The sequence below is a fragment of the Erinaceus europaeus genome, chromosome 4 (genome assembly GCF_950295315.1).
Source record: "Erinaceus europaeus chromosome 4, mEriEur2.1, whole genome shotgun sequence".
Taxonomy (NCBI): Eukaryota; Metazoa; Chordata; class Mammalia; order Eulipotyphla; family Erinaceidae; genus Erinaceus; species Erinaceus europaeus.
In genome coordinates this window covers 94,470,388-94,542,476 of record NC_080165.1, presented here as the reverse complement: position 1 = coordinate 94,542,476, position 72,089 = coordinate 94,470,388, and the positions used below count along the sequence as shown (strand labels likewise).

Below are 72,089 nucleotides of genomic sequence, written 5' to 3'. Positions count from 1 at the left end.
ACATTTCCTTGTTAGCTTGGATATATTTGGATGGAAGATATATGATAATAATAAAAATTGAGTGTCATTTTCATTGCTATACCACTGCATGGGAATTAACATCAAAATAATAAATTGTTTCCACAGAACCACCTTTTGCTATGTATCAATCATTATTGTAAGATTCTTAGCATACTAGTTCCTCAAATGTTGCCATGTAATAGAGTAAAGCAGCATATACTATTCAGGATCAACTGGTGACTGGTAAATCAACTTCATTCTGCTATTTATACTTATTGTGTTTTATTTTCATTGATGCTGATTTTTATTTCAAATATAACAAACAACAATAGGCATTTAGTTTTGTGCAGAAACCAACTGGTTCTTCAAAATAATGGCAACTTTGTCTACATTTGCCTTTCTTGAGAAAGCAATTGAAGGTGTCTTTCATGGCACATTTCACTGTTGAAATAGGAAAAAAGCAAATAAGTTACTGAGTCATTGTTTCTTAGGACATTGAAATTGATATAGATTATTTATTGACATAGGTTGTTATAATAAACCCCTAGATTAGAGATTTAATAAGTATTTCTTCTATTTTTTTCTGACAATGAGTCATAAATAAATATTTCTATTTATTGTCAACTTAATAAATATAAATATAATATAAAAATAATTATAAATAAATATAAATAAATATATTTATATATAAATATAATATAAAAATAAATATAAATAAATATTTCTATTTATTGTCAACTTTCCCTTCAGCTTTTATCTTGACTCATTAGTGACTAATGTTTGGTTTTCATGAGGATTTAAAAACATGTACACAAGTGTGGTGGGACACCGGTAGAGATGAGACTTTATAGTGTGCAAGGACCAAAGTTCAAGGCAGGGAGAAGCTTTATGATCTGTAAAGCTGTATTACAGATCTCTTTCTTTCTCTATTTCCCTCCAAACTCTTCTCTCTATGTATAAAAACTTAAAAAATAAGAGTCTTTGGTATTGGTGGATTCTTAAAGCAGCTGCCATGCACCCTTGATAAATCTGAGACAAATGGAGTCAGACAGTAGTGCAGCGGGTTAAGCGCACATGGCAGAAAGTGCAAGAAAGAGTAAGGATCCTGGTTCAAGCCTCCGGCTCCCCACCTGCAGGGGAGTTGCTTCACAAGAGATGGAGCAGGTCTGCAGGTGTCTATCTTTCTCTCCCCCTCTCTGCCTTCCCCTCCTCCCTCCATTTCTCTGTCCTATCCAAAAACGATGACATCAATAACTACAACAATAAAACAACAAGGGCAACAACAGGGAATAAATAAATATTTAAAAAAATCTGAAACAAAAATAATAAATAAATTAAAATAAACTAGATATTATTAGAATATATCTTAGAGTGACCTTGCAGTGGCTATATATTCTATGACTACTGGATTTTTTTCTCTACTTCAAAAGAATTAAAATGCTTAAATATTTGTTTATATTGGGATTTAAAACCAGATAAAATAGTTCGTTCATTTCATTTAAATTGTTATCATACTTTTATCTTCAGAGTTCTCCTTTTAGAAAAAGAATGAAGATACCCTAAAATAAGCAAATATTGGGATATAAGAGTTTTTGAACACATACAAAGGATCTAAGCCTGGTTAAGGAACAGAAATCCTGAATATGCCAATGATATGATTCATGACTAGTCTTAGACACAGTAGAAAAGGGTGGCATTGATCAACATGTGTATTCTTTTTATATATATTTATTTTCCCTTTTGTTGCCCTTGTTGTTTTTCACTGTTGTAGTTATTATTGTTGTTGTTATTGATGTCATCGTTGTTAGACAGGACAGAGAGAAATGGAGAGAGGAGGGGAGAAAGACATCTGCAGACCTGCTTCACGCCTGTGAAAGGACTCCCCTGCAGGTGGAGAGCCAGGGGCTTGAACTGGAATCCTTACCTGTCCTTGCGGTTTGCGCCACGTGCACTTAACCCACTGCGCTACTGCCAGACTCCCATGTGTATTCTTTTCTTAGAATTCTCCCTTCTATTAAGTATTCAACCTTGTAACAACAAATGAATTCACACCAGTCCCCAGTAGAAACTAAAGTTTTAGCTCTTTAAGAAAAAAGTTAGATTTTTAAATGCTGTACTAATGGAGAGAGATTCTCAGTGTAAAAGTATCTGATGCAATGGTCAATTTGAAGTCACAAAAATAGGAGATATGAGATTAGTGTTCTTGGGGGTCGGGCGGTGGCGCAGTGGGTTAAGCGCATGTGGCACAAAGTGCAGGGACCAGCGTAAGGATCCCGGTTCGAGCCCCCGGCTCCCCACCTGCAGGGGAGTCGCTTCACAGGCGGTGAAGCAGGTCTGCAGGTGTCTATCTTTCTCTCCCCTTCTCTGTCTTCCCCTCCTCTCTCCATTTCTCTCTGTCCTATCCAACAACGAATTGCGTCAACAAGGGCAATAATGATAACCACAACGAGGCTACAAGGGCAACAAAAGGGGGAAAAAAATGGCCTCCAGGAGCGGTGGATTCATGGTGCAGGCACCGAGCCCAGCAATAACCCTGGAGGAGGAGAAAAAAAAAAAAAAAAGATTAGTGTTCTTCCTTCTTTTCTTAGGCTCTTATCATGTAAGATCTACTCTGGTAGAGTTCATGACACTTATAATTTTAATTATTTTTTCTCTCTTATTTCAGTGAAATTACTTTAGCCTTTATTTTCTGCTGCTTTAAGTTACTAGCCTTTACAGGAGAAACTTTGAGCTTGTATTATAATGATCTTTTGTTATATATTTTAGTCCATATGGGATCACCTTTCCACTGTATAAAATTATGTCTCCTTTATTTGTATTATTTAGGTGGATGTTATTTATTTCCTTTGATGCCAGAGGGAAAAGACATGTATCCTCAAATTATACTGTCCCACATGAGGGGTGTGAAGGATGTATGTTGAGTTAATTGGAATTTACAAATAACAGAAAATGACAGCTGTCAAGCACCAGTATGAGAAAGACTAGCATTATTTAAGTGGGAATTTTAAATTAGCATTCTCCCACTGGTAACAAAAACAACTAATAGCCTTTCTCTAGATAACAACAACTGCATCATATAAAAATTCTTATTTATGCAAAGAAGAAACTGCAAATGTTTTAACTTTTAGGTGAAACCTTGTACAGACACGTATCTCTTAGGTGTCTGAAGACACTGAAATATCATGAAGATTTTCATATGTTTTATGTGAGGAACAGAAATAAATCATGAGAACATAAACGGAGGTAGTTATCCAAATGTGCTTGTCTTATATACTAATTCTGTATGTTAAGGAAAAAAAAAACTGGTCTGAGGTTAGTGAAAGAAAACCTAATTTTAATCCAATTTAAATTGCTGAAAGTTTAGAAAGACAGAACATAGCTCTAGTTCCTCATAATTTCCATACGAGGAAATTCTTTTAAATTACAAATTCAAACTATTTGAACATTTTGTTCAACATATTTAGGTATTCAAGTATTTTAATGTACTCAAAGCCCATCTTGTTGCCAAAGCACTTGGTTTCACTGTGCTGCAAGGAGCTGGATGTGGAGTTCAAGTAGTATAAAATATTGAAGTTCTTGACCACTCCTAAATCAGAACATCCTACAGGTTTTTGGTGTTTTTTTTTTTAAATATGTATTTATTTTCCCTTTTGTTGCCCTTGTTTTTTATTGTTGTTGTAGTTATTATTGTTGTCATTATTGATGTCTTTGTTGTTGGATAGGACAGAGAGAAATGGAGAGAGGAAGGGAAGACAGAGGGGGAGAGAAAGATAGACACCTGCAAACCTGCTTCACCACCTGTAAAGCGACCCCCTGCAAGTGGGCTACTGGGGGCTCGAACCGGGATCCTTATGTTGATCCTTCCTAGGAAAATGTTATTTCTCTCATAACCTGAGATATGTCAAACAGATTTTTTGCATACATATCTCTCAAAATCTATCAGAGATGAATAAAGAGGTTTAAAAAGGAGAACATGTAAGCCAAATGTGAAAATCCAGCGGAGTATATACTGCCTGCATTGTCTCTAACAGCAGATTTTAGAGTTTCTTCTTTCAAAAGAAGGCATCAAAGATTACAACCTTAAATCTTTCAGTAAAACATGAAGATAATTATAATACTATAATAAAAGGATATTATAGTCTATAGTAGAAGCCTTGTATATTTACAGATCACTAATTCTCATGAAAACACTATGAAGTATATACTTAATTACTACACTTATCAGTAATTCACAGTTGATGAAACTGATGTTAAAAGTATTTAAATAAAAATAAACTGATAGACACATGGTCAACAATTCTCAGAAATCAACTCTAAGCTCAGATATCAGTAGCTCTAAAGACATGCATAATTTATTATCTGATTAATATTAATCATTGTATAAACACATTTTTCATATTCATTAAAATATTTTAGACTTCAAACCTGTTAAAATATAAAGTTTTAAAAAATGAGAATGCTTTTTCTTTTTTCAAAGTATAGTAAGAAAATAAATTTGTTTTAAAGGTTATCCAGAATCTAACTGAGGAATCTAAGTCCTGGAAAATGACATTAGATTTCTCTGATAACTGCTTGACTTCTGCTTTCAAGTGTCTTTGATTTGGTATACACAGGTAAGTTACATGCACAGAAAATGAATGTATTTTCAAACGAAAAAAAGAAGATATCTAATTAAATTTTGATAGTTTCACTTAAGTAAAAGGAGGTTCTTTGTCAAACAGCATTTTTAATATGTAAAGGAGAAGCTGTTTACAACCTCAAAGTAACCCTTTGGTCTTACAAATTCATTGTCTGTGTTTGGGAAGATTTAAAAGCCAAAGGTCATTTGCATCACTTATTCTAACTGGTAACCCTATAGAACAAGGGAACAGTCAGTAAATCATTTTCTTCCATGACTCATAAATCTGATAAAAAGTATTTGGATTATTACTTTTCAGAAGTTTTGTTCACTTTTTCCCACAAGACTCTTCACAACAGACAACAGCCCCCCCCCAAAAAAAAATTCTTAAAACAAATTGTGTAACATAATGCAGCCTAAATTATCATTCAGTATAAATTAGTGGGAAGCTCATTGCTCATTGTTGCTGAACTGGACACACAATCCCTTTTATTCTTTAAGAATCTGGGTAGTTATATTTTAATATCACATCCAATCTGTTTTTCCAGATAGACAGCCTATACTAAGAGAAAGCATTTGATAAACTCTTTAAACTGTCTCCTGCAATGACATGGCTTACAGGAGCCTGACTTTTTAGTAAAATAAATAGTCTTTTCTTTGTGGTTCACTCTTTTAAGACTACCACAAACTACTTTTGACAATTTAGTAACTCCTTTATCACTAGTTAATGTTGATCAAGATTTCCTTCTCTACCCACTAATTTAACATTTGGATTTTACCTGGTAACTATGGGGTCAGAAGGAAAAATAATGTGAAGAGGATAGGAATCTTTATGATTTAAGAAAATGAAATTTAAGTATTTAAGTGGGAGTATTTAAGTGGGAGGCAGCAAAAGCATTTTTATGCTGTCTTTGTAGTGATATGGATATAATCATTCATGTTTATCAGACATTTAGCACAGCCTAGGGCAAAAGCAGTGGACAATGCATTTATTATTACTACTAACAACTGGTTGTCTATGAAATTCCATATCAATTGGAATTTCCTACAGAAAACTTGAAGAGTTTAAATATAAGAATTTGATCTTTACTTTTTATGTTTATTAAAGTGCTATGAAAAGGAAATAAGCTACTGATGTCTAAAAGTTGCACAGATTCTTATCTTTTAATGTGGTGTATTAGACCACTTTCTTCTGTGGTTTGTGGTTTTTTTTTTTTTTTTTTTTAAATGTTTATCCCAGTCATAGTAAGTCCATAATTCTTATGCTAGCTTATATTCATTTCTCAAACAGACCTGCCATGCTTCTGAACTCATGTTTCCTTTCTTCACTGCATTTAATATTATTTATTTAATTAGTTAATTGGTCTGTACCCCATCTCCATTAAGATATAATTCTACATTTCTGGTTATTCCTTCTGTTACAAATAAAATAGACCTTCATGACTCTGACCCCCTCTCAAACACACACACACACACACACACACACACACACACACACACACACACACACACACTCCTTATTCTTTTATCTTGCTGAGTTTATTTTCACCATTATAGTTATATTGACTGATAAGCCATAAACTTTATTTATATTCTGTTTTGTCCAAGTATAATATAACAATAAAATAGCCACTTAAAAAATTTTTTTTTCCCATTGCTGTCCTTCCACTGCCTATAATAGTTCCTGATTCTCAATAAGTACTTCCAGATAAAAGAATAAATGAATGAGTGAATGGAATATTCACTTAAATCTACCAAATTTTGAAATCATATAATGGGTTTTTGGTTATTTTTTTAAAACTTAAAGCTGGTGAATTAAATAATCCGTTGACTAATTACTTCTTTCATTCACACGGTATTGAACTGGAAAACACAACTAGCATGCCATCCTTCCCAATGAAATGCTCTTGACATTCAAGTTTCCTCTTTTCTCAGATATACCAAAAAGTCATATTTCCTTATATTTCATTTCTTTACTCAGATACAGATTTCACAAAGGTCTTCAAGCTATTGACATTTTTTTGCTTTTTCTTTACCCGTTTATTTATTTTTATTTTATTTTTTGCCTCTAGGGTCTCTGTGGCTCAGTGCCTGTATTACAAATCTACTGCTTCTGGTGGTCATTTTTTTCCATTTTGCTGTTGTTACTGTATTGTTATTGTGGTTGTTGGATAGGACAGAGAGAAATAGAGAGAGGAGGAGAAGACAAAGGGGGAGAGAAAGGTAGACACCAGCAGACCAGCTTCACTGCTTGGAAAGTGACCCGTCCCCTGCAGGTGGGGAGCCAGGGTCTCAAATCCTGATCCTTACATAGTCCTTGTGCACCACTGCCTGACTCCCTGTTGACCCCTTCCTTTACTCTGACCCCCTCCTTTACCCTTTTATATAAGATATGTGGGCATATATTGACACCTGACTTTGGTTTAATTAATTAATTTTAGAGATTTACTTCATAAGAATTTGCTCCTTTACCCTTTTATATAAGATATGTGGGCATATACTGTCACCTGACTTTGGTTTAATTAATTAATTTTAGAGATTTACTTATTTACTTCATAAGAAGGATAAGAGAGAGAGGTGCACAACTTTTAATACCTGATGAGAAGGCTGCACCTGGAGTCTTATGCATTCTACCTGCTGACTCATATCCCTGACCTTCATCTAATGTTTTTGTTGGTTTGTTTTTCTTACAAATTTTTCTCTGAGTTTTGGTTTTACTATCTAATCACACTGTTTTTAAACATCTATGTTGTTGCCACTATTCCTCAAATCCAGTTTTTCAACATTTAAATGTAAATGTTGGGAATTATTTTTTATTGTATTTAACATTTTCAATTTGTTCTTTATCTCCGAAACATTTCATAGATTTCTTTCTTATTTTTTACATATATTTATTTTTTAATTTTTTAATTACCCTAATTTTTTTATTGGATAGAGAGAGCCAGAAATCAAGAGGGTAGGGGGAGATAGAGAAGAAGAGAGACAGAGAGACACCTGCAACATTGCTTTATCACTGGCATAGCTTTCCCCCTGCAGGTGGGGACTGGGGCTTGAACCCGGGCCCTTGAACACTGTAATATGTGTGCTCAACGAGGTGAGCCACCACTCAGTCCCCACTTATTTATTTTTAATGATGGAAACCAGAGCACTGCTCAGCTCTGACTTATAGTGATGCTGAGAACTGAGCATGGTACACAAGACATGTCTATATAAAATCTCTAATTTAGAGAAAATAAGAAAGATCCTGCCAAATTTAACAGAATGCATAACTCACATCTACAAAAGAAGATACCAATATAGATTATGTATTTAATTATTTATTTCCTGTTTTATGGTTACATAACTATAAGCTCTGTACTGGTCAAAGATAATTTCTTTGGACAGATGTATATTTTCCCTTTCAAAATATATTATCATCCACCATCCTCTCAACACAGCAGATTTTACTTGGCGATAGACATATATCAATCCTTTTTTCATTTTCAGCACATCTTCTCTTACAGTAACCCATATATTTTGAACATTGATCCGGATCCACCAAGGAAGATTTGGCTATAGTAAAAGGAGAATAACTGGAATTACTGATTTTTAATTCAGGAATACATAATTTATAATTACAAAAATTGTTTGTATACAACGTAACAAATTTGAAAATTTACAAAAACAGACACCAAAAATATTGCATATATATATATATATATATATATATATATAAAAGTTGCAATGGCATACATAGACACAACATACAATATAAATTTGTTTTCTTTGTATTTTTTAGTTTATATTTTGATAGAGGAGAAACTAGGAAGGAAGGCAGAGATGGGGGGAAAGAGAGACACCTGTTTTACTTCTTTTTTCTTTTTGTCTCCAGGGTTATCTGGGGCTCGGTGCCTGCACTATGAATTCACTGCTCCTATAGGCTATTTTCCCTCTTTTTTTTTTGTTGCCCTTGTTGTGTATCATTGTTATTGTTGTTGCCATTATTGCTGTCGTTGTTGTTGGATAGGACAGAGAGACATCGAGAGAGGACGGGAAGACAGAGAGGGGTAGAGAATGATAGACACCTGTAGACCTGCTTCACAGCCTGTGAAGTGAGTGACTCCCCTGCAGGTGGGGAGCCTGGAGCTGGAACTATGATTCTTATGCCTTCCTTGAGCTTAGTGCCATGTGCTCTTAACCCACTGTGCTACCACCCAGCCCCCACTGCTTTACTTCTTATGAAGATTCTTATTCTACAAGTGGGGACCTGGGACTTAAAGGCAGTTCTTTGTGCAGTATAACACTTGACCTCTACTGGGTGCATCACTACAGAGGCCTGAAACTTGTTTTCAATTGATATATGATTAAAATTTATGACATATATTATTTTCTTCAAGGTTAGAGATGTTTTAGCACTACATAATAGTCTCTTGATATTATATTTTGACAATCTACTTATGCTTTCAACAAGGACATATTTAAAATGTTATATTTTGAGATTGTGATATGCAAATTTGCATCAAGTATTGTAACATTTACTATATATGTGTGTATGTATATATCAGTTGTGAATAAATAATATTTTTCTTTCAATTTCTTTTTAGATATTCATTGACTTTTGCTTTTTTTTTCTATTCATAGCTGGAAGTCTAATGTATGCCCAATTTCACTGCTCCCAGGAGTTTTTTTTTTTTTTTTTTTTTTCATTTAGACAGAGAGAGACACCACATTGCCTGGGCTTCTCTTAATACAATTTACATTCTCACCAGCAGTGAAGGAGGGTTCCTTTACCCTCAAAGCCTCTCCAGCATTTGTTGTTACTATTTTCTCTGATGTATAACATTCTCACAGGAATTAAATAGGATCTGATTGTTGTCTTTATTTGTATTTCTCTTACTATCAATGACTTGGAGCATTTTTTCCTCCATATATTTTTGGATCTCCTCTTTGATGAATAATCTGTTCAAATCCTCTCCCGACTTTTGGATGGGGTCATTTTGTTGTTGTTTGGTGAGCTCTTTATTTGGATATTAGCCTTTTGTCTGATATATGGCTTATAAAGATATCCTATTCTGTAAGGAATCTCTTTGGGTGGTGTCTTCATTTGCTTTGCAGAAACTTTTCAATTTGATGTAGTTCCATTGCTTTATCTTTGTCTTAGTCTTCCTTGCAATGGACTTGAGTTATCGAAGATGCCTATAAGACTTAGATGGAAGAGTTATGCCAATATTTTCTTCTAAGTACTTGATTGTTTCGGTTCTAATATACAAGTCCTTGATCCATTTGGAATTTACTTTCGTCTGTGGTGAAATGTAGTATTTCAGTTTTACTCTTCTACAGGTTTCAACCCAATTTCCCAGCACCATTTGTTGAAAAGACTCTCATTTCTCCATTTATTATTTTGGGATTTTTCAAATTAAATTAAATGTAAATTTATCAATAGATAATTTCTAGCTACCAAATTGGGGTAGAATTCTGTAGGCATTTATCATAAGGAGATGAGAAGTTGCACCCTTATGCAACTTATGTTGTTCTGAAAACAGTTTACGCTCCCCAGTAAAAGTGATAGAAAAGTAACACACTTTCATTTTATTTTCTCTGAAAAAAACGTATCATTGGTTGCCTTTGTTTCCTTAAATTTTTAGTAAAATTAAACAGTAAAATCATGTGTGTTTGGTGTTTTCTTTGTAGGGACATAGTTATGAATTCAATTACCTTAATGAATTTAAAGGCATTCACATATTTGTTTTTCTTCTTGGTCATATTTATAGGAATTTTAAGGAACTTATTACATGCATGTTTTAAGTGAATTATCATGAATTTGTAATGACCTTACATGATTAATATGACTCCTATGTTAACATATTAAGATATATTATACATTTTTCTTTTATGCCCCTTACTTTATATCTTTGCTAAAGTTTTTTTTTTAAATTTTTGGTGAGAAAAATTAATATCTTCTCTATTTAAATGTCAAACATAAAATACAATATAATTTTAATCACCTTGCTGTACAACCTTATGATCTATTTAGTTTCAAAGTTTACTAATGTTTTTTATCTTATTTTACTATTTTAATTTTTGCCTCCAGGGTTATCGCTAGGGTTCAGTGCCTGCACTATGAATTCACTGCTCCTGGAGGCTATTTACCCCCTTTTGTTGCCCTTGTTATCATTGTTGTTGTTATTGCTGTCATTGTTGTTGGATAGGACAGAGAGGAGGAGAAGACAGAGAGGGGGAGAGAAAGATAAACACCTTCAGACCTGCTTCACCCCTTGTGAAGTGACCTCCCTGCAGGCGGGGAGCAAGGGGCTCGAACAGAAATCTTTATGGGAAATTAGTTAATTAATGATTGTGGCTACTTTGAATTATCTATATATTTTTATGGAGTTCACCCCCCCATGGTTTTATCATGTTTATCAAATAACCAAATTTTCTTAGTGACTGACTTTAAACCTAGCTAAGCTTAGAACTCTAGGACAAGTGCTCATCAACATTTCAACATAGGTGATTATCTTATCTTCACTACTTTAGACTCTACCTACCGTTTGCCATGAAATATGACATAAAGTTTAAATGAGATATGACAAAATGAGAAGAATAATTACTGGATGATCTCATTCGAGGGTGGAATTTAGACAAGGACAGAAAAGGAAAGTACAAGTAAAACTTGACCTGCATTTTGTGTGCATTGCACTAAAGCCAAGGACTTTGGGGAAGAAGGAGTAGGTTGGGAGCAGGGACACTTTGGAGTCTTGCTGCACGATGGTGGGAAGGAACCCAAGTTGTGAGTGAGTGTTTTTCAATAACCTGTCATCGTAATTGTATCAGTAACCATACTGTGATCCATACCTTTCCCGAATTAAAGAAAAGGAAAAGCAAACATTGTCACCATATATTTTTTTTCTGTTTGTGCTTCATGACCTGTTTTGAGACAACTTTAGAACTTGCATTCTTGAACTCTATCTTTTATTGTTTCTCCTCTTCTACTTTTCTTATGTCCTTTTTCTCCTTTCTACTTATGTTTCTTTTATATATTGCAGTTACTGTATTTATTGAGATAAACACTTTTGCCAACATTATTTCTTTTAAATTTTGAAAAGCCTTTTGAAATTAATGATACAATACAACATGCAGTTACAAACACTTCCCCAACAACTGCAAAGTAACACTAGATCTTTAATATAAACTATTCTTTTTGCTGGCAAGATAACTTTGAATTCTACATTATTTTGTGCCTGTAGTTCTTCTAAAATACTGCTTATTCACGTTTTAGCTATTGTTAGCAGTGAACTATTTATTGCCACCAGGGTTATGTCTGGAACTCACTGACTGTACTACAAATCCACTGCTCCCAACAGGCATCCTCCTCTCCTCTCCTCTCTGTCTTTTCTCTCCTCCCCAACTCTCCTCTCCCTTCCCTTCCCCTCTCTTCTCTCTGCTAGGTGTGCCACCTCCAATCCTTATGGAATCTATTGATTTTATTTAATTGATTTTCCCAGGATAGTATCACTTTGTTACTATCACCAAATTTTAACCTTCACCAAATATTCATTTAAATTGAATCATTTTGAGTTGTTACTTTTTGTGATTGTAAGGTTTTATCAGCCAACTCGCACTGTTGTGCAACTGATTCCTACTGTTTTATGAACTTCCTCAAAACAGGCCACTAAGAAAACATTATTATTCTTTCTTTTTTGTGTTCTATCAGATACCAAATATAGAACATTCTCTCTTTCCTGGTAATCAATTTATACCTTCATGTTATTTCTCTGAATGATTGAAAGTTAAAGGAAAGTTGGTGGTTATAGTCATAGACAAAGTATATTTATAGCCTTAACTTAGGAGTCTAGGGTCAAACCCTGCCCACATGAGTGCACAATGACACTGGGGAAGCTCAAGTGCCTTCTTAAAGATGTAACATATGGTACAAGGTCCTAGTGCCATGCACACACAAGCACTTACAAATTTGCCTCTAGTGTTCGCAATGATGATGTAGATCCAATATATCTGAAGTTAACCTAAACTTCCATGTAACCTAAACTTCATTGCTTTTGATCAACTTATTATGGTGTCTTCTCTCAACTCAGTGTCTTCTATAGGAAGCACATGAATTAGGAAGAACAAGCATTCTGCTATATGAGCAGACTGGATTAATATTCATTTTGTCACACATAATGGTGCTGGTGTGACTTTGAAAAATTCTCTCTCTTTCTCTCAATTTTTTTCCAGAGCACTGACCAGCTCTGGCTTGTGATGGTACAGGGGATAGAACTTGGGACACTGGTGCCTCAGGCATGAGAATTTCTTTGCATTACCGTTATGCTATCTATCCCCACCTTTGAAAACTTCTCTTTCTATGTCAATAGCAGGGGAGAGGTGGGGGTAGGGTAGGTCATGGCACATTTAATTGAACCCATTAACATGCAGACCCTACCTGCAAGACGGAAGCTTCACAAGTGGTGAAGGAGTGCTGCAGGTGTTTCTTTTTCTCTCTCTCTTTAAATCTATCTCCTACATTCATTCAGCTTTCTCTGTCCTATCAAATTAAAAAATCATAAATACATATAATATATTTTTTAAAGAGACAAGCACTGACCATATTGTAATGTTCTCTGGAAGATCAGATTATATATCAGTATTCTATTTTATGAAGTACGCTTGACTGTGCTAAATATATATTTACTTTTCAACTTCCTCTCTTCTCTTTACCATCTTATCTGGGCATACAGATGTTACACTCCAAGTTTCAAAGCTGTATATCAGGGAATTCAATACATATCAATTCATATATAACTGATACGACTCTACTATTCCTATTATATAAAGCATACTTACACAAACCTTTTTAAATAAAAAATTGTTTTACTCAAGATTACCCCCCCTCTCTATATATATACATATACATATATATCCAGAGAATCACAATCTTGAGTGATGTAGTCATTAAGGTGACCTATGCTTTCTATCAATGGAAATGTAAAATTACATCATGAATATATTTTTATTAGTAAAAACCATTTTATTTCTAGAAAAATTTATTTGTTGCTATTTGAATATCTAAAAAAATCAAGTCTGCCAAAGGTGAAAGATTTCAACTTAAATCATTTCACTTTTAATTCATATTAACTTTCAAAATTAGGAAAATCATATACATTAGTATAATACTATTCTAAATGAGGAAAGTGAGGTTCATCATTATCAGAATTTTTTTAATTGGAAGAATTGTGTCAAAAATTCATTTTTTCTATTCATAACCTAGAGTTTCAGCTTTAATCTAGAATCTATGCTATCCAAAGAAACATAAAAAATGTATATTTTACCTGGTAGAGTGAAGGTCACATAGCATAAAAAATAAAGGAAATAATAAGAGATCTTCATTTTGCAGAAATAAATCTGCAGAAAGACAATATAGTGTTTCTAACAGTTTCATAAAACCCAAGAGACACTTACTATTTATAGTTTCCTAATAGTACAAAAGTCATTATCCGGAAATTGTTTTAATTTTGTGTACTTTTCTCTGCACCACTGACTCAGATTGTGGGAAGAATTACCCAAGTTGAAAATGCTTAATATTAATTATTTTTTTAGAAAGGGATTTCTATTTTTATATACATTTTTAAATTTTAATTTATTTATAAAAAGGAAACTGACAAAACCATACAACTCCACACAGTACCCACCACAAAAAACTCACTCTGTATCCCATCCCCGCTCCTGATAACTTTCCTATTCTTTCACCCTCTGGGATTATGGACCCAGGGTCATTGTGGGGTGCAGAAGGTGGAAGGTCTGGCTTCTGTAATTGCTTCCCTGCTGAACATGGGCGTTGACAGGTCGATCCATACTCCCAGCCTGCCTCTCTCTTTCCCTAGTGGTGGCGGGTTCTGTGGAATAAGAGCTCCAGGACACATTGGTGGGGTTGTCTGTCCAGGGAAGTCTGGTTGGCATCATGCTGGCATCTGGAACCTGGTGGCTGAAAAGAGTTAACATATAAAGCCAAACAAGTTGTTGACTAATCATGAACCTAAAAGCTGGAATAGTGCACATGAAGAGTTGGCGGTGGGGGGGTCTCCATTTTATAGTTATCTAGTAGGAATATTTTAGTTATATTCCAAAGGGACTGTGGCTATACTAGTTTTATTTTTTTCCCCTGAGCCTAAAATCTGATATGAAGGTGGATTCAAGTTATTGTCTGGGGAGATGATGTCATGGCTAAAAAAAGGACCAGAAAGCTGTATCAGGAAAGAGAGTAGCTCCCAAATATGGGAAAGGTGTATAAATATTGTTGACTGTAAACCCATAGATTTGATCTGATCTGGGGTCCATATTCAGCTTAGGAGCCCATGTGACCTCTGCATCCATGTAGGTCTGTGCTCACATTCTGTGTTAATGAGCAGGAACTTCCCAAGCTGCCCCAATATAAGGACCCATCTTCTTCAGGTGTAGCATAGAGTATGTTGTCCAGCCTTCCTTTGGAGGATGGAACATTCTCTACCACTGTTGATTCAAGTTGAGGGCAGGGCCCTATGGGGACCCACAAAGGGGTCTATTTTATTGTTTCTGCTAGAGATTACCAGTAACAATGGAGAGAGGGATTTATTTGAGTTTTAGGCCCATCATGTCTGTTTGGGAATCTCAGGACTCTCCAAATACAGCCCCAGCTGATGGGGAGGCCTGATAGTTACTAGAGTCATTGTTAAAATATGCCAGTCTCTTGCCCTTATTCAGCTATTGCAGTCCTTGCTTTGATAAGGATAGCTTGGGAGTGAGTGAGAGAAGTGTAATAGGAAGTAGGTGAGGAGGGTATCTAAGTCTAAGTGGACACTATTTCATTATGAACTTTATACTGACTCACTGCAGACTATTGTGTACTTTTGCTTTCCGGTATAAATTTTGCCCTAATTTATGGATACATGTGAGCATATGTCCTGTCTCATGGGACCTGGTCTATATATAGGTTTTGGAACTTTGTTAGGAAGTGAACCACCTGGAATGGAATTAGAGAATCCTATGAAAGGAAAGGTCTCACCCGAGTAATGAGGCTGAAGGGTTGGCATTCTATGCCTGACATCTCTGGACAGTCTGAAGTGAATCATAACAAGATGGTATTTGTTGTGTTGATTAGGTTGGAATCAGCAGATGTGATATCATTTGATATGAACTGAGAGAAGTATGCAGGAAAGTGAGCCCCATCCTAGAGGTTCCAGGATTGGGGAAATATAGGCTCTATTGAAGAAGTGGGAGGTTCCTGCTGTCTTAGGGCTTAAGAAGGCAATAGTTATTGCTATAATCACATTATTTGGCAATTGGGTTCACTTTGAAATATCCCTTTGTTAGGATTTGCTGTATCACACCCAACATCACCATAATTTATGTCCTTTGATATTATTTGTATATAGCTGTGCCACTGGTTGCTTCTGTACCCCCTGGTCTAAGCTTTTAAGAGAGTCAGCATATCAAAGACTCAGCCTATGGTCTGTGCTTTAAAAATTTTGAGACATTCAATCAAGTTTTCCCTAGAAAGGGATCTGTGTAATCTATATGTTTGTATCAGTGATAATCAATTAAGTATGACTTCAAAAATACAGGGGTAAAGTGGGTTTTAGAGTAAAATCTATTTGCCAATATATGGCCATATATCTACAATCATTACATATATTATTTATCATTAATTTTCTTCAGATTATTCACTTGTCAAAAAAAGCACTATGTCTCTATCAGCAATTTTACTTTTTTTTTCAAATATAACAAATATTTGTGGAACTCTCCTTTTCTACATAAGTCCAACTAGCCTTCATTTACTTAAAATTTTATCATAGTTATATGTGCATACAGAACATATTGAAAAATGCTTTTATGGATAAAATATTCCCACCTTATTATTTTCAGTTTGTCTGATTATTAATATAAGAATTTTCATCTTGCTTAGAAAATATTCTTCTTTGACAATCACGGGTTATATCATCCTACTCTGCCACTCAAGGAAGACTGGCTTTGAAGTGAGTGCAGCCTAGAATGTTCTCAGCTGTAACCATGGACTGTAAGCTCAGTCTGATAGGGACTTGGAGGCTGTACAGGCTCTAGTGCTAAATATGAATAGAAATGGGCTAGATTTATGTGGTAAACAGTTAATTTCATTTATAAATTTTCTTCAGGTTTGCTAGAAACTCTCTGCCCTAATCCTGATTTCTAGTTCTATTCTCAACACTGACCATTTTCTCAGACAATATTTATGGCCTAACCCTATGTTAGCTATCAAGCTCAAGCAAAGATTGATAAGACGCAGACTCCTAGGAGCATTTCTAAAATACACTTCCTTCCACCCTAAGGGAGAATAGAGAAAAAAAAGAAGAAGAAGGAGAAGAAGAAGGAGAAGGAGAAGGAGAAGGAGAAAGAGGAGGAGGAGAAGAAGAAGAAGAAGAAGAAGAAGAAGAAGAAGAGGAAGAGGAGGAGGAGGAGGAGGAGGAGGAGTAGGTGGAGTAGGAGGAGGAGGAGGAGGAGGAGGAGGAGGAGGAGGAAGAAGAAGAAAGATGAAGAAGAAACTACAACACCACTCCACCAAGTACCAAAACTTCTATTTAAGTACTTCAAAGTGGATGCCTAAGACTCCAGCCCATGTGGTCAGCATGATAACATGTGTGCTCTACCAGATGAGCCGTCTACCAGTCCCAAATCTATTTGCCTTTATTTAACTTTCTTGTTGCATTTTCTCTAACAATGTTGAAGTGTGGAAGTGAACACATTTGTTCCCAGAGGAAGTGCATTCAATTTACTGTTGTCCATAAGACTGTTAATGATAGCCTTCTCATAGACTCCTTTTTCATTTTGGGCACATTTTCTTGAATTTAGTTTCAAAGAGTTTTTTTTTTTCTTTAATTTTTATTTATAAAAAGGAAACACTGACAAAACCACAGGATAAGAGGGGGACAACTCCACACAATTCCCACCACCAGAACTCTGTATCCCATCCTCTCCCCTGATAGCTTTCCTATTCTTTAACCCTCTCAGAGTATGAACCCAGAGTCATTATGGGGTGCAGAAGGAGGAAGGTCGGGCTTCTGTAGTTGCTTCCCTGCTGAACATGGGCGTTGGCAGGTCGATCCGTAGTCCCAGCCTGTCTCTCTCTTTCCCTAGTGGGACAGAGCTCTGGGGAAGCAGGGTTCCACTGGTGGGGTTGTCTGCCCAGGGAGGTCCGGCTGGCATCTGGAACCTGGTGGTTGAAAAAAGAGTTAACATATAAAGCCGAACACATTGTTGACTAGTCATGAATTTAAAGGCTGGAATAGTTCAGGTGAATATTTGGGGTCTCCAATTTGAAGATAGCTAGTAGGCCTATTTTAGTTATATTCCAAAGGGCCCATGACTATACTTCTTTTTTCCTGAGCCTGGCATCTGATATGCATGTTTACCCAGGTTATTGTCTGGGGAGATGATGTCATGTCTGGAAAAAGGGTTAGAAAGCAGTATCAGGGAAGAAAGTAGCTCCCAAATATGGGAAAGGTGTATAAATATTGTTGACTGTTAACCCCATTGATTCGATTTGTGGCCTATATTCAGCACAGGAGCCCATGTAACGTCTGCGTCCTTGTAGGTCTGAGCTCACATTCTATGGTTATGAGAAGGAACATTTCAAGTTGCCCCAATTTCAGAACCCATCTTCCTCATGTGGTAGATAGAGTATATTGTCCAGCTTCCCTTCGGAGGATAGAACATTCTCTACCATTGTTGATCCACATTGAGGGCAAGTCCTATGGGGCCCCACAAAGGGGTCTATTGTGCTGTTCCTGATGGAGATGACCAGTGACAATGGAGTGAGTGATCTATTAGGGGTATATGCCCATCATGTCTCCCTTTCCTCCCTCCCTCCCTTCTCCCCTCCATCCCTTCCCCCTTCCTTCCTTTCCTCCTTCCTTTTTCTTTTTGATAGAGGATGAAAGAAAAGCAAAAAAAGAAATAGGAGACTCCTGTAGCACTGCTCTCCTACTCATGAAGCTTTCCTCCTGCAGATGGGGACCAGGGGCTCCAATCTGGATCCTCATAGGTGTTACTACTGCACTCTCCTAGGTTTGCTATCCTCTAGGCCTCTCCTACTCGATCTTTTTATTTTTAATTATTATTGAATAGAACCAGAGAGAAACTGAGAGGGAAGGGGGAGATAGAGAGGGAGAGAGACAGAGAGACACCTGCAGCCCTGCTTTATTGCTCGTGAAGCTTTCCCCCTTCAGGTGGGGACCAGGGGCTTGAACCCAGGTCCTTGAGCACAGTAATGTGTGTGCTTAACCAGGTGTACTACTGCCTGGTCCCTCTCCTACTCACACTATATAACATTTTTAAATGTAGAATGATTTGAAATATATATTATTAAAAACTTGACATGTAACTACTCAAATTATAAAACTTTTCTTGAGTTCTTTTTAAAATTTCATCATTTAAGGATGTTCTCTCTTCTATGTTTTAATTAAGGGTGCTTCAAATTACTCATGGGAGTACATTTTTCTTTCCTGAGTTTTATTATGTGTATAGCAGAAAAGTCTAAAATCATGGTCATAATTGCTTATTTACATATTTGTTCCTCATATTGTATTTCTTAATTAATGTTCCATTGTTCAGAATTTTCTCTAAGGAAATGGGATTATCCTTTTTTTAAATCCAAATTCAGTACTTTCTTTCATCAGTCAGAATTCTGAGATAATTTCTAGATTGTCCTGTAGTGAGGACTATACTCTGTGGAAATGTTACATTAAGAATGTCAGGTATTTTCTTATGTAAATCTTCATGATTAATAATTTTATATTAAAGGCTTGAAGACAGATCACCAGGTGGAATGCAAATTTTATTTATTTTGCATGCACTCTATCCAAGGCTCAAAAATCAGCACTACATGAGAGTACTGCAATAAGAATGTCGTGGCACCCACCTGCAGGGGAGTCACTTCACAGATGATGAAGCAGATCTGCAGTTATCTATCTTTCTCTCCCTCTCTCTGTCTTCTGCTCCTCTCTTGATTTCTCTCTGTCCTATCCAATAACAACAACAGCTATAACAACAATAACAATAATGGCGACAAAGGAAATGAAATGGAAAAAAAATAAAAGGCCTCCAGGAGCAGTGGATTTGTAGAGCAGGCACGGAGTCCCAGTGATAAGCCTGAAGGCAAAAAAAAAAAAAAAAAAAAAAAAGGATGTCCTGGCATTGGGAAAACTAGATGCATGATGGAGCAAAGTTGTGGTCTTTCTCACTCTATTTCTCTACACACACACAAACACACACACACACACACATACACACATGCATATATATATTTGTAACATTATATAAAATTATTTATCAGAATCATAACATCATACATGTGCAAGCAAGGCTCTGGCGTCACATTAAAAACACTTTATATTAAATTGCAGATGTTACCATCATGTCAACCTGACTTCCCTTGTCAGACGAACTCACCAATGTGACCTAGAGCCCCTCTCTCCAGACTGGTTCCACTAAAGAAAGAGACAGACCTGGAGTGTGGATTGACCTGCCAGTGCCCATGTCCAGTGGAGAAACAATTACAGAAGCCAGACCTCTGATCTTCTGCAGCCAATAATGAATAGGAAAGTTTCCAATGCCGAGTATGGGATATGGAGCTCTGGTAGTGGGAATTGTGACGCATTGTACCCCTCTTATCTTATGGTCTTGTTGATAATTATTAAATCAATACAAGAAGTAAATACTTTATTAAAATTAACTCAATAAAATTATATAATTAATGTGGAATATGGAAAATTGAAAACACAATAAGTTTATACAAATAAAGGACAAGGACATAGCATAAATAGAACAAAGAGAGGAGACCCTTGATTTGGCTTCTTATACTCAGAACTGATCATAAGACTACCTCTGGAGCCAGAGAGATGACATGCAAAAAGACATTCATACCTGAGGATCAAAGCCAAGGTTAAATTTTGACATCACCATAAACCAGAGATGAGAAGTTCTTTAGAAAAGAAGAAAAGGTAAGGACAAAGAAAAGAATAAGAGAGAAGGAAAGAAAAGAAAGTCAGGTAAAGATCTTAGGATTGCTAGAGCTGGAAATGACTTTTCTATAAGTCATTTAACACTTGGTTTCTTGCAGTTGTGTGTTGTTTTATGATGAGAAAAATACCTTTATAATGTTTTTAACTTTCTATAATTCTGATTAGACTGTTATCTTAATGATAATCTTTTTTTAATCATACAACTTAATTAAAACACATAACGTGGTGTTCAAGACCCAGTTACATTTATTTATTTATTTATGTATTTTCATGAGAACACTGTTCAGCTCTGGCTTATGGTGGTGCGGGGGATTGAACCTGGGACTTTGGAGTCTCTGGCATGAGAGTCTGCCCAGTTACATTTTTTTGCTGCAACTAGGTAATGACAACATAAACCATAATTGACTCCTACAAGATCAGAAGAAAATAGAGAGGTTAGTGTATAAGGTAAATACACAAGCTAGAAATAAAGAGAAGTTTTAAGGTGGATAATATGATGTGGATGGAAGAGAACTGCCAATATAGTATAAATGCCAACATGAACTAAGTGACGTGATATATTTATGCAATCCAAAAGGTCAGATTAAATTAGATTTATTTAAAATAAAAACCTCATTTTTATTAATAGTATTATCACAGTGTAGCATTATATAGTGTGTTATTATTATAGTTTACTTTTGTATATGCTGTAGTGGTACGCTGAATGATTGGCTTTATGTATTTCCGTACAACACAGCAGGGTTCAGTCTCACAGTGATTGTATTTATATTCCCAGCTGTTGCATGAAGTCTTGCAAGTGCCATGCACAAGGTAGCATTCTCGTTTTCTTATTTCAACTTCTTTTATTTTTTTCTGTGAAACTAAGGGAAAGTAAATATGGTCATGAATCTATGACAGTGTTGTCACTTGTTTCTGATGTCATATCTAGGCAACTATACTGAAGAATTTAGACCTTACAACTTGTCAACTTCTAAATTGTTTATTAATCTGTTTTTTCTCCTGTAATTTTTAATAAATAGGAAAAAATATACCTCTAATCTCTGCATGCATCATTAGTAGTATCTAAGGAATGGAGGAAATTATATATCTGTTTTCACTAGCCATCTATCTACATCCAATTTTATCTGTTCCTCCTCATCACTTACTGAGTCATTTGTGAAAAGTTTAATTATGAAAACCTTTATAATATAATTCATTAAATTGTATTTACAAAGAGAAAGCCTCAAGAAGCATATATAGTCACAATAAAATTTTAAAAATATAAATAAAAGGGTTTGTTTTCACAACTTGGGGAATTATTTCCACACTGCCTACTCCATTATCAGTTCTTTTCATTTCTTTTTCCATGCAAAATAACCAAAGTGATTTTACTTCAAAGTAGTTTATATGCTGTCACTTAATAATAATGTATGCTTTCCTCCCCTCAAAGTAAGGTATTAAGTAAAAAAAAAAATTTTTACTCTTTCTTCTTTTCCATATTAGCAATTATTACCTGCTGGACCACAAGACACAGTGAAGATAAAGGTCAGGAAGAGATAGAGTATCTTCATTGTTGATGTAGTTACTTGAATGAAGTAGAAGCAGAACTTAAAATGTCTAAGAGCTGTGCTAGTCTCTAACAAAAGAACAATTAGCTCTTGTATTTATAGCCTTCTCAGGATGATTACTATTCTATTACTGCTGCCTTTCAAGACTGAGTACTTTTCATGTAAGTATTGTGAAATAGCACTAAGCAAAATAGAAAACTTAGTTTTGTTGTGCTCTTAGTAAGCCAAATGTGATCTGACTTTCATGTGTAAAAGTAAACAAGTTTCAAGTCTTCAAGAATTCCTTACTTGAATAAATGTAATAAGATTTTTCAATATTTTCAGCTCATGCACTTTTAAGCATTTACAATAAGCCAGGCAATGTCTGATTCATTTATCATGGATTTGCTAGTTTGATACCATATATATATATATATATTTTTTTTTAACCAGAGCACTGCTCAGCTCTGGCTTATGGTGGTGCGGGGGATTGAACCTGGGACTTTGGAGCCTCAAGCATGAGAGACTCTTTGCATAACCATTATGCTATCTACCCTCCACCTTATAATAATAAATTTTGTTCTATAGAAACTCATTCTCCAGTTGATAAAACTGGTTCAGAATAATTATTCAATTTCCTTTATATGCACATGTAGTTACTGATGGAGCTGAAATGGCCTCTGAGCTAATGTGATTCCAGAGTTCATCTTGTCTTATCTTTTTTACTTTCTTTCTGGGTTTTTCTCATGTGAAGTTATTCTTTGTATATAATATCTAAGCCAGAAAATGTTCCTGAAGTTCATGTTTTCTGTAAGTAGAAGATATTAATAGAACACAACTCTAACATTATTACAATAAAATATTATAGTTATAGGTCTAGGTGATAGCTCAACTTGTCAGCTTATAGGCTTGAGGTTTCTAGTTTGATCCCTGGTGCTAGGATATACTGGAATTGTGTCCTGACATCTGTCATTGGAAACTGTTTATCTCATATGAAATAAAGTAAATCTTTTAAAATCATAAAAATATTTCACACTTTTTGTGTGGAGTATGAAAGCATCTACATGATTTCTTGCATTTATACAGTCTCATCACATTCCCAATAGAGATGACCAGTAACAATGGAGAGAGGGATTTATTCGAGGTCTAGGCCATATCTGTTTGGCAATCTCATGACTCCCTGAATGGGGTCCCAGCTGATGGGGTAGCCTGATAGTGACTAGAATCATCGTTAAAGTATGCCAGTCTTTTGTCCTTATTCAGCTATTGTAGTCCTTGCTTTGATAAGGATAGCTTGGGAGTGAGTAAGGGGAGTGTAATAGGAAGTAGGTGAGGAGGGTATCTAAGTCTAAGTGGACACTATTTCATTATGAACTTTATACTGACTTTGCTCTGACTAATTGATGCAGAATGGAATACTTATTCCCATTAAGCATAAGAGAACAGGAATACCTTTCAATGGGTATACCCAAGCTCTTTACTAAACAGTATAGTAGTATGGGCTGATATGAGCATAAATGATGATTTCTTATTTTGTGGCTAAGTACACCTTGGAAAAATATGTTTCTGTTCTGTGTCTCAGGTTTCTTATAATTATTTAAAATAAAACTAGCCACCTTGGGTAGGATATATGAAAATTAAATGATACAAAATGAGTATTGGAGAGTATACTAATGCTTCCTCCCTGTGTCCTACTCTGAATTTTGACTATATTTCCAGAATCAAGCTGACATTTTATTGAAAACATTGAATCATTAATAATGCATATGCTTTGTGAGCTCTATTACCACTTACAGAAGAAACTGTACATATATATGTGTGAGTATATTTATTTACATATGTGAACATACATTATATATATATATATATATATATATATATATATATATATATATATACATACTTAGGAGTGGACAGAAAAATCAGAAGATCAGGAATGAAAAAACTGAAAAAATAAATGAAAAATATGAGGATACTAATTTTTGTTTTCCATTGTCCTGATAAAGTATGTCTTTTAGTGCTATCATAGATTAAACCTAATTTTTGATTTCTCCACTACCAGTGTTGATATGTTCTGCAAAAACAAACTATGTTTTGTTAAAAAATATATATGTACCCATACATGAACTGCCTGAGAAAATAGTCATTATAATGTTCAACACACAGGAAAGATATTTTAATCAAGCCATACCGTGATGTGTCTATTATAAATCTATCTATATATCGATCTATCTATCTAGTCATCTATCAATCATCTATCTGTCATCTCTCTACTTTTCCCCCTCCCTCTTGCTCAAAATAAATAAATAAATAAATAAATAATAAATAAACTATTCAGTTAGAGAGTCTGCCCAATAGTACTTTACATGAATAAGGTCCTGAGTTAGGAATGTACTTTTAAAGAGTTGAAAGAAAACAGAGTATCAATTGTATGACCACATCCCTTTGAAAGTGTACCAAAAATTTTTAGAAATGAAGAAAAAATATATGTATTTCCCAAATTTATTTAATACAATTAGAAATCTAACTACTCATTTCTTTGAAAACTGAATACTAGCTGGTATATCTTGGCTAGATTATGAAGTGGGAGAATGCATAAAACCTGATGAATAATCCCCGATAATAATATAAAGCATTACTGAGCTCTTAATATGTGTTGGGACAACTCACTGATACAGAATAGAGCCTAGGAGGCAGCTTCACAGTAAAACATATGCTTTACATACATTATGTCCTGGGTTCAATCCCAACATCATATGAAAATACAAAAGACTAGTGATTTATATGACTACATTTTACTAGGAGTGTACATAAACACCATTCCCACCACCAAAAGACTGTGACCCATCCCTCCCACCCACTCCCACCCCCCACTGGCCCAGGAAGCTGCATGTCTACCCCTCACCACAGGGTTTTTACTTTGCTGCCCTACTTACAATTTGGTCAGGTCCTGCTTTTAGTTTCCCTTTCAGATCTTTTTACTCAACTTCTGTTGATGAGTGGGATCATCCCATACTCATCTTTATATTTCTGACTTAGCTCACTTAACATAATTCCTTCTAGCTCTGTCCAAGATGGGTCAGAGAGGGTGGGTTCATTGTTCTTGATAGCTGCATAGTATTCCATTTTGTATATCTACCACAGCTTTCTCAGCCACTCATCTGTTGTTGGGCACCTGGGTTGCTTCCAGGTTTTAGCTATCATGAATTGTGCTGCTATGAACATAGGAGTACACACCTCTTTTTGGTTGGGTGTTATGGAGTCCTTGGGGTATAACCCCAGGAAAGGAATTACTGGATCATATGGAAGGTCCATGTCTAGCCTTCTGAGAGTTTTCCAGACTGCTCTCCACAGAGGCTGTACCAATTTACATTCCACCAGCAATGTAAAAGGGTCCATCTGTCCCCACAACCTCTCCAGCATTTGTTGCTGCTGTCCTTTTTGATGTATGCCATTCTTACAGGAGTGAGGTGGTATCTTAGTGTTGTCTTAATTTGTATTTCTCTGACAATCAGTGACCTAGAGCAGTTTTTCATATGTTTGTTAGCCTTTTGGATCTCCTCTGAGGTGAATGTTTTGTTTATATCCTCTGTCCATTTTTGGATGGGGTCATTTGCTTTTTTTGGGGAAAATTAATTGTATGTCTCGAAGTTTTTCAAAACACAAACTGAACATTTTTAATATATAGGCTGTGTAACTGATATGCAGACTCTCTCAAAAGCCTAGACCAAGTAGATCAGAAGCAACCAATAGCACAGCTATATACAAGATACTGGGTACTGTACAGCAAACCCTAACAAAAGGACTTTTCAAAGTTAACCCAATTACCAAATAATGTGATGATAACATTAACTATTGATTGTCTTTGGGAACCCTAAGACAGCAGGAACCTCACATCTCCACTATAGAGCCTCTACTTCCCCCAGTCCTGGAACCATTGGATAGGGCCCACTTTCCAATATGCCTCTCTCAATCCATATCAAATAATATTGCATCTGCCGATCACAACCTAAACAACACAACGATTGCCACCTCAACATGCTTCACTTCAGACTGTGTCCAGAGACTTCACGTGTGGAATGACAACCCTGCAGCTTCATTACTCGGGTGAGACCTTTCCTTTCATAGTATACTCTAATTCCTTCTCAGGTGGTTCACTTTCTAACAAAGTCCCAAAACCTAGATATATACCAGTTTCTGTGAGAGAGAGCATATGTTCACACGTATCCATAAACTACTGCAAAATATATACCTGAAAGCAGAAGTACACTAGAGTTCGCAGTGAGTACCCCCCTAACACTTCCTCTCCACTATTCCAACCTTTGGGTCCATGATTGCTTAACAATTTGTTTGGCTTCGTATGTTAACTATCTTTTCAGTCACCAGGTTCCAGATGTCATCAGGATGCCAGCCAGGTTTCCCTAGACTGAAGACCCCACCAATGTGTCCTGGGGCTCCACTTCCCCAGAGACCCACCCTACTAGGGAAAGAAAGAGACAGACTGGGAGTATGGACCGACCAGTCAACGCCCATGTTCAGCGGGGAAGCAACTACAGAAGTCAGACCTTCCACCTTCTTTAACTCACAATGACCCTGGGTCCATGCTCCCAGGGGGATGGAGAATGGGAAAGCTATCAGGGGAGGGGGTGGGATATGGAGATTGGGTGGTGGGAATTGTGTGGAATTGTACCCCTCCTACCCTATGGTTTTGTTAATTAATCCTTTCTTAAATAAAAAAGAAAAAAAAAGAAAATACAAAAGACAATATCTGGAATAAAAAGGAGTAAAGCTTCATGACTAGGAAAGCAACAATTTCGTGTCCCTCATCCTGTCAAAGTGTAGAAAAAAATTGCATCAAGGAAGCTATTCAGTTGTATAACATGAACTCTGACTTCATTTCCTGATACCATGTTTAACAGTTGGGAGAAAAATATAGAATAAAGCAGTAAAGAAGATAAATATATTCATAACCATCCTTGAAGTTTAATTTTCACATATACATCCAAATTTTTTTTATTAATGACTTAATAATTGTTGTATAAGCTTATAAGGTCACAAGTGTATAGTTATACCTCACACCCACTACCACCATCCTGTCTCCTCCCCCATCCTCCTGCTCTCCCCTATTCCTTCCAAGAATAATCACCACAGTTTTGACAAATCTTAAATACAGCTTGATATTCTTTTGGAAATGATTTTGTATGTTTCCATTCTTTATGTTGCACATATGAGGTAAACCATACAGCAGTGTCTTTCAAAGAAATGAAGGTCATTTGGTAACAGATATAAACTATAGCAACAAGAGTGCTTGAACACAAACATCAAATTCAAGAACCTCAAGATATTAAATATGATAATAATGAGAAAAAACAAACCAAAGTTGTAAGAAAGGTTAAAAAGTAATAGAAATGAAATATGGCATCATTAAATAAGACAGGGTTGTATGCTTGTAAATGTATTGCATATAAAAGCATTATACATATAATTTATTTATAAACATATTCTATATAAGCATGTTTTAGAGGGTCTTCCTTTTTTTTTAAAAATATTTATTTTATTTATTTATTTATTCCCTTTTGTTGCCCTTGTTGTTTTATTGTTGTAGTTATTATTGTTGTTGTTGTTGGATAGGACAGAGAGAAATGGAGAGAGGAGGGGAAGACAGAGAAGAGGAGAGAAAGATAGACACCTGCAGACCTGCTTCACCGCCTGTGAAGCGACTCCCCTGCAGGTGGGGAGCCGGGGTTCGAACCGGGATCCTTATGGCAGGTCTTGCGCTTTGCGCCACCTGCACTTAACCCGCTGTGCTACAGTCCAACTCCCTTAGAGGGTCTTCCTTACACTGTTCTTATCTCACCATTTTTTTCTTGACCATCTTCTATTCATTTCTTCCTCCCCTTTCATACTTTAAAGTAGCCTCATATTCCTAGGGCTTATGTTCTGAGTCTTTTATTGTGCATCACCTTGTCGAGAGTTAAATGCTCCTTATTTCTTTCTCTGTGACACTACTTTCAATAATTCTTATGTCCAATATTGTTTTGATTGTTCCTTCATATTTGAATGATAGTCCTGCAGGATTAAAGTATGTGTGGGTGATCTTTACTGTTTTAGAACCCTGAATATAATAATATGCACTCTACTGGCCTCCAGGGTTCCTGCAGAAAAATTTGATGCTATTTCCCCTGGCATCTTGTAATTTTTTCCTTTGTCCTTGGATTTTGATAGTTTCATAATGATGTTTCATTATGTAGGTCTGTTTGGGTTTATAAATTTGGGAGGTCTCTCTGCTTCCTGAACATCTATATCCTTACCACATCTCAGATTTGGAAATTTTTCTATTTCTTTGAATGTGGTTTCTGTTCCCCCCATTTTCTCCTCTTCTTCCAAGACCCCTATTTTGATATTTATTTTTATTTCAGAGTTTTCAATTTCTTGAAGAGTTACTTATTTTTCCTAATTTTTTTCTCCTTGTACTTTGAAGCCAAGAACTGTGGCCAGTTTGTCTTTTCTGATGTTCTCTGTTCTACATTGCCACAAGTAAGTCCGCTTCCTTTATTTGCTACTTGAAATTGGAATGCATTCATACTCTGTAACTTTTTTTTGAAGTTTTCTATTTTTCTACCAAGTGAATCTTTTTTTTTTTTTAACTTTCTGTATTGGGGAATTAATGTTTTACATTCAACAGTAAATACAATAGTTTTTACATGCATAACATTTCTCAGTTTTCCATATAACAATACAACCCCCCCACTAGGTCCTCTGTCATCCTTTTTGGACTCCCCCCCCAAAACCCCAGAGTCTTTTGGCAATATGCCAATTTCAGTTCAGGTTTTTTAGTCACAATTTTATTTCTTAATCCATTTCTACATGCTAACAGCTTTGTATTTCTTCACATTTCCTTACAATAAAATACTTAAACTCTGATAGTTCTGGATTTAAATTATTAAGTTTCTGGGCTTTCTCTTGGTTTTATAGAAATGGTGTTTTGCTAGTTTTACCCATCTGCTTTAGTTTCTGTTGTTTACTACAGGTGGTGCTGGGTTCTGCTTTGTATGTGAGTTATAGAGAAAGGGTAGGAGATGTGAAGGGACTTAATATGGCACCCGATGTCCCTTAATAGAGACCTGGTGGTCTAGGGGTGGGTGGATGGAGAATATCCAAATCTTATTCTTTTCCCAGAATGATTCCTAAAAGTAGGAACTCTCTGTGAGATTAAAATAACTTTTTTTTTTGCCTTCAGGGCAGTTTGATCCCCATTACCAGTGTCTTTATGGTCTTCAGAACACCTTAGAGTTTGATAGGCTTTCCTGATTCCACGGGGGGTATAATGAACAGTTCCTGGTCCCTCTGTACAATCCTTGGAGTTTGCGTGAAGCCTGTGGCTTCTACAGCTTTAAATGGCATTCCAGAGATCCTTTAAATTTAAATCTTGTAATCCTCCTTGTGTATCTGAAGTGATTGCAAATCTGGAGTCCATTCTTCCTGCTTCTATGGTTTACAGGCAGTCACCAGTCTTCAGTTAGTGATTTTCCTTTCTTCACCAGACACCTCAGCTGTCATTTGATGAAATTTTTTGAGTTACTTTGTTATAAATTTGTATTCTGGAAGAGATCTGACTTTCCTCAACCGGGTTGCCATAGCTCTGCCACAGAAGTCAATTTTCAGATATATTTATTTTCTGATTTTCAATAGGAGGTTAAGAAAGAGGGGGCTGACAGTCAGAGCCAAAATGGTGACTTTGGAGCCACAGCTGCCGTGAGCTCCAAGAGGCAGCATCTTGCAACCCAGGATTCTCTGGATAAGGTAGGATACTGGGCTGTCTGTAGGAGGGTGAACAGAGTGACACCAAAATACAGTCCCATAACTCTCTCTTAGGCTGACAAACAGAGTCCGGGGTGGGGGGGCAAAGGAAAATCCCTTGGTTATTTCTGAGCTCACTTGCCCCTACCCAAGAACCAGCTGCTCCTAGCAGGCTCCCCGCTGAGCTAATTTCTTTACCAAGACTCCTGACTCACCAGGAGCATCATTCCAAGCCTCTTCTTTCAATTTATCTCTCTCTCTCTCTGTTTTTTTTTTTTTTTTTTTTTCTTTTTCTTTTAAGTAGCTGGAGCTCTTTGTGTGGCAAAATACCTAACCAATCAGAGCTTCATCCCTTCCTGGGAAAGACTACCTGGAGGGCTTTATTTATTTATTTTGTTGAATACTTCTTACAGTTGGCTGTCTCTGCTCTGGCTGCCTGCAGCCAATCGAGCAGTCCAAGCTGCAGATGGACTGTTAGGGGTTTTCTACTCTATTTTATTTTATTTTATTTCTACTATTATTATATACATGTGTCCTTTTTCCACCCATCTTCTTCACGTTGACCAAAATTAACCTTTGTTGTTTTCTCCATTGCTAGGTGACTGGGTGTCCTATCCACTGTGGGAGGAACTTGTTTCTCTCTAGCTCTTCTCTCCACTCCCCTTTTTCCCTCTTCCTAGCTAATTAAAAAACAAACAAACAAACAGAGAACCTCTTTCCTTCCTCTGCTCTTTCTTAGTCTTTCTTCCTTTTTTAAAATTTCTTTTCTTCCGTCCTCCTTCTTTCTGAATTCACTGATATTCGCTTGCTGAGTATTTTGGGGAAAAATCTGACTCAGAGTGGACTCTATGTGTGTGTGTTTTCTCTACTTCCCTTTATCCACTTTCTATCCCTAGAACTTATAGTGGACAGTAGATTTGCATATTTATCTATTCTTGCTTTCCCTTTATTCCTGTCTCTTTATTTTTCTTTTGTTTGGTTGCTATTTTTTCTTGGACTGGAGGTGTTGATTGGCTAACTGGTATTGGTTGAACTGCATCAATTCTTGCTTCAGTTACTATTGTTATAATTTCTGAGGTTGGTAACTGCATTTGTCATACAGGTCTTTAGTATATTGTGGCTTGTATTCAAAACACAACAACTGAAGAACAACAGAACAGAAAAATAAAAACAACATCAATAAGAAAATAGTTAAATCAAGAGCAAATAAAACTGCTACCACAGTGAATCAGGACAGGAGCCCAAAAGAAACTCTAAATCAGTCAGTAGTAACCATAGATAAGAAAAAGATGCAAGCAATAGTAAACCTAATAATCACAGGAATGAAGACAACTATGGAAGAAAAGGCTATCAGAATTAGGGAAACAACAGAGACCCTGAAAGAATTAAACAAGATTGGCAAACCTCTAGCCAGACTCACTAAACAAAAAAGGGAGAAGACTCAAATTAATAGAATTGTATAGAAGAGATATCACAACTGACACCACAGAAATCTAGAAAATCACGCGAAACTTCTATGAAGAACTATTCGCCACCAAGCTAAAAAATCTGGAAGAATTGGAAGAACATGCCCATTCAAAATTGAACCAAGAAGAACTACAAAACTTAAATACACCAATCACAGACAAATAAATTAAAACAGTTATTTAGAATCTCCCCAACAACAAAAGCCCTGAACCAGATGACTTCACAAATGAATTCTACAAAACCTTCAGGAAACATTTAAGACCTATATGTCTAAAGCTTTTCCACAAGATTGAAGAAATAGAAACACTCCCTTCTACCTTCTATGAAGCCAACATCACCTGGATACCAAAAGCAAATAGGGACACAACAAAAAAGGAAAACTACAGACCAATATCTCTGATGAACATAGATGCAAAAATATTAAACAGATCCTGCCCAACCTGATACAGCAGTATATCAAAAAGATTGTCCATCATGACCTAGTGGGATTTATCCCAGGAATGCCAGGCTGGTTCAACATATGTAAGTCAATCAATGTCATTCACCTCATCAATAAAAGCAAAACCAAAAAACACATGATTAACTCAATAGATGCAGAGAAAGCCTTTGACAAAATCCAACACCTATTCAAAACACTACAAAAACAGGGAATTTCCTCAAGATAGTGGAGTCCATATATAGCAAACCTACAGCCAACATCATACTCAATGGACAGAAGATAAAGCATTCCCCCTCAGATCAGGGACTAGATAGGGATGTCCATCATCACCATTACTTTTCAATGTAATATTGAAAGTTCTTGCCAGAGTAATGAGGCAAGAAAAAGAAATAAAAGAAATACTGATTTGAAGGGAAGAAGTCAAGCTCTCAATATTTGCAGATTATATGATAGTATACATAAAATAAAAACCTAAAGAATCCAGCAGAAGACTATTGGAAGTTATTAGGCAATATAGCAAGGTGTCAGTCTACAAAATAAATGTACAAAAATCAGTGGCATTTCTTCATGAAAACACTGAATATGAAGAAAATGATATCCAGAAATCACTCCCATTCACTGATGGAGCAAAATCAATAAAATACCTAGAATTAAAGCTGACCACAGAAGTGAAAGACTTGTATACTGAAAACTTGGAGTCACTATTCAAGGAAACAGAAACTGATACCAAGAAATGGAAAGACATCCCATGCTCATGGATTGGAAAAATTAATATCATCGAAATGAATGTTCTCCCCAGAGCCATATACAATTATTTTTAAATTTTTTATTTATAAAAAAGGAAACATTGACAAAACCATAGGATAAGAGGGGTACAGCTTAACACAATTCCCCACCAGACCTCTGTACACCAACCCCTTCCCCTGATAGCTTTCCTACTCTTTAACCCTCTGGGAGTTGGACCCAAGATCATTGTGGGATGCAGAAGGTTGAAGGTCTGGCTTCTGCAATTGCTTCCCTGCTGAATATAGAGGTTGAAAGATCGATCCATACTCCCATCCTGTCTCTCTCTTACCCTTCTGGGGAAGGGCTCTGGAGAAGCAGAGCTCCAAGGCACATTGGTGGGGTTATCTGTCCAGGGAGGTCTGGTTGGCATCCTGCTAGCATCTGGAACCTGGTTGCTGAAAAGAGAGTTAATATACAAAGCTAAACAAACTGTTGGACAATTAGGACCTAAAGGCTGGAATAGTGAAGGTGAAATGTTGGGGGATCCTGCATTTTGTAGATATATAGTATGCATATTTTAGTTATATTTCAAAGGGCCTGTAGCCATAATAGTGTTTTTTTTTTTTTTTTTTGCCTGAGCCTGAAATCTGATATGCAAGTGAATCCTAATTATTGTATGGGGAGATGATGTCATGGGTGGGAAAAGGACCAGAAAGCTAGATCAGGGAAGAGAGTAGCTCCCTAATATGGGAAAGGGGTATAAATATTACTATAAAACCCATCAATTTGATGTAATTCAGGGCCCACAATTAGCTTAGGAGCCTGTGTGACCTCTATATCCCTCTAGATCTGAGCCTACATTCTATGGTCATGAGTAGGAACATTCTATGCTGCCCCAGTGTTGACCCATCTTCCTCAGGTGTAGCATAGAGTATGTTGGCCATCCTCCACTGGGAGGATGGAACATTCTCTATCATTGTTGAGCCAAGTTGAGGGCAAGGTTCTATGGGGGTCCACAAAGGGGTCTATTTTGTTGTTCCTATAGAGATGACCTGTAACAGTGGAGAGAGGGATTTATTTGAGGTATAGGCCCATCATGTCTGTTTGGGAATCTCAGGACTCCCTGATTAGGGCCCCAGCTGGTGTAATGGCCTGTTAGTGACTAAAGAGTCATCATTAAATTATGCCTGTCTCTTGCCCTTATTCAACTTTTGCAGTTCTTGCTTTGCTAATGTTAGCTTTGGAGTGAGTAAGAGAACTGTAATAGGAAGTAGGTGAGGAGGGTATCTAAGTCTAAGTGGACACTATTTCTTTATGAACTTGATACTGACTCATTAAAGACTATTGTGTATTTTTTACTTTCAGGTATATATTTTTCACTATTTTATATTCGCCCACCCTGTCCAATGCTTGACGTCTCGTCACCCAATCTGGTCCCCTACGCCTACACTGAACTTCTCTGTTCCAGACTCTTGGAAACAGAGTTGGCAGTCAGCTGAGGTAAAGAACAAACATCTCATCACAGACCCCTGCAAGCGTCAACCCGGCTTTGACCTAGCACGTTATGATTGGGCCCTCCTCAGTCGCTGTCGAACAGGCCATGGCCGGTGCGCCACTATGTTCCATCGCTGGGGAGCCAGAGACGACCCGAACTGCCTCTGCGGCTACAGACATACTATGACTCACATAGTCAATGACTGCCACCTCTCCAGATTCAAAGGAGGTCTCGAAACTTTACATCAGGCTCAACCTGACGCTGTTGACTGGCTATGGAAGAAGGGCAAACACTAGAAGAACTAATTTATAGATACATGTGAACATATGCTCTGTCTCAAAGGACCTGGCCTATATCTAGGTTTTAGGATTTTGTTAGGAAGTGAACAACTTGGAATGGAATTAGAGACTACCATGAAAGGAAAGGTCTCACCTGAGTGATGAGAGTGAAGAGTTGGCAATCCATGCCTGATGTCTCTGTACACAGTCTGAGTTGAAGCATACTGAGATGGTACTTTTTGCCCATATACAAATTTAATGCAATACCCATCAAAGTTCCACCAACCTTGTTTAAGAGAATAGAACATTAGCTACAATCATTTTTCTGGAATCAGAAAACACAAAGAATTGCCAAAACAATCTTGAGGAAAAGAAACAGAAATGGAGGCATCACACTCCGGATCTCAAACTATACTGTAAGGCCATCATCATCAAAACAGTCTGGTACTGGGACAAAAATAGGCACACAGACAAGTGGTACAGAATTGAAAGCCCAGAACTAAACCCCCACAATTATGGACATCTAATTGATAAGAGGGCCCAAATTGTTAAATGGAGGAAGGAGGCTCTCTTCAATAAATAGTGCTGGGAAAACTTGGTCAAAACATGCAGAAGAATGAAACTGAACCACCTTTTCTCACTAGAAACAAAAATAAACTCCAAATGGATCAAGGCCATGGATGTTAGACCAGAAATTATAAAATACTTAGAGAAAAACATTGGTGGAACACTATCCCACCTAAACCTCAATGACATCTTTGATGAAACAAACCCAATTGCAAGGAAGACTAAAGCAGAAAAAAACCAATGGGACTATATCAAATTGAAAAGCTTCTGCACAGCCAAAGAAACTATCACACAAACAGAGAGACCCCTCACAGAATGGGAGAAGATCTTCACATGCCATATTTCAGACAAGAGACTAATCACTAAAATATACAAAGAGCTCAGCAAACTTAGCACTAAAAAACCAAATGACCCCATCCAAAAATGGGCAGAGGATACAAACAAGACATTCACTTCAGAGGAGATCCGAAAGGCTAAAAAACATATGAAAAACTGTTCCAGGTCACTGATTGTCAGAGAGATGCAAATAAAAACAACATTGAGATACCACCTCACTCCTGTGAGAATGGCATACATCAAAAAGGACAGCAGCAACAAATGTTGGAGAGGCTATGGGGACAGAGGAACCCTTCTGCACTGATGGTGGGAATGCAAATTGGTCCAATATCTGTGGAGAGCAGTCTGGGGAACTCTCACAAGGCTAGACATGGTCCTTCCATATGGCCCAATAATTTCTCTCTTGGGGATATACCCCAAAGACTCCATAACACCCAACCAAAACATTATGTGCACATCTATGTTCAAAGTAGCACAATTCGTAATAGCTAAAACCTGGAAACAACCCAGTTGACCAACAACAGATGAGTGGCTGAGAAGTTGTGGTACATATACATAATGGAATACTATGCAGCTTAACAACAATGAACCCACCTTCTCTGACCCATCTTGGATGAAGATAGAGGGAATTTTGTTTAATGAACTAAGTCAGAAAGACTAAGCTGATTATGGGATGATCCCACTCTTCAACAGAAGTTGAGAAACTAGAACAGTAATGGAAACTAAAAGCAGGATTTGACTAAATCTGGAGTAGGTCACCAAAGTGAAAACCCTGGGGTGAGGTTGAGGGTAGATATTCGGCTTCCCCGGGGTGGCAGGGAGTGGTGTGGGTGGGATGGCACACAGTGTTTTGCTGGGATGGCACACAGTGTTTTGCTGGTAGGAATGTTGTTTATCTACACTCCTATTAATTTGTAGTCATATAAATCACTATTTAACTAATATGAGAGGGTAAAATCGATTGTCTCAAACTTTTTAAAGCACAAACTGAGTCTTTTTAATACATAGGTTGAGTCTTTGATATGTTGACTCTCTCAAAAACCCATACCAGGGAGAATAGAAGCAACTGGTGGCACAACTATATACAAATAATGTCAAAGGACATAGATTATGGTGATGTTGGGTATGATACAGCAAATTCTAAGAAAGGGATTTTTCAAAGTTAACCCAGTTAACAAATAATGTGATTATAACAATAGTTATCTCTTGTCTTCTTGAACCCTAAGAGAGCAGGAACCTCACATTTCCCCTATAGAATCTATATTCCCTCAGTCCTGGAACCTCTAGGATGGGGCTCACTTTCCCGCATACTTTTCTCAATTCATACCAAACAATATTGCAATAATATCCCAAACTAATCAATGCAATGAGTACCACCTCAGCATGCTTCACTTCAGACTGTGTCCAGAGACTTCAGGTGTGGAATGTCAACCCTTCAGCTTCATTACTCAGGTAAGACCTTTCCTTTCATAGTATTCTGTAATTCCATTCCTGACGATTCACTTCCTAACAAAGTCCCAAAACCTAGATATAGACCAGGTCCTATGAGATAGAGCATATGTTCACATTTATCCATAAACTAGGGCAAAAGTTATACCTGAAAGCAAAAGTACACAATAGTCTGTAGTGAGTCAGTATAAAGTTCCTAATGAAATATTATCTAATTAGACTTAGATACTCTCCTCACCTACTTCCTATTACACTTCTCTCACTCACTCCAGAGCTAACCTTATCAAAGCAATGACTGCAAAAGCTGAATAAGGGCAAGAGACTGGCATAATTTAATGATGACTCTTTAGTCACTAACAGGCCACCCCATCAGCTGGGGCCCTAATCGGGGAGTCCTGAGATTCCCAAACAGACATAATGGGCCTAGACCTCAAATAAATCCCTCTCTCCATTGTTACAGGTCATCTCTATAAACAAAAGGAACTCTTTGTGGGCCCCCCATAGGACCTTGCCCTCAACTTGGATCAACAACGGTAGAGAATATTCCATCTTCCAAACGGAAGCTGGACAACATACTCTATGCTACACCTGAGGAAGATGGGTCCTGATATTGGGGCAGCTTGGAATGTTACTACTCATGACCACAGAATGTGAGCTCAGATCTACAGGGATGCATATGGATATAGGCCCCAGATCAAATCAATCGATGGGGTTTACAGTCAACAATATTTATACCCCTCTCCCATATTAGGGAGCTACTCTCTTCCCTGATTCAGCTTCCTGTCCCTTTTCTAGCCATGACATCACCTCCTCAGACAATAACTTGGATCCACCTGCATATCAGATTTCACCCTCAGGGAAAAACAAACAAACAAACAACTAGTATAGCCACAGGCCCTTTTGAATTTAACTAAAATATGCTTACTAGCTATCTATAAAACGGAGGACTCCCCAACACTTTATCCTCACTATTCTAGCCTTTAGGTTCATGATTGTTCAACAATTTGTTTGGCTTTGTATGTTAACTCTCTTCAGCCACCAGGTTCCAGATGCTAGCACGATGCCGACCAGACTTCCCTGGACAGAAGACCCCACCAATGTGTCCTGGAGTTCTGCTTTTCCAGTGCCCCACCCTAATAGGGAAAGAGAGAGGCAGGCTGGGAGTATGGATCGACTACTCAATGCCCATTCCAGCGGGCAAGCAATTACAGAAGCCAGACCTTCCACCTTCTGCATCTCACAATGACCTTGGGTCCATACTCAAAGAGGGATAATAGGAAAGCTATCAGGGGAGGTATACGGAGAACTGGTGGTGGGAATTGTGCGGAGTTGTACCCCTCTTATCCTATGGTTTTGTTGATGTCTTCTTTTTATAAATAAATAAAGTAAAATAAATAAATAAGTAAAAAATAAGAAGAAAAAAGAAATAGAAAGAGGGGCTATTAAGAATGGCATTGTAAAAATAATGATCATGTATGAATTATGCCATCCTAAGAAGCATATGTGTGGATATGGGGAATCAAATGGTAGAAAGGCAAAGTTAAATTTTCTAGATTGTCTACTGTGTGTGAGGAGTAGAAAGCAGTTCAGTAAGCTTATGTTTAGCGCCCAGTGAGGCAGTGTTAGGGGTGAGGACAGATAATGTAAGGATTCAGTTCCATAGGGCTATATGATCCTTTTTTTGAAGTGTTGGCTTTTATTATAAATTTGATTAAATGTGTTATTATGGATTCACTGTGCACCTACTGAGAGAACAGCTTAGAAAAGAGAAGCAACAGTGTCAAGGAGAGAGTTAATTTTGGTGACTATTTATGAGTCATTTATCCATTGTTCTCCATATTCTTCATCTATTTCATGGGTTTGGTTCTCCTTACCATGAATCTGCCTGTGCTCCTACCTCTCAGGTATAATTATAAAAGAAGAGTTTGTTCCTAACCTTTTAAAAATATTTATTGGCAGATTAATGGCTTATAGTATAGTCTTTAAAACATAGAAATAATGTCTCATTTCCCTTTGGTTGATGTTTGGGAGACACAAGAGGACTCCAATGTACCTTCATCCTGTTCTTCTCCCTCCTTCTCCAGAGTCCTTTGCTTTGGTATAATATACCACATCTAGCCTAAATTTCACCTGATGTTTTCCCTTGCTCTTCTTTATTCTTAAGTTTCACCTATTAGTGAGATCATTCACTATTGGTCTTTCTCTTTCTGGCTTGTCACATTCAGCATAATACCTTTGAGCTCTGACCACAATACAAAGGAGATAACCTCAACCTTTTTGTTCCTAACTTCCTTTTTTATTATTATTGATATAATAATGATCGACAAGACCATAGGATAAGAGGGGTAAAATTCTACACATTTCCTGCCACTAGAGTTCTGTATCCCATTCCCTCCACTGGAAGCTTTAATATTTTTTATTCTTCTGGTATCATGGACCCAGGATCATTATGGGGTACAGAAGGTGGAAAGTCTGGCTTCTGTAATTGCTTCATTGCTTGTTTCTAACTTTCTAACCCACTGTTAAGTGATGAATCATTGATATGTATCTGTTTTCTCCTTCCTGTTTCTTCTCAGATTTTGGCAGAACTATCTGTACTTCCTTAAGCAACAATCTGATAATGGCATACTGAACATGTGGGATCAGATTGGAGGGTTTTTCTTTTATGTGATGATAAATGTGCAGTTTAGGGACTATTCCCATGTCTCAACAATGTTTCCAGTTAACAGGTGGATAGAAACAAGAAACCTTTATATGAGAAATACTAGTTCAATTGAGAGAAGATAATAAATTCCTGAGAAAAGAAAAATGAAGGAGAAAATAAAGGGATAAGGAGAAGGACAAAAGTAAAAGGAAATCAGGGATGCAAAGAGACAGGCTGATTTGTAAATACTTCCAATTCTGATATACTGATAAAGCAATGTTGCTTTAGTGCTGAGATCTATTATGTATGTGAACTATCTGTGGTCTCTTTCCCTCTTTTATTTTATTTCTCTTTCCCTTCTTCTTCTTCTTCTTCTTCTTCTTCTTCTTCTTCTTCTTCTTCTTCTTCTTCTTCTTCTTCTTCTTTCTCCTTCTTATCTTTCTTCTTCTTTTTAGTGCAAACTGTAGCTTTGTATGCATGGATCAAAATATAAATGTTGCATTTCTGCACAGTTATGTACAAATAATTTCAAATGACTTAAATATGATGATGTTGTATATGATAAATTAAATCCTAACAGGGATTTTTTAAAGTGAACACAATTGCCAAATAATATGATTATAGCAATAATTATCTACTGCCTTCTTAAACCCTGAGACAGCAGGAATCTCCCACTTCCTCTATATAGCCTATATTTTCTCCAGCCCTGGAACCTCGAGGATGGGGCGCACTTTTTCGCATGCTTCTCTCAGTTCATACCAAATGATATTGCATCTGTATATCCCAATCCCAATCTAATCATGGAATGAGTACTACCTCAACATGTGTCCAGAGATGTCAGGTGTGGAATGTCAACCCTTCAGCCTCATTACTTGGGTGAGACCTTTCATTTCATAGGATTCTTTAATTCCATTCCAGGTGGTTCACTTCCTAACAAAATTCCAAAACCTGCATATAGACCAGGTCCAGTGATATAGAGCATATGTCCACATGTATCCATAAATTAGGGCAAAATATGTATCTGAAAGCAAAAGTACACAATATTCTGCACTGAGTCAGTATAAAGTTCATAATGAAATAGTGTCCACTTAGACTAAGATACACACTTCACCTACTTCCTATCACACTTCCGTCACTCACTCCCAAGCTAACTTTATCAAAGCAAGAAATGCAAAAGCTGAATAAGGGCAAGAGACTGGCATACTTTAACGATGACTTTTTAGTAGGCCACCCTATCAGCTGGGGCCCTAGTTGGGGAGTCCTGAGATTCCCAAATAGACATGATGGGCCTAGACCTTGAATAAATCCCTCTCCCTAATATTACCAGTATCACAGAATGTGAGCTCATATCTATAGGGATGCAGAGGTCACACAAGCTCTTAAGCTGAATATGGGCCATAGATCAGATCAAATCAATGGGGTTTACAGTCAACAATATTTTACAACTTTCCCATATTTGTGAGCTATTCTTTCCCTTGATTCAGCTCTCTGGTCCCTTTCCCAGCCATGATACCATCTCCCCAGACAGTAGCTTGGATTCACCTCCATATCATATTTGGACCCAAGGAAAAGAAATAAAAAGAAAACTAGTATAGTCATGAACCCTTTGGAATAGAACTGAAATAGGCCTACTAGCTATCTACAAAATGGAGAATCTCCAACTATTCATCTAAACTATTCCAGCCTTTAAGTTCATGTTCAGTTAACAACTTGTTTGGCTTTATATGTTAACTCTCTTCAGCCACCGGGTTCCAGATGCTACCATGATGCCAAGCACACTTACCTGGGAAAGATGACCCCGCCAATGTGTCCTGGAGCCCTGCTTTCCCAGAGCCCTGCCCTACTAGGGAAAGAGAGAAACACGCTGGGAATATGGATAGACCTGTCAAAGCCCATGTTCAGCAGGGAAGCAATTACAGAAGCCAGACCTTCCACCTTCTGCATCCCATAATGACCCTGGGTTCTTACTCCCAGGGTGTTAAAGAATAGGAAAGCTATCAGGGGAGGGTATGCGATGCGGAGTTCTGGTGGTGGGAATTGTGTGGAGTTGTACCACTTCTTATGTTTTTGTCAGATGGTTTTGTCAATGTTTCCTTTTTATAAATAAAGGAAAAAAAAAGAAATGTTGCATTTATTAACAAGTTCTCTTTTTGTATTCTATATGTGAATACTTTGAATATCGAGGCCTTAAATGACATTATTTTACCACCAAAATATATTATTGATTCTCTTGCCAATATCAACATGTGAAAAAACAGAATCTGCCATTCCAATATGAGATAATAGTGATATCTAGAGGTGCACTGTTTCAAGGAGAATTATTCTTTAAGGTTGGAGAGCCAGCATAATGGTTACAAGAAAGACTTCTAAATTCATAGGTTCATTCTCCTGCACCACCATATGCCAGAACTGAGCAATCATTTCCAAAAGAGAAAAAAGGAAAAACAAACAAAAAAACCTCAATCTTTCATCCAGCATTAATGCCTGATTTTTTTTTAAACTTTTTTTTTTTTTTGCCTCCAGGGTTACTGCTGGGGCTCAGTGTTGCACTAAGATCCACTGCTCCTGGAGGCTATTTTTCCCCCTTTGTTGCCCTTGTTGTTTATCGTTGTTGTTAGTAGTATTGCTGTCATTGTTGGATAGTACAGAAAGAAATCGAGAGAGGAGGGGAAGACAGAAAAGGGGAGAGAAAGAAAGACACCTGAAGACCTGCTTCACAGCTTGTGAAGCAACCCCCCCACCCCCCATAGTTGGGGAGCCCAGGGCTTGAACCGGGAACCTTACATCGGTCCTTGCGCTTTACACCATGTGCACTTAACTCGCTGTGCTATGTATGGCCTGGCCACCCCATACCTGATTTTATGTATTAGTAGTAGAGGTTGAAATAAGGGCAGGATATATACATTGGTTTGAGCTACACACCTCAGTATAGTAAACTTTTCCAGTAAACTATCTTTAAGTCAAATATATGAATAACAGTAGAGAAAAAGGAAAAATAGGAAATGCTACATATTTCTTTAGATTTTTTTTTTTTAAGAATCAGAGGAAAATGCTTAGGAAGAATGTATATTAAAGAAGAAATAAAGCAGATGTTTAATGTAGATTTATATTTCAGGTTAAAGATGTAAAAATTGAGAGTTACTGGTTTTGTTCATAGTTTTAGAGCTAGCTGTCATTCATCCAAACTCTTCCTTAATATACATAGTCACAAATTTAGTCACATCCTATTAAATTTATTCTTGTTTCTTGATCACAAATGTTTTACTATTTATCTGTTTACTTGTGTTATATATAGCAGTGTAGATAGAACATCAAGAATGTCCTTATATTTTTCAAGGAAAATACAATAAACATTACCCTTACTTGTCTAGACATAATGCTGAAAGAAGAAAACATTAAATTAGCAAAATACATAGGCATTTCTTAAAGCAATTAACAATGAAATTGTATATATGATGTTCTTTAGTGTTTTAAATGAGAGATAAATTCATATTTACAGTTCAACTGTGGATCATAGTTTATTTCACTGAATTTTAGAATCTTAAAAATCAATATACTTCTTATTAGGAAGACGATAGCTGTCAAGATTCATTAGTATGCTTTTTCAAAAGTATGTGACATTATATCCTGAATTTAATAGTTTTTAAATAGGTTGTTTAATCATTCCTTGATTCAATAACTGTTTTAAATTTCTGCTCTTTGAATATCCAATTTTAATTTAGAAAGCTTTATTACCTTTATTTTAATACTTTCCCAGATTCTATATTTATCTTTGAAAATATAATAAAACTACTAAACTATGTGTCCTTGAGCCAAAACCTTTACTTTTACACACAGCCTACAGGCTTTTCTTGTTCCTCACAGGAACCTTCTGTGGTATCTGTATTCCAGTTAATGGTCAGTATCATTTTAATGTGGCTGCTCAGTCTTCACTTCATTGTGATTTAATTATACACCTGCTGTTTCTCGATGCCTTTGGTTTCCATTGCTATTTTAATGACTATGCATTTATTGTCTCATTTCAGTGATCACATCTCCCCTGAATTTCTATGCTAACATTGCTATTTAACTGAATATTGAGTTCTTTCCTGATCAATGCAATGAATTTATTATAAAGTATATTTAGTATGTAATTTCCAAGTGATATATTTATTTACTCAATATCCTCCATTACATGTGGCAGGTGCAGTGTGTTATGTCTGTATCATGACAGTAGTTTCTATAGTTCCACTTTGCAGAGAACTGGGTGTGTTTCTTGTGACATATGTGAAAAACCTCAACTTTTATTGTGTTTGGTTATAATTTATTTGGTGTGTGTAGACTATTCAGACAAACCATCAGAAAAAAACACACACAGACATACATATGGGAAAATGTCATAATTTTAAAGTTCATTTTTTAAATTGTAGTTTAACTTCAATAACTTTTAATATATGATGGTCTAAGTTATTATTTCTTTTTAAAATTTTTAAAAATATTTTTATTTATTGGGAGTCAGGCATAGCGCAGCGGGTTAAGCCCACCTGGCACAAACCACAAGGACTAGCGTAAAGATTCCGGTTCTAGCCCTGGCTCCCCACCTGTAGGGGAATCTCTTCACCGGCGGTGAAGCAGGTCTGCAGGTGTCTGTTTTTCTCTCCTCCTCTCTGTGTTCCCCTCCTCTCTCCATTTCTCTCTGTCCTATCTAACAACGACGACGACATCGATAACAACAATAATAACTACAACAATAAAACAACAAGGGCAACAAAAAAGGAAAATAAATATAAAAAAATATGTATTCCCTTTTGTTGCCCATGTTGTTTTATTGTTGTAGTTATTATTGATGTTGATGTTGGATAAGGCAGAGAGAAATGGAGAGAGGAGGGGAAGACAGAGAGGAGGAGAGAAAGACAGACACCTGCAGACCTGCTTCACCACCTGTGAAGCAACTCTCCTGCAGATGGGGAGCCAGGAGCTCTAACCCAGATCCTTATGCCGGTCCTTGAATTTTGTGCAACCTGCGCCTATTGACATACTCCCATAAGTTATTATTTCTATTTATGCTTTCATATTTAAATTTAATTCATTCTATGTAGTTTTGTAATTTGTATAACTGTTTACTCACTTATCTAAGATAGTCTATGTTATTTGAAATTATGCACAACCACTTCTGAAAATCCATTTTCTAACTACATCCTCATTTTAATTACAACATCTTGAAAACACCTTATGAATATTACTCAAGATGGCGTCTTTAGATATTTTTATATATTTGTATCCACTCATTCAGTCAATAAAACCTATGAATTTTCTGCTATTGTTCAACTTCTATGCCATGCTCTAGAAGTATCTTCTAATTTAAATTTACACGGTGGCTCAAGATCTCAAATATCCTTTTCTTTCTAAATATTATCAAATTTCCACTGATCTCTAATGTCAGGATTGACTTTCCAGTGGTTCCTGAGTTTTGTGAAAACAATTCATTAAGTCAAATATTTGGAAGGAAGCAAAGTCCTTTTCTACACTTAACCTGTATGATGTTCACTGTATTAGTGGCTAGGAAAGATAACTTGAGTTATCTTGAACATACAAATGACAGAAAATTTTTGTCCATTTTTTCAAAAGCTGGAGTAAAAGGATTTGACTTTTAATTTTTTTTAGTTATCTGTATAAAATTACATAGTCAGAAACTGAGATGGAAGAGGGGAATAAAGAGGAAGAGAAAAAGAGTGACAACTTTACCACTCTCCAAGGGACAGGGGCATGTACCTGGGTCCTTGCACTTTGTAATATGTGGCTCAACCAGCTACACCATCACCCAGCCCCTGTATTTGACTTTCCACGTCGAACACAAAACATGCTTTAGCGTAACTTTTTTTTTCTAAATAGAGGTCAAATGCTTTATATAAGTAGCAAATATTTTAGACTTTACAAGTCAAAATGCAAATCAAAGACATTTTGTAAAGACTTAAACAGAAAAAATGATTTTTCGTAATTTTTACTGAAGAAAAATTCAACGGGTGGTAGTAACAATCATGCATATTAATTTTTTTGAAAGATATGGTTCTACTAATGAAAAGATCAGGATAGCATTTTTATTGATTTTGTTCAAATGTAGTATTTGTATAGCCAATTATAACAGGAAGGCCATATTTGATTCCACAAGTGTGGTTTGCTAACCTGTATTATACTATAGTAATTAAAAATATTAGATTCATGGGGGTCGGGCGGTGGCGCAGTGGGTTAAGCGCACGTGGCGCAAAGTGCAGGGACCAGCGTAAGGATCCCGGTTTGAGCCCCCGGCTCCCCACATGCAGGGGAGTCGCTTCACAGGTGGTGAAGCAGGTCTGCAGGTATCTTATCTTTCTCTCCCCCTCTCTCTGTCTTCCCCTCCTTTCTCCATTTCTCGCTGTTCTATCCAAAAACAAAGTAACGTCAACAATGGCAATAATATCCGCAACAAGGCTGCAACAACTAGGGCAGCAAAAAGGGGGAAAAATGGCCTCCAGGAGCGGTGGATTCATGGTGCAGGCACCGAGCCCAGCAATAACCCTGGAGGAGAAAATAAATAAATAAATAAATAAAAATATTAGATTCATATATCATTAATTCTCTTCTTTGCTATAGGTTAGGAAAGTCAGATCCAAACTGCTGAAGAAAGTAAGTGAAAACTTGTCTAGTGGTATTTTTTTTTAAATTTAATTAATTAATTAATTTTATTTATTTATTCCCTTTTGTTGCCCTTGTTGTAGTTATTATTGTTGTTGTCGTTGGTGGATAGGACAGAGAGAAATGGAGAGAGGAGGGGAAGACAGAGAGGAGGAGAGAAAGATAGACACCTGCAGACCTGCTTCACCGCCTGTGAAGCGACTCCTCTGCAGGTGGGGAGCCGGGGTTCGAACCGGGATCCTTATGCCGGTCCTTGTGCTTTGCGCCACCTGCCTTAACCCGCTGCGCTACAGCCCGACTCCCGCCTAGTGGTATTTTATACATATATTTAACTTATATTAAAAAGTGAAAACTAGAAATCTATCATAATGTTCCAATAAATAAAAGATGAAGGAAAAATTACAACCATTCCCTTCAAAGTTCAATGAATAAACATTTTCTTACTCTAAGGCTTTTCTGTTTATCTCTTGGTTCCAACAAGAGTAGTTTAGAATTGTGTTGAGTGAACTATAAAACTCTGTGAACACAAAAGCACAAGGTTAGTTGAGTGTATATGAAATGCCACTAGGCAGACAATCACTGGAAGGTAGAGCAGACAGTAAAGCATTCATAATTCTTAGGAATTAGAGGTAGTTTAAATCTCTATCCGTCACTTGAGACTGCCTACCTCCCTTGGCAAGAAAAGGGTCACAAAAGTCCCAGCAATGTCATCTGAGACAAGCATTGTATCTTCAATCTTGGTCCAGAACATTAAAACAAATCTAAGGTACAGAAAGGGGAACATGATTTGAAGATCATAACCTCCATCCCTCACACTGTACAATATATTAATATATGTATATACCAGAGCACTGCTCACCTCTGGTTTATGGTGGTGTGGGGGATTGAACCTGGGATTTTGGAGCCTCAGGCATGAAAGTCACTTTGCATAGCCATCATGCAATCTCCCCCGGCTATTAATAAACTTTTAACCTTAGCAAAATCAGGTAGAATGCAGACAGATGAGCCAGAAAAGGATGTGTGGATAACACCATAATTTTAATAGCAAAGCTGGAAACAATTTCACAAAGACACTTTCACGTTAAGGTAAGTATTACAATTAAGTAACATGGATATCAGGCTATAACCTAGCCATAAGGAGATTAGAAATATAGGGCATATTCCATCACATAACTAATTTGGCCATACATATAAAGTGTACATAAAGTGAACTGTCAATTAATAGACAGTAAAGAGTGTGTTTATTTTTGTGAACATTGGCATTAAGGATATAAAAGAGCATATTTCTATAAACATTGCAGACATTTTCTTGTTACTTAGTTATGAATCTGTAAAATGCATCAGTCGTTGATGAGCGATAGGATTTCTGTGTTACAGGATTTACACACAGCACTGATCTCTCCATTTAATGCAGTATCCATAATCATACTCAACATCATCACAGAATGGCTTACATACTCCTTTCACTTTTTGACATCTCTCAAGTCTATATTTTGGTTCAAATTTACTTCTGCCTGCAATCAAGAAAAGTATATGGTCAAAATGCTATAATGTTGAGGTCTTCTTGATAAGGAGAGTAAAGATGCTCCAGTCACGAGATCATATGTGCCAGAGATGAAGTGTCTGGCATGCCAGATTATTTCGTAGCACTACATGTCAGTTGTTTCAGAAATTGACCAGGATGCAAACATTATACTTGTAGAAAATGTATATATTTGTCTAGACAAGAAATAAGAAACAAAACTGAATCCTTTGAATCAAGGTAAGTAAAATGAAGTTAAGAAGCAATTGAGAATCAGACATCAGCAATGGCTGATGTATTCAGGCTTGTTAACCTCAGAAATAACTTGAGACTAAATCAGCCCCCACTCTGCCATACATTCATCAAAAAATAACAGTCTGGAAGTATAGATCGACCTTCCAATGCCCATTTTAAGTGGAGAAACAATTATAGAAGCCAGACCTTCCACCTTCTGCACCCCATCATGATCCTGGGTCCATACTCCCAGAAGGATAAAGAATAGGAAAGCTTCCAATGGAGGAGGTAGGATATGGAACTCTGGTCGTGGATATTGTGTGTAATTGTATCCTTTTTAACCTATGGTGTTGTCGATCATTATTAAATCAATAAAAAAATGATAACTGTGGCCTTGGGAAAACTACTGTGGTTTCCAGTGGAAAGAATGGCAACACAGAACTCTAGTGGTGGGAACAGTGTGGAATTATGCCATTATATCTCATAATTTTATAAATCAATAATAGAGCAAATAAATAATAACTTATTTATTTATTATTAAAGAGACATAGAGGAAAAAAACTGCCTGGCCTCTGGGAAAGCCATTACTTAGAATGATTATATATTGGAATTTTAAGTAAAACTTGACCAACTTTCACCCAGTTTACCTATTTCTAATTTGCATGTTATAAGTGTTACTTCATTTGAATAATAGACAAGAATGAGAAATATCTTGTCCATTTATGCATTTGTTTATTTTTATAGTAGTGGAAAATAGAGAGGGAGAAGCAGGTAGTGGAAGAGAGAAAGAGAAGGAAAGACACCTGTAATACTTTTCCACCACCAGTGAAGCTTTCCTCTGAAGGTGTGTATTGAACACTTGAACCTGGCTCCTTGTCTATGACTGCACCCATGGGTGCATCATTTATCGGACCCTTTCCTTTTCAAATTAGTTTAGTTTACTTAAGCTTCTTCCATTTTCTGGCCTCTGGGACATTATTCAAGTACATCTGTCTCTTGGAAATGCAGTTGTAATGAAACATTAAGTAAACATTTATTTCGAACTCAACTTGGTATCATCCATTACAGGTTAACAGTCCTTATCTTAGAGCTCATATCAGTATTAAATTTTATCTGGCTCATAGGGGCCCAGACACTGATAAAAGTTTTTATTTATTTAGATCAGAATTACCCTCTTGTGCTTTCATTAAAATGATATTTACAGTTAACTTAAAAACCTATAATTTGGACTAGGGAAACAGCATAATGCTAATGCAAAAGACTTTCATATCTGAAGCTTCAAGGTTTCAGGTTCAATCCCCAGTAAGTCAGAACTGGGCAGTACTCTGATCTCTGTCTCTTGGTATACTTCTCTCTCATTAAAATAAAATATCATATAAACCTATAATTTTATTGTTATATTTTGTAAGTTTGGAAGACCTAGTTTTCTTTCTTTTTTCCTTCTTTGTTACCACCAGAGCTTTACCACTCAGGGTTGAGTTTTTTAGATAAAAACAGAGGCAGAGAAAGTGGTAAGGTCACCACTGGAAGCTTCCTCTAATGTGGTGGTGGGCAGGCTCAGACCTTGGTCTCAAGTATGGTGAATGGCTGAGTGAATTTATACAACAACAAAGATAAAATTGAACTTTATCAAAAGCTGTCCTTCAGTTATTTCCTATGTTAAATAAGAAAATTATTTAACACCTACACTAGTTCCTTCAACTTTAAAAAACTGTTTAATAATGTCCACCTACTTCATTCAGGGGATTGTGTGGCAATCAGCAATGCTGAGGCCATATAGGCTACAATTAGTAAAGTAAGTGTCCTTTTATATGGTATGGGGGAAATAAACCCAGGACCTCATGCATGTATGATGTCAGTGCTGAATTACTTCCCAGTTCCATATTTTTCATACTTTATTTTAGAGAGACAGAGGAGAGATACCATAAAACTATTTCACCATTTATGAAGTCCTTACCACAACTCCTTGTTATCCATGGTGCTCCTATCCAGTGCCTGGGTTAAAACTGAGGGCCTCACTCATGGTGGATGTGAACTATATGAGATAAACTATCTCCTTGCTCTGGTAATATAGGGTTTTTTTTTTTTTTTTTTGTAATTTGTATGAGGGCGTATTGATGAGAATTTAAAAAATCTTTAAATCACCAAATTTTCTTCAGTTCAATTTTATCAGAAAGACTAAAAATTATTTTGTGTATGTGTGTGTGTGTGAGAGAGAGAGAGACAGAGAGAGACAGAGACAGAGAGAGAGAATAGGATATTTCTCATTCATATTTCACAACATATCTCAGGTGTCCTTCTAGGATTATTTTCTTTTGCCATGTTCTTTTGTTTGTTTGTTTGCAGTTGCTGTTCAGTGTCAGCTTAAACTGGAAAATTAAATTTAAAGTTGTTATATCTTTCTGATTTAGCTCACTTAACATAATTGCTTCACTTCACACTGTGTCCGGAGACTTCAGGTGTGGAATGACAACCCTTCAGATTCATTACTAGGGTGAGACCTTTCATTTAATAGAATTCTCTAATTCCATTCCTGGAAGTTCACTTCCTAATAAAGTCCCCAAACCTAGATATAGACCAGGTCCCATGAGATAGAACATATGTTCACATGTATCCATAAACTAGGACAAAATATATACCTGAAAGCAAAAGTACACAATAGTCTGCAGTGAGTCAGTATAAAGTTCCTAATGAAATATTATCTAATTAGACTTAGATACCCTCCTCACCTACTTCCTATTACAGTACTCTCACTCACTCCAAAGCGAACCTTATCAAAGCAAGGACTGCAAAATTTGAATATTATCTTTATTTATTGGATAGAGACAGCCAGAAATTGAGACGGTAGGGGAGATAGAGAGGAAGAGAGAAAGAGAGACACTTGCAGATCTGCTTCACCACTTGTGAAACTTTCCTCCCTGAAGGTGGGGACTGGAGGCTTGAACCTGGGTCCTTGTGCACTGTAACATGTGCGCTCAACCAGGTGTGCCACCACCCTGCCCCTTCCTTCCTTTTTCTTTCTTTCTTTGTTCTTTTACCTATTTCATTCTTTCCACCAGAGTTAACTCGGGCTCAGTGCCTATGCTACTTCACCACTCCTAGAGACCATTTTTCTTCATTTATATAGAGGGTGAGGGGAAGAGACAGAGAGGGGTAAAGAGATAGTGAGGAGGAGAGATATTGCACTATCAGGTCATCATTTGTGAAACTTCCCCTGTGCAGATGCAAACTGTATCTAAATAAATTTAATTTATTCTTTCCTAAGGCAATTGAGGTGAAATAAATTCTGAAATAGATTTGTCTTAAATATGTAAATATGCTTTAGTTTAGGAAATATAGGTAGGCTTTTCTGATAGTCACAATTAGGGGAAGGAACATTATCAGTATTCGGTGAGTAAATGTTAGGAAATCAAGCAAGAACTTTCTGCTAAAGTTAGAATGCAAAGAACATCTCCCACACCAAACAAGTATATGTACCAAAATATGAATAGTACTAAAGTTGAGAAGCCCTGTTTATATGAGTAGAGTGAGAAGGGGCTGGGGAATGGTGCATCTGGTTGAGATCACATGTTATAATGTTCAGGGACCCAGGTTTGAGTCTTGGGTTCCCACCTGCAGGGGGAAAGTTTCACGAGTGGTGAAGCAGGGCTGCAGGTGTCTCTCTGTCTCTCTCCTTCTCTATGTTCCCCATCCCTTTCAATCTCTGGCCGTCTCTATCCAATAAATAAGTAAAGATAATACAAAAGAACTGAAAAATTAAGATAATGAAAATTAAACAAATAAATGAGTAGAGTGAGCTAATGAAGCAAACATATAGTCAACACACTGAAGATTCAAAGTTTATTTGAAGATGTTAAGATGTGTGAAAGAACATGTAAACTTTTCAATGTTTAAAGAGTTGTTTATTGTGGAGAGTCATGTGTTCATTAAAATAAGGAACTAAAAGTTAAACGGTTCCTTGTGATGAAATCTATTTAGTAACTTGATTTAAATATGAAAATATATTCTTTCCTGTGCTTGTCACTGTAATAGATAATAATTAGTATAAACTATGAAGATAAACCCTAACCTTTCATATATGCCTTAAATAGTGGAATTAGATCACAAAATAAAAATTCAAAAGATTTGAAAAAAAAAAAAGAAAGTGGGGAGAGAGGGGTGTGGAATCGGAGGGGAGAGTCGAGAGGCACTCTGGCACTGGGCCCTCTGTGGAGCACACCCAGTGGCCTCCAGGGTAGTCTCCGAGGCTTGGCGCCCAGGACAAGCCAGGAGAGCGTCCCTTGACAGGGCTGAGCGGAGCCAGGATGGACGAGACTGTGAGACCCGGAGGACGGGGGACCTGGGCCACCCTGCAAAGGGGGAAGGGAAGGTGACAGAGAAAAAAAAAATTCAAAAGATTAAGTGGAATCTAGAAATTATTTGATTTATCTCTTTCTGAATCTATGTCTGATTTTCATTTTATCAACACAGTATATTATTTTCTATTGTTAAATTGCCAAAACACAATTTGGTTTTTACTTGGGATTAGAGGGAATAGTGTTTCTGCTTTATTATTTCCAAGTGTTAATTGCTTTAAAGATAATTTTGAATGAATACAAGCTGACAAATTATATTCCTAAATCTACAAGTGAAGCTAACTTTACACTTATAAATTAAAAACAAAATGATAAAAATGTATCCTTGCAAGTGTTGTGGAGAAAACGTAAATGGACTTTCTGAGAAGAACTGAGGCATAAAGAAGATGAATATAATAATAAAACAACAACACAATTCTATTGGAAATCTTTTTCTCAGAAATGCACTTTTTATGCTTTTATTAGTAGTAATAATCATAATAGTAATTTAGGGTATCTTACAATATTAAATGTATCTACTTAACACAAGGCACTTAAAAGTTTGAGCCATTTCTGACTTCCATAAAACTTCCATAAAATAAATTGTGACTATTTCTGCTATTGAAAGATCAAGAGAAATGCAGTGTCTGTATGTGTGTGATATAGAACCACTTCAGAATTGTTGAAGTTTAAATTTTATTGATTAAATTGTTAGCATATTACAGAGATACATAGGCTTTGAAGAATGTGCTGGGTAGAGTTAGCAATCTTGTCCTCTCTTCTTGGAACTTATGTCTCTTGTCTTCTGTCATCTACCTCTCTAAGCAGCAATGAGTTGCAAATTTTATGCAGAAAGCAATCCTAATTTCATTTTCTTGGCATTCAACTTTACATCGACCATTACCCTTTCTGCACTCTCTTGTCAAATCCAATTCATCATATTGGGAATAGCTCTTTCTGGCTGTAAGAAGGAAAGAATGACTGAAATTAGCATCTAACTTTAACACACCTGTATTGATTATTATTATTATTATTAATAATTATTATTATTTTATCTGTTCATGATTCACCATGCCTGTGTGATTTTTCCACTTACAACAAACTATTTTTGTTAGTTTTTTACCTTTTTAGCTTGAGATGAATATAGGGAGAAACAGTGAGAGAGGCAATATAGATTTGTCATACAGTGTTTTCCTATATGGTACTGGGGATTGGAATCTAGGTCTTTGAGTATTATAAAGTAAAGTGAATATATCTCTACTAGATGAGTTCTGAGTACAAAGGATAAGGTAGAGAGAGCAATAGTTTATGCGTTATGCAAAAAGGACTGAAATGCTTGAGGCTCTGAGGTCTAGATTCTATTCTTAACACCATTTTAAGTCAAAGTTCAGCAGTTCTCAGGAGAAGGAGGAGGAGGAAAAAATATAGTTTTTTTTAAAAGACATTTATTCCTAATGTAATTATATGACTATGAATACCTTACTAAGGAAAGCTTAGGTGAAAGTACTTTCTTTTAGTACATGATAATCGCTGAAAATGAAAAAGGTATCTCAGACTTGAGTTAGTCATGCCAGTTTCTTTTGTAAAATTTTTAAATATTTATTTATTTATTTATTTTCCCTTCTGCTGCCCTTGTTTAACTTTTTTGTTATTGATGTCATTGTTGGTGGATAGGACAGAAAGAAATGGAGAGAGGAGGGGAAGACAGAGAGAGGGAGAGAAAGACACTTGTAGACCTTCACCACCTGTGAAGGGAGTCCTGCAGGTGGGGAGCCTAGGGCTCAAACCGGGATCCTTAAGATGGTCCTTGCGCTTTGCGCCACATGCGCTTAACCAGCTGCGTCACCAACCGACTCCTGCCAGTTTGTTTCTTGACAGTTGAAGTAAAAGGAAAAAAGGATACTCATAATTTTCTGTCAACCGCAGTGTCTGCAATAATCTAGTTGTATTCAAACTTCTTATTCTTCACTCACACAAACTTCATATAGACTGAATACTGTTTCTTTTTTGTTTTGACTCTGATTTTTCTTTTTATTGGGGAATTAATGTTTTACATTCAACAGTAAGTACAATCATTTGTACATACATAACATTCCCCAGTTTCCCATATAACAATACAAACCCCACTAAGTCCTCTGAATCCTTCTTGGACCTGTATTCTCCCTAACCACCCACCCCAGAGTCTTTTACTTTGGCGATACGCCAATTCCATTTCAGGTTCTACTTCTGTTTTATTTTCTGATCTTGTTTCTCAACTTCTGCCTGAGAGTGAGATCATCCCGTATTCATCCTTCTGTTTCTTATGAGCTACTTTACAACAGGTTTCTACTGCAGCTTAGTTTTACTTTTCTAAATTGTTAAGGATAGACATTGTTAGATAATCTGTCTGATGTTATAGAACTCCTTTGGAAATTTTGGGGTTTCTTTCCCAAACTAAGTTATCAAGCTTAACATTTTTCTGATAGTAGCATTAATTAAAAATTTGGGTATGGGTATGACTAGAAGTTGTAATATCGATACCTATTGTATGACTTATTCAAATAAGTTATTTAAGATACATATTTTATTTCGTACCTTGGAGACAGACTCTCACATAATGTTCACTATTTAAGGCAGTTGGGGATAACTGGAAAATAAGGATATGTTTTGAAATGACACAAGACCTACTTCAAACTTTAAATATGTTAATTTAATACTTCATATTATGCATTGGTTATCATGTTTACAGAAGTCTTTTAAGATATATATATCTTTATATTTTAAGATATATATATATCTTTATACATGACTTAAAGTTATTATATAACTTGCTAATATGGTTAGATTTAGACGGAATCATGAAAGAGAATTATAGTGTTTTCAGGTAGTAGTCAAAGAACAGATTAAAATATTTTCATAATTTTATAGTTATTTTGCTATTTGTCCCTAGTTCCTGCCATTGTTTAAGATTTCTTGTCTTTCCTACTCATGACCACAGAATGTGAGCTCAGATCTACAGGGATGCAGAGGTCACATAGGCTCCTAAGCTGAATATGGGCCCCAGATCACATCAAATCAATGGGGTTTACAGTCAACAATATTTATACCCCTTTCCCATATTAGGGAGCTACTCTCTTGCCTGACTCAGCTTTCTCTTCCTTTTCCAGCCATGACATCACCTCCCCAGATAATAACTTGGATCTACCTGCATATCAGATTGTAGGCTCAGGGAAAAAAAGAATCTAGTACAGCCAGTGGCCCTTTGCAATATAACTAAAATATGCCTACTAGCTATCTACAAAATGGAGGACCCCCAACTCTTCATCTAAACTATTCCAGCCTTTAGGTTCATGATTTCTCAACAATTTGTTTGGTTTGTATGTTAATTCTCTTTTCAGCCACCAGGTTCCACATGCTAGCATGATGCCGACCAGACTTCCCTGGACAGACGAAGACCCCACCCATGTGTCCTGGAGCTCTGCTTCCCCACAGACCCACCCTACTATGGAAAGAGAGGCAGACTGGGAGTATGGATTGACCTGTCAAGGCCCATGTTCAGCAATTACAGAAGCTAGTCCTTCCACCTTCTGTGTCCCACAATGACCTTGGGTCCATACCCCCAGAGGGATAAAGAATAGGGAAGCTACCAGGGGAGGGGATGGGATACAGAGATCTGGTGTTGAGAAGTGTGGGGATTTGTAGCCCTCTTATCCTATGGTTTTGTCAATGTTTCCTTTTTATCAATAAAAAAATATTTCTTGTCTTAATAAATTTCTACGAAAGTCATATTTTGGCCTAGACATTCCATTTAAATTTTCAACAGTTAGTGGTGATACATATTACTGAATATGTGGCTCATAGTTAGATGTTCCACATTGTCAGTATAAATAGCTAGTGTAAAAATACAGTTCTTTTTATTAGAATGAGCTATTGTAAGTATAATTAGCCTTATAGAGACTATGACACAATTCACAACAGAAAAAAATACTCATTTAGTTTGGCTCTTTTACTATACAGTTTTTAGAAAGCATTTACAATGATCAATTCCATAATACTGTCAGTGACAAAAACATAAACTTTTTTTAGAGGAGTTTTGTCCCATTTGATAAATGTACACTAAACTGACTTTACTATCTCTTTTCTCATACATTATTTATATAATTTTATCTTTATAAAAAGAGTTTTGTCTTCATTCTGATCTCTAAATCTGAGAATCCCTCAACTTGAATCTTTGCATTAGTGATATTCTTTGCAAGCATCACTTTCCTCAGTGGATATTAAGTATACTCCTAATCAAGTTCTATACCAGTCTATGTAATGCCAGATTAGACTTTCACACTAGATGTTAAGGACCTTCAGAACTGCCCCCCATCTTTTTATTTGTTTTTGTTTTCTCACGTATGCTATTACTGGGATTTTGCTTGCAGGATGATTCTTCCACTCCCAGTGGCCATTTTCAATTACTCTCCTTCCTTCTTTTCTCCCTTCCTGCTTTACTTCCTTCTTTTGTCCCTCTCATTATTTCTATCTTGTTTTCCATTCTTTTATTCTTTTCTATTTTTTAAGGTAACAGAGAAATACAGAATGGGAGAAAGAGAGGGAAAGAAGGGAAGAGATAGAGAAATATCTGCAGCACTTTTTTGCCACTCATGAAGCTTGCTTCATGTTACAATGGACCAGGATTTTGAGCCCTCAAGCATGTCTACTGGGTGCATCACTGCCACAGAATTGCACAATTTTTTCCTGAATAGTGTTGTCATATATATATTTTAAAATGTTCAATCACATTTCTGGATTACATATTAGATGTTAATATTACAAATTATAGCAATCTAAAATGTGTGCAGGTGTTGGACTTCTCAATCTTTGGGCGAAAAGTCATCCCTTACTAAAGACCACTGTTTTAATGAAGTGATACTCTGATAAATCAAACATATATTATTTTTGTTCTTAAATTTACTGCTCAAATAATATCTTCTATTTTGTCTTTTAATATTGGTTTAAAGAAAATAATCTTCCTTTTACTTTCAAAAGATTACCCTCAAAATATATTTCATAAGCATTATTTTTACATGATCTATATTTAATATGCTAAGGAGCTTTTTCATATAATACATAAAGTCCTACTAATTATATAAAAATGAGAAGATATCTCTTAAATACTTATTAACCCATAGATTTTTCCAGTTATTGTCTTATACCTTTGAGTGCCTCTAACTTCTTTGAGAATAGGGAAAATCATGACTACATTTAATGTACAAATTTATGTTATTATCTATTCATAGGATGTCTTATTTAAATTAAAATGATTATTGGGATTAACATACTTTTCAACTTGACAAAAATGGACAATAGAAGAAGGTAAATAGTATTTAACTTCTAGACATTTGGTGCTTTTATAGAAAGATGAAGAGGGAAGCAAAGTGATTCAAGTGGAAATTTCACCCTATAGATTAATTCAGGATATTTGGGGCATCCTGTAACATATATTGTATTATGCAGTAGTATTCCAGTTCAAGGGCCAAGTCTTGATTGAAGCTTCTTAAGTAGTGAACCAGTGCTACAAGTATCTCCCTTTCTTTCTCCATTGGATAACACACTATTCTAAATAACTATTTTGCATGACCTAGTAGAAAACATTAATATTCATATAAATTATTACTAATTGTATTACTTATAACTTGATAGATTTTTGAGTGCAGTATCGAATTTTGTTAACTTGCAACATATAAATAATAATTTATCAACTTACTAGGTATAGATTTTTAGATTTTCTTCTTGCACTCTATAATTGTTCTAAAATAATAAATTAATTCAGCCCCCTACCCTTTATTATGATTTCTATAGTGTCTAAACAAAAACAATTTCTCTGATAGTTGCTGCATTTGAATATGATTTTGGTACCAGTGTTATGCACTTGGTAGACGTGATCTTATCTTTTAAAGCTTTTAATAAGTAGACTCTGTGATCTCTAAAACTTACATTATATTTATGAAAAATTAATCATTACACATTAAATAATAAGAAGAAATAGACAATTGAAGATAAGTCCTTGAGGGAGAAACAAGTGTCATTAAAATGATATCTTATGTATCACATATAACCCTTAAGTTTCATGTGATTTGTAACACTCCAAGACTGATGGATGGTCATAAGAAAAAATTAAGAAAAGTCAAGTAGGGACAGGATTTGTTTACAGTGTCAAAAAAAGAATATTAACAAATAGTTTCTAGTAATTTGAAACAGTATGCTGAAGCATATTAAAAAGAAGAAAAAGGGGGGGTCCAGCGGTAGCGCACCCGGTTAAGATCTAGTGGTGGCTAAGCACAAGGACTGGTGTAGGATCCTGGTTGGAGCCACCGGCTCCACACCGGCAGGAGGGTCGCTTCACAGGCGGTGAAGCAGGTCTGCAGGTGCCTCTCTGTCTCCCCTCCTCTCTCTATTTCTTTCTGTCCTATCCAAAAGTAACATCAATGGCAACAATAACAATAAGAATAATGGCAAAACAAGGGCAATAAAATGGGAAAAAAAGGCCCTCCAGGAGCAGTGGATTTCTAGCACAGGCACCGAGCCCCAGCAATAACCCTGGAGAAAAAAAAAAAAAAGAAGAAAAAGGTAGTCAAATTTTTGTTGAAAACTGATATAGCTACCTCTTACCATTTGAATATGTTTTAAAAAATTGCAAAATTAAATTCTAAGTGTTGCAGGATAAAGGTGATTATTATATAGATTTTATGATTTTTGCTCATTTATTTTAAATTTATATTTTTGTTGCCACTGGGGCATCATCACTTCTGTGATTTTTTTTTTTTTTTTTGGCATAGAGACATAGAGGGAGAGAAGGAAAGAAACTACAGTACCAAACTTCCCCCAGAGCTGTAGGGACCAGACTTGAACTTGGGTAACACACATGACAAATTAAATATCCTCTTAGGTAAACAATTTTGCTTACCCTAAGATCATTTTCACAGAATAGCTGCAATGACCAATGTCCTCTCATAGTAACATCTAACCACACACAATTTATCAAAACTAAGAATCAGTCATTATAATGCTACTAATTTAACAGCATATTCACATTTCATGTTTTCCTACCACATCTTCTTTTTCTTCTGTGTCTACAGAGTACCACATTGCATTTAGTATTAAAAATATTATGTTATTACCATGCTGTTAATGAGAAGCAAGTGATTTTTTTCAGGTTTATTAGCACAAGTATATTCAACAAATAACCCCATGTTACCTGGTAAAACTGTGAGACAAAAGAGCAGAATAAAGAAAAATAGATTAATCTTCATGGTTGGCTGTTTCTTAGGGAAAAAAGTGTCAACAGATCTTTTGAAGAATTGTGTTTTCCAATAAGGAAATAAAGAATGCTTTTATTTGTAGGTCATTCTGGGAAGTGGTTTTAATTACTGAGGTTTATCAATAGAAAGAACATTTGTATGCTTGGCTGAATTGTGACATGCTCAAAGAACAGATCACTAAAAATGATAATGAAGCTTTTCTCATAAAACTAATATGTTTGTGTTACCTTAAATAGAATTTCAAGCAAATACAACATTTGAGGAATATTTAAGGAATATGAGCTTGAAATATTAAACATCAAAGTGAAAATGTTGCAGTAATACAATTCTCTAATATATGTCACGTATAGTACTAAATATTATAGTGTTCTTACATTTTATTAAAGTGATCATAGAATTTTTACATTTGAACTTTCTTTTGAAATCATCTTTTTCTTACAGATAAACAATAATAAGAACCAAATAGTTTAAATTATTTTATATCATTTGACATTTAATTTTCTAAATGCATGATGATCTAGACATTCTGAAGCCACTAATAGCTGTGAGGAATGTTTTTTTTTTTTTGGAGTAGGCATAAAAGTATGACTTCAGAATTTCTTGCAATCATTGAATTTTATAATTGTAAGTCCAGTGGATTTAACTGTACTATGCAATTAGGAGTAATTTCTGATTAAGTTTGAATACCCTCTAATATTATCATTTCAGATACAGGAAGAAAAACTGAAAATTTACACAATGTTCAAAAATAAATGTTGCACACAGAGAACAATTCATTGACTTTTCCTGCCATAGAGTCAAGGGGATTTCTAGGTCAGTAGTTCTTCAATGTTGATGACATTACAATATCCTAGATGACTTGTCAAAAAGATTACAGTTTCCTACCCTATGCATTTATGCTTAAGTAGGCCTAGATAGGAGCCTGATAATTTTTAGATCTCTGCTTTGGAAAAAACTGGTAGGTCTATCTTACGTATATTCCAAGGGGTTCATGACTTTACTAGTTTTTGCCTCATCCTGGGTCCATGCTTCCAGAGGGATAAAGAATAGGGAAGCTATCAAGAGAGGGAATTGGATATGGAGCTCCAGGGATGACCATTGTGTGGAAATGTACCCCTCTTATCCATTAGTCTTGCGGATATTTCAATTTTATAAATCAAAATTTAAAAAAAGAATAAAATCACATGATTTCATTCTTCATATGTATAAAAACCTATAATTTATAACTTATAATTTATAACATAATTCTTCATATGTATAAAACATCTCTACTTATTTCACTCAGTATTGTGACATCTGGTTCCACTTATTTTTTGTCCAAAATATCACAATACCATATTTTTAATGACAGAGTAATATTCCATTGAATATATATCTCATAACTTCTTCATCTAGATGTCTATAATTGAGTTTTTCCTATATTTTAAATATTGTGAATAATTTAGTGATGAACACGGAAGTGTATATACTACTTCTGATTAATGTTTTCATGTTCCTTAAATATATTCATAGGGTAGAATTATTGGATCATAACCAGTTTTTGGAATAGATGTTGCAAAATATTTGAATAAAAATGTAACTAGGTTAAATGATGCAGTAAGTACAGTTGCTAAATTTACCTTGAAGATCATTCTTTAGTCATTATTAACAAATTTGACATATATACTAGAATAACAGTAGGAGATTCTGGAGATAGTTCCATAATTAATAGTAAAAATATCTTGTAAATTATGTATATCAAGAATTTTTTTGAGGAGAGTAAGGAAAGAGTATAACAAAATATGGAAATATCTCTCTATATACTGTTATGTTCTTAGCTAACATTTATTATACAATATTACTTAGATAATATTGACCTCTTGTGATAGATCTCTTTATTCCTTAGGATTATATTCTATTAAATAATTAGAAATCATAGGTCTTCCACAGTTTGTCAGCCCATTCATTGTAGCATATTTACTATACATGTATAAACATACAACTTTATTAAATTATTTTTTCAGAATTTGTTACATTAAATTAAATATACTAAGACTTAAATAACCACCATGATGAGAATTATCTGATGCTATCAGTAAATATTTTAAAAACACAAAACAACAAAATGACTAAATTATAATATAACACTTGGAAGTTTGTTGCTATTGCAATTATCATTGTACAGAAGTACAAGGACCTATATTACTTCTCTTTTTTCAGGTGGTTTCCTGAATTCCAACCCTTAGGGTTATTCTTCTCAAAAGACTGGATATGTACTTGAGCTATTTTTAAAGAATTCTATCAATAAACACGAGAAAAATATAACTAATATGTGATAATTAAAAGGCCTTATCCACAGTACTTTGAAACTCTTACTAAAATTTTTTACTAGTTCAGAGATAACACCTACTTTCCATCTCATATCAACTCTTTCCTCACTCCCAAATCGCTTCAAAAAACACTGTATATGCATCATTGATCATTTACAACATGCTTTTAAATCAAAGAATAACATTGACTCATAATAATATATAACACAGTAGTGCTATCCTGTAGTTTTCTTACACAGTCCTGTTCTATTATTGAGTTCAAAAGTATGCTTGGTATTCTAACTTCTCTTCTCAAGCAGATGCAATGTTCATGGACACTTTAATTAAAATATATTTCATTTGCTTCTTTATCATTAAAGACATACATGAACAGAATATTGGACATTTATTGAGTAGAATGATAAATTTTAGTAGATCAACATCTTTTTGAGAACAGGTTTGTGCAGTCATTCCTCAGGATGGCATTCTAGCATGCAGCAAGGTGTTTCAGGTCTTTCACAGCCAATGAGCTTAAATTCTTTTTCATTGCATTGGTTTTTGCACATACCACCAAGTATTTTACAGAATTTCTGACTAAATTCAGGATTGTATTCTTTACTTCTGACTGTAAGAGAACAAGAATGAGTAAGTTTAATAATCTAGTAAAACAATGACAATAATCATAAAGACTATTCATAAAGATACATGAGCATAGAAGAGATTAAAATGACTGTCTCATATTTTTCTGCTGGGATCTTTCTGAATATATGTATGAAGTTCAAGGACACCAGATGCACCCAATTCTTAAGGTAGGCGTTCTGCTCTATACATTTCAGTAGATTTTAATTTAATAAAGGACATTTGTAGAGCCTGCTGTCTCTCTGTCTTATACATCCCCCTGGGGCACTTAGATATGAATGGGTTAGTTTCCATCTTCTGCCTCATTTATTATCCATGCTCTGTTTTGTTTCATGGTGAATCTTTTCCTCCTCCATAAGACATCATTATTCATTGTAACCTGACTTAAGAGTATTGTAATGCATATATGTATTTGTTCATGTGTTTCAGGTAAGATGTATAAATGTTATTGTACTGCATTTTCTTCTATGATTTATCTTTGATCACCCATCAATTTTCCTTCAGTCTTTTAAAATTATTAAACCATGTTTATTTTCCAGCATTTAGCATTTCCAGTGTTTATATATTATCAACTAAGAAAAATGCACATCTACTAAAAAAAGTTTAAAAATACTAAAACGTACTATTTTAATTTATTCAAATGGCCAACTTGTTCCAATATGTTCCACACGCTCATTCCCACCCCCAGGAAAAGTTGTGCTTAAAAACAGAGACTTTGAAAACTGTAGTAATGCACTCCTTTTCCTTTCATTACTTTCACACTGCTTCTGAAGTTAAAGAAACTCAATTTTTTCCTAGCCTTGTATTATAGGTATTCAGATTTTGTAACTTTGATAATTACAGTTAATGAGGCAAGAATCCAGGTAGAAATTATCATGATCACACATCTATTTTGTTCCAAAAGGCACAATACCACATTTGAAAGGCAGAGTAGTATTTTTTAGGTTAGAGATAGAAAAGAAGGGAGCCAGGAAAAGAGAGAACAGTGAAAGAGAACATAGCACCAATGCTTTCTTCAATATAGTTGGAGTAGGGTTCAAATGTTGATTGCATACATGTCAAAGCAACACACTATACATAAGAACTATTTAATATGCCTGACAAAGTAGTTTTATATTGAATATTATTTATTTATTTATTTATTTATTTATTTATTGCCTCCAGGGTTATTGCTGGGGTTGGGTGCCTGCACCATGAATCCACTGCTCCTGGAGGCTATTTTTTTCCCTTTTGTTGCCCTTTTTTTTTAAAAAAAATTTTTTGTTGTGGTTATCATAATTATTGTTATTGATGTCATTGTTGGATAGGACAGAGAGAAATGGAGAGAGGAGGGGAGATAAAGAGGGGAAGGGAAAGAGCTACAGACCTGCTTCACCGCTTGAGAAGTGAACCCCCCTGCAGGTGGGGAACTGGGGCCTCTAACCTGGATCTTTACTTGGGTCCTTCCTTGGTGCCATGTGCACTTAACTGGCTGTGCTACTACCTGACCTCCTATATTCAATACTTTTTATGCAGTCATATGTCAAGGGACATTTAGACTGGTTCCATATTTTGTCCATTGTGGCTAGTGTTTCCAGTTTACTTCTTTTTTCTCTAAACTGATGAGTTCCTAAGAAACTGTTCCTTTTGTTTGCCTCTCTCTATATATATACATTTATCTATCAATCCATTGATTTATTTGTTGAACAATATTTGCTGAGCACCTAGTTTAAACTTTAAAAGTGATACAGTGCCAAAAAGTGACATTTCTGTATAAAGTAGCTTGATCAAAGATTATATCACTAGTGTTAGTTTCATGAGAGGTGAAGAAGCAGTGCTAATAGCTATCTCTTTTTCTTCTCAATCTCAATTTCTTTCTCTTCTCAATTTTCATTTTTTATTAAACATAAAAAGAAGCAGAGAGAGAAATAAAGAAAGGAAGAGTGAGATGGAGGGAGAGAGGAATGAAGGAAAGAAGGAAGAGCGAAGGGGGGGAGAGAAGGAGAGAGAGATACAATGGCCACCAGGATTGGTGGATTCATTGTGTAGATATCAAACCCCAGTGATAATCTTCACTGGAAAAAAAGAATGCCTTAATTATTATTTCTATGTTACAAAGATATCAAGTTTATAGACAATGCATATTGTTATTATTTTTTAAAAGGGATTTTGAGAGCTGCCAGGAAAAAAGGAAATTGAGACTAGTATTATGATAATAAAAACATTTTAAAAATAAGGATGTTGGAAACAATTATGGTATTTTTTCTTTCTTGAAAATAGTAAGAACATTTATATAGACAAATTTTCATTAAAAAAACTGGATTACTTTACTTTCAGAGGAGGAGAAATGTTAGAGGAAGATGACCAGGGGGCTCTGAAAGGGAAGATAACCCAAGATAATAGGGAAATAAAGGGGAAAATATATGTATATACAGACAGATATTTATAAGAATAATAGTCAACCTATATCTGCCACCTTGGGAGAAGTACTGTAGCTTCCAGTGAAGGGAATGGGTATACAGAACTCTGGGAGTGGGAATGGTGTGCAATTATACCCTTATTATCTCATAATTTTGTACATCAATATTAAATCACTAATAAAAATTTTAAAATGAATAATTTTAAAATAATATTTTTCATTTTGATAATGAAATTCATCTTCATGAACTAGAAGAAACACTAGATGGTTTAAAGTATACATTTAGAATATTTCATTTAATTTGAAAAGTAGTATTTAAAATGTACAAAATATAGTACTACTAGTTTTAGTTTACCTGTTCTTTTTAATGCCACATCATATTGTGCACTTTTAGGCATTATGAAAGAATTATTTGTCTTGGAGTATGCCATCTCAATTTTTTGTCTACATATGGTTGTCTTAACAGGTTTGTCAGAGTCCACTGTAAAAGGAAAATAAGTGTTATTTTTTCCTTGTAATAAAAAAGGACTTGTTTGTGAATTAGAGAAAGAACGTGGTATCACTTTGGTGTTGTGATCCTGGAGAGGCAACTCGGAACCTACCTCACATTTGCAAATCCTGTGTTCTATCACTGAGTCACCTCCCTGATCACATTTATTCCTTCTAGTTTTGAAATATCTGTCCCTAAGAGAGAAAAATCAAACAAAAATCTCAACTTCTATGGATACTTGACATATTTCACTATAGAAATAAAATTTAAATTGGGTTTAAAAAGTCTTTAGGTGTGTGTGTGTGTGTGTGTGTGTGTGTTTTGATTAGTTCTACTGGGCTCAGAAAAAATAGCTCACTTTGATAGTGCTTTTCCATGGGTGCCACTCAGATTGTAGTCTACCTTCCGTGCTGTCGTTTCTTTCCTTCTCTCTACCTCTCAGTATTGCTGTTTCTCTCTGAAAAAAAAAAAATCATTCCGAAGCAATGAACCCCTGGAGGCTACACAAATAAGTAATAAATTAAGTCCACTGTTATTTCAATTTATTATGTGTGCTCAGTGTTTTCTCCTGTTAGAATGCCAGCAACAAGGCAGTACTTTGCAGTTTGAACTTACTGAAATATGTAAGACTTATTCAGATCTTTTCTTATTCTATTCTTATTGGTAATCACAATCTCAGAATAACATGGTATATAGAAATAAATATGGAAAAATATTTTTCTCTATCTGGAAATTGGGTTTATTATTTTGTATTATCATAGAAGTTTATAAATTTACACTACTAGATACATTCCAGATATAAAAATAAATAGACCCTGAATCCTTAAGTATGAGTAAGAGAATTCAGTAGATATTTTTTAGCTAGAAGAAAAAAACATTATTGTATAAGTCTCAATAGTTTATTTTAAGAGACAGTTTTGTGTTTGGAGTTAGAAAGCTTTCCAAAGATTGACTTGTATGTTATGTTTTTTTTTTATCTCTGTCCTGACTTGACCTATATTTTCAAGTTTATATTATCAGTGTATCTGCATTGAGAAATTAACTCTAAAGCATCTTACTTCAAATAGTTATCCAGTATAATTAAAGTCTTTATAATCACTATAGATACCTGTCATATTTTACAAACTGGAAGTTATCTTGATATTTCAGATTGTCATCTCAGTATGTAAAGGCATATTTATTTTTGAGTCTTGCTGAAAGTATTTAAAATCTATTCATACAGATTTTTCTATAGTCCATGTAATGAAATTTGAAAACCATAAAAAATCAGAGGAAACTTCAGTATAAATTTCTCTTCTTGGTATAATGCTAGATTATAGACTAGTACTACGTTTGTAAAATATATTATTTTTGTGACATAAGTACTTAAATTTCATTGGTGATACAGTGTTAGTGATTGCATTAAATAAGGAACTCCACCAAAAAGAAAAAAAGTTTTTACAATAAGGATATTAATATATTTGTCTGACTCCATATACTGTGAGAGGTTTTAGAAAGTGACAAACATGTATCATATATTTTGTAAAATTATGCTGAGTAAAGAAATGAATAATTAGGCTAGTAATATGATAACCACATATGACTATTGCAATTAATAATTAATGTGAGCAAAAACCCCCAGATATTCACCTTAAAAATCCCCATTAATAGGAAGAAAAAAGATCAGCACATTTTGAAATTTATTTAATTTTACATAATATATTAGAAAATATATAGTAACGGTTATTTTAATGAATATATTTTAATGAATCATTATGAAGACAAAGAAAGAAACATTCTTAGTTCAATTAAGTCTGACTCCTTCAAATACATGATTTGTATTACCAATTGACTCACATTTATTTGTACTATTTTGGTGAGAAATTGTCAGCTAATATTAGTTATGCTTGAGTGTTAGGCTATAGCATAGAATGAGAGAACGGGATACTATAAATTAACTTATGTGCTCTCCAGTATAAAAAATGACAGATATCTTGGTGTTCAGAAAAAGTAGCAAGATGAAGAATCACAGGATGTACCTGGAAGTAAGTATATGTGTAATTAATTTCAATTATAAAAATAATAAAATTTGAATTTTAGCAAGTCACTTAAGTTTACTTAGCCTCTATTATCAACACTATACATAGATGATGAAATATTTCTAAGCATAAACATATCACCTACCTAATTTTATGAAATCTATTAGTACATTATAGCTAGTGGAATTTTAATATAAACAAGTTTCTTTTTTAATTTTTTAACATTTTTCCTTTAATGAGGCATTAATGTTTTATATTCCAGTAAATACAATAGTTTTTTATATGCATAGCATTTCTCAGTTTTCCACATGACAATACAATCCCCACTAGGTCCTCTGTTCCTTTTCTAGGACCTGTGCTCTCCCCACCACTAAACATAAATTTCTAAGAATGACTAAACTACTATTTTTTTTCTGGTAGCAACTATACATTCACATACATACACAAGCACATAAAATCTCACGTACTCAAATTATACTATAGTGGGCCAGGCAGTGGTGCACTCAGTAGAATGCACATGTTATATAACATGCATGGACTATGCTTCATGTCCTCCATTCACATCTTCAGTGTCTTTCTCCCCATCCTCTATCTCCCCTTTTCCTCTCAATTTCTCTCCATGAATAAATAAAATATTTACAAAAATGTTATTAAAATGAACTAAAGATTTTATCAATATGTTGCCCTTAAATATTGTCAAATGCTTTTTTCATCTAGGGTATGTATAGAGATTCTGTAAACATAATGTCATCTTGCTAATTGGTTCAATAATCCTGTAATATTAATGACACTCACTTAAAAAAACTGAGCCCTCTATTTCTTTAATCCTTATCCCATTAACAGTAATATTCAGGTTACCTGACAAAATGAAGACATTAAGGAAGAACAAAACTGAGAAAAAGAGAAGACTTTTCATTGTAAACGATTCGTTTGTAGAAAAGATATCAGAGAGCTTCTGTCTCCACTAAGATGTTGAAATTAGAGCTTTTTGGCATAGTACTGTTTACTGAGGCTTACTAAAAGAACATTACTATCCTTGACTAAATAGTGACATGTTCAAAGAAGTGCTGAATAGAAAAAAAAATGATGCATTGTCATACTAAACTGCCATCTTTGTATTTCTCTGGAGTTCAGTGTTGCTAAGAAATATTAACAGTTAAAATACCACAGGACTACAAGGACCAGGAGGTGGCAGTACCCACTGAATACACTTCATAGACTATGTAAAGACTCAAGTTGAAGCCCCACCCCCCACCAGTCCCCACCTGCAGGGGAAAGCTTCAAGAGCTGAGAAGCAGAGTTGCAGATGTCTCTCTTTCTCTCCTTCTGTTTCCACTTTATCCTCTCTATTTCCCTCTGTTTCTATCTAATAATACATAAATACAAAAATTAAAAATGTACAGATACAAATTACTAAGTAATCAATGTAGAAATAGATACTGAAGTAACAAACTCATGCAATTCCAAAATATATGATCATATTGACTATTCTAATGTCACCAACATGAAAACTGATTTTTTTTTTGCCTCCAGGGTTATTGCTAGTATTGGTGTCTGCACTACGAATCGACTGCTCCTGGAGGCTATTTTTTTGGTTTTGTTGCCCTTGTTGCTTATTGTTGTTGTTGCCATTTATGTCATTGTTAGGTAAGACAGAAATAAATCGAGATGGGAAACTGGGGAATGTTATCCATGTACAAACTATTGTACTTACTGTTGAATGTAAAACATTAATTCCCCAATTAAAAAAAAAAGTAAATTGAGAAAGAGAAGGGAAGACAGAGAGGGGGTGAGAAAGATAGACACCAGCAAACCTACTTCACCGCCTGTGAGGTGACACACCTACAGGTGGGGAGTAAGGGGCTCAAACCTGGATCCTTACACCAGTCCTTGTGTTTTATGCCATGTTCGCTTAACCCGCTGCGTCACAGCTCCTGAAAACTGAATCTTAGTGTGATTAAATATTCAGACACATTTTTAGGTTGAAGTTATTATTCTTAATATTTAATTTTACACTTGAGAGTACAAAGTTACAAAGTACACATTTGGAATAGTGATGTGTTTTCACAGTTCACATTTATGTTAAATATACATTGTGAAGACATATAAAGGTAATCTCAAATAAAATTGTGATTTGGAATGCAAATAGATCTCTTAACCTTTACCACTATCTTTTGAACAGGATGATGCATTAAACTCTAGTTAGAATTAGGCATCAAATGTTGGCTAAACCTAATCAGTTACAGTACTAAACAAGAAAGATTTTCTTCTTGCACAGCAACAATCCTAATCTATGAAAATGTTACTACTCAGTCAAGGAGAAGCTGTCAAAACTTGAATTCTGTTTTTCTTCCAGTGGAATTGATTTCTGTCATGTTGTTTTTCTTGCCCCACCCTTTTTTATTTTTCTTAGGGGGACTAATAGTTTATAGTATATACATTTGGTGCATGTGTAAAATTTCTCAGTTTTCTGAAAAACACTCTCATCCCCCAGCCTAGGTCCTCCTCCACCGTCCTGTACCAAGATCTGAAATAACCCCTATGCCTCATCTCCACCCCCTCATTCCAGCATCCTTTTCATGGGTGCAATATACCAGAACCCATCCAAGTGCTGTTTTGTGTCTCCCCTTCCTCAACTTCTGTCCACAAGTGAGAGAATCCCATATTCATCCTTTTCTTTCTGGATTACCTCACTTCACATAATTCCTTCATACTCCATCCCAGATGAAATAAAGATGATAAATTGATCATTTTTTATAGCAGAGTAAAATTCCACTGGGTACACAGACCACAACTTTCTTAACCACTCATCTGTTGTGACACCCTCTTTTAATAAAAAGCCTTTCATCTTGCATAGTGCCTTGTGACATCTCTTTCTTTTCCACAAGAGATGCTCCCTGAAGCGTTTAGATCAATTAAATCTTCAGATTTGCTCTGCTGCTTTTTAAAATTATGAACATAAATTGTGCTGGTGTAGTGATATGACTGTAAAATATCTTGTTTAGTTGTACCTTGAAGAAATTCTCCCTCAAATAGATACTAGTAACATCAAAATACAAACACCTCTGAAAATATCATAACTATTTCATATGTGATTTTAGGCTAAAACTGACCTTATCTACAATTTTTCCATTATTTGTTGCAAATGTTGAAAAGAGTAATGATAACTCTTTCTGGCCCCATATGCAGACATTGAAAGCAACAGTTCACCGGTTCTCTTACTACATCCAACAATAATACTAATAATCTGAGCATAAAAAGTCCCAGTGAAAATTAGTTTTCTTTAAAAAATTTTTTATTTATATATTTATTATTGGTGATAATATTGAAATCATAAATTTATTCTTTTCACAGTAATTCAAAAGTATCCGAAATACTGGGATAAATAATATTTTCCACAAAAGTCTCAGTAATCATGATGCATGTTGGCTATTCAGAATCAAGAAGGATAATAATTGCAGTATAATAGCATATTAAGTAATTTTCAGGGGAGCGCAATGGGCACATGGTGCAAAGCGCAAGGACATGCTTAAAGATCCCATTTTGAGCTCCTGGCTCCCCACCTGCAGAGGAGTTGCTTCACGAGCCGCGAAGCAGATCTGCAGGTGTCTATCTTTCTCTCCCCCCTCTGTCTTCCCCTCCTTTCTCCATTTTTCTCTGTCCTATCCAACAATAACAACAGCAGCAGTAACACTGATAACAACAGATGACTTAGATGACTGAAGTGTAGAACTTTTGTGTGACCTCTAAATTGGAAACTGCTCATGTAGATTTTAAGGTTCACTTTCTATGGCTGAAGAGTTAAGAACATTTTGTAATATAAACCACAGATAGCAATATCAATTAAAGATGAAAAGTTCTTACTTAACAATTTGTAACTCTTTACCTACCTTAGGAAAAAAATGTTCTCATAAAAGTGCTGCATTTCCTTTGATCCAAATCTAAGAATATATGAGCCACTAATATTCTAGCCAGTAGGAGTTATGAGGTCAGGGTGAAAACAAGTACAGGTGGTTTTGTGTGGGTCAAAAAAAAAATATCCAAGCAATGTGGTAAGAAAAATACTTGTAAGAATAGGGTAAAGTATGAGAATTAGCTTGGAAAGCTTATTATTTTATGACTTACAAATTTCATTAACATTTATGCTAGGAGTTAAGGCAGTTTACTAGGCAATATGGTATGGATCAGTGCTGGAAGATTTATCTGACAATCCTCTTTGTGAATTCAATCATCAATGCATCTCCTCTGAGTTCAGGGCGACAGAAAAACATGAAAGTTTTGCTTTGTAGCAGGATAAATTTATATTAAACTTTTCTGGTGTCATTTTTATTTATTGAGTGAATAGAAACAGCCAGAATTTGAGAGGGAAGGGGGTGATAGAGGGAGAGAGACTGAAAGACGCCTGCAACACTGCTTCACTGCTCACAAAGCCTTCCCTGTGCAGATGGGGACTGGGAACTCAAACCTGGGTTCTTGCTCTTTGTAACATGTGCTCCATCACCTGGTCCTGGTAAAGTTTCAGTTAATAGAATGTTGAGGTAAGCACTGAAGATTGATAGCATGATTATTTTCCCCCATTCATGATGTTGCTCAACATTAGCAAAGTGGTGAGTTCATAATTGCAAAAGGAGGTTTCTCATTAAGTTCTTTTATTTTCATTTAATATAAACATAATTTCAGCAAGATAATGAAAACCATTGGTTAAACTATATACGAGGGCCGGGAGTATAACTTCCCTGGTAGACATTCTCCCATGTCTAGGACCAAGAAGCTAACAGCTGACCACCATATGGGATCGATTACGTAGGGGATGGAGATTATCTTCATAAGCAGCATATCAGTGCTATGGTGTCCCTTCCATTTCTCCTTATTCTTTATCTCCC

At 35.7% G+C, this 72,089-nt stretch overlaps 4 protein-coding genes across 4 annotated transcripts; all 4 read right to left on the bottom strand.

Moving 5' to 3' along the window:
- Positions 1 to 8,018: 8,018 nt before the first annotated feature.
- Positions 8,019 to 13,978, bottom strand: DEFB114 (defensin beta 114). Its single transcript, XM_016194815.1, has 2 exons — positions 13,921 to 13,978; positions 8,019 to 8,170 (listed from the first exon to the last, which is right to left on the bottom strand). Exons 1-2 carry the CDS (start codon positions 13,976 to 13,978, stop codon positions 8,019 to 8,021), a joined length of 210 nt encoding a protein of 69 aa, XP_016050301.1.
- A 7,274-nt stretch (positions 13,979 to 21,252) lies between these two features.
- On the bottom strand, positions 21,253 to 22,169 carry DEFB113 (defensin beta 113). The gene is made up of 2 exons (XM_016194813.1): positions 22,112 to 22,169; positions 21,253 to 21,479 (listed from the first exon to the last, which is right to left on the bottom strand). The coding sequence occupies exons 1-2, from the start codon at positions 22,167 to 22,169 to the stop codon at positions 21,253 to 21,255; spliced, it is 285 nt and encodes a 94-aa protein (XP_016050299.1).
- A 25,208-nt stretch (positions 22,170 to 47,377) lies between these two features.
- On the bottom strand, positions 47,378 to 48,473 carry LOC107523492 (beta-defensin 110-like). Its single transcript, XM_016194814.1, has 2 exons — positions 48,401 to 48,473; positions 47,378 to 47,511 (listed from the first exon to the last, which is right to left on the bottom strand). Exons 1-2 carry the CDS (start codon positions 48,471 to 48,473, stop codon positions 47,378 to 47,380), a joined length of 207 nt encoding a protein of 68 aa, XP_016050300.1.
- Positions 48,474 to 52,899: 4,426 nt separating this feature from the next.
- On the bottom strand, positions 52,900 to 59,364 carry LOC103127289 (beta-defensin 110). The gene is made up of 2 exons (XM_007538182.2): positions 59,310 to 59,364; positions 52,900 to 53,048 (listed from the first exon to the last, which is right to left on the bottom strand). Exons 1-2 carry the CDS (start codon positions 59,362 to 59,364, stop codon positions 52,900 to 52,902), a joined length of 204 nt encoding a protein of 67 aa, XP_007538244.2.
- Between the last annotated feature and the right edge of the window lie 12,725 nt (positions 59,365 to 72,089).

Bases quoted from the DNA above. Each gene is read 5' to 3' on its own strand.
- DEFB114 (XM_016194815.1), bottom strand. From the start codon at position 13,978: ATGAAGATCTCTTATTATTTCCTTTATTTTTTATGCTATGTGACCTTC. The intron at 8,171-13,920 runs GTAAAATATACA...CTTTTACTATAG, and splicing joins TGTGACCTTCACTCTACCAG to CCAAATCTTCCTTGGTGGAT.
- DEFB113 (XM_016194813.1), bottom strand. From the start codon at position 22,169: ATGAAGATACTCTATCTCTTCCTGACCTTTATCTTCACTGTGTCTTGT. The intron at 21,480-22,111 runs GTAATAATTGCT...ACTTTCCCTTAG, and splicing joins TGTGTCTTGTGGTCCAGCAG to TTTCACAGAAAAAAATAAAA.
- LOC107523492 (XM_016194814.1), bottom strand. From the start codon at position 48,473: ATGGACAAGATATTTCTCATTCTTGTCTATTATTCAAATGAAGTAACA. The intron at 47,512-48,400 runs GTAAACTGGGTG...TCTTGATTGCAG, and splicing joins AACATGCAAATTAGAAATAG to GCAGAAGTAAATTTGAACCA.
- LOC103127289 (XM_007538182.2), bottom strand. From the start codon at position 59,364: ATGAAGATTAATCTATTTTTCTTTATTCTGCTCTTTTGTCTCACAGTT. The intron at 53,049-59,309 runs GTAACATGGGGT...TCCTTCTTACAG, and splicing joins TTGTCTCACAGTTTTACCAG to CCAGAAAGAGCTATTCCCAA.